This window comes from Oreochromis niloticus, linkage group LG18 (genome assembly GCF_001858045.2).
Source record: "Oreochromis niloticus isolate F11D_XX linkage group LG18, O_niloticus_UMD_NMBU, whole genome shotgun sequence".
Taxonomy (NCBI): Eukaryota; Metazoa; Chordata; class Actinopteri; order Cichliformes; family Cichlidae; genus Oreochromis; species Oreochromis niloticus.
The window spans coordinates 7904862-7974661 of NC_031982.2; the positions used below are offsets into that span (position 1 = coordinate 7904862).

The 69800-nt window shown below is 42.4% G+C and overlaps 5 protein-coding genes across 8 annotated transcripts; 2 read left to right on the forward strand and 3 right to left on the reverse strand.

Moving 5' to 3' along the window:
• Positions 1 to 2167: 2167 nt before the first annotated feature.
• LOC100699051 (protocadherin-8) lies at positions 2168 to 6462 on the forward strand. Its single transcript, XM_005458133.4, has 3 exons — positions 2168 to 5161; positions 5273 to 5498; positions 5610 to 6462. The coding sequence occupies exons 1-3, from the start codon at positions 2714 to 2716 to the stop codon at positions 5960 to 5962; spliced, it is 3027 nt and encodes a 1008-aa protein (XP_005458190.1). The 5' UTR covers positions 2168 to 2713; the 3' UTR covers positions 5963 to 6462.
• Positions 6463 to 7225: 763 nt separating this feature from the next.
• On the forward strand, positions 7226 to 14984 carry cnmd (chondromodulin). Its single transcript, XM_003453293.5, has 7 exons — positions 7226 to 7920; positions 8149 to 8289; positions 9325 to 9465; positions 10013 to 10126; positions 12891 to 13041; positions 13430 to 13548; positions 14204 to 14984. The coding sequence occupies exons 1-7, from the start codon at positions 7849 to 7851 to the stop codon at positions 14423 to 14425; spliced, it is 960 nt and encodes a 319-aa protein (XP_003453341.1). The 5' UTR covers positions 7226 to 7848; the 3' UTR covers positions 14426 to 14984.
• A 935-nt stretch (positions 14985 to 15919) lies between these two features.
• On the reverse strand, positions 15920 to 40199 carry sugt1 (SGT1 homolog, MIS12 kinetochore complex assembly cochaperone). Of its 3 annotated transcripts, none has more exons than XM_003453292.5 (13): positions 40040 to 40199; positions 39890 to 39938; positions 39102 to 39192; positions 38834 to 38903; positions 37138 to 37208; positions 33640 to 33693; positions 30511 to 30539; positions 30253 to 30275; positions 29874 to 29970; positions 28361 to 28468; positions 19371 to 19461; positions 18329 to 18501; positions 15920 to 16673 (listed from the first exon to the last, which is right to left on the reverse strand). In XM_003453292.5, the coding sequence occupies exons 1-13, from the start codon at positions 40051 to 40053 to the stop codon at positions 16572 to 16574; spliced, it is 972 nt and encodes a 323-aa protein (XP_003453340.1). In that variant the 5' UTR covers positions 40054 to 40199; the 3' UTR covers positions 15920 to 16571. The 3 variants fall into 3 exon arrangements, with proteins under 3 accessions (XP_003453340.1, XP_025755881.1, XP_025755882.1); XM_025900096.1 differs by having other exon boundaries at positions 30253 to 30278; XM_025900097.1 differs by having other exon boundaries at positions 30253 to 30278; positions 39890 to 39935; positions 40040 to 40190.
• A 1823-nt stretch (positions 40200 to 42022) lies between these two features.
• LOC100698778 (ETS-related transcription factor Elf-1) lies at positions 42023 to 53485 on the reverse strand. Of its 2 annotated transcripts, XM_003453351.5 has the most exons (8): positions 53210 to 53485; positions 49248 to 49663; positions 49028 to 49145; positions 46204 to 46308; positions 45942 to 46082; positions 45778 to 45852; positions 45346 to 45541; positions 42023 to 44292 (listed from the first exon to the last, which is right to left on the reverse strand). In XM_003453351.5, exons 2-8 carry the CDS (start codon positions 49305 to 49307, stop codon positions 43686 to 43688), a joined length of 1302 nt encoding a protein of 433 aa, XP_003453399.1. In that variant the 5' UTR covers positions 49308 to 49663; positions 53210 to 53485; the 3' UTR covers positions 42023 to 43685. The 2 variants fall into 2 exon arrangements, with proteins under 2 accessions (XP_003453399.1, XP_005458187.1); XM_005458130.4 differs by lacking the exons at positions 49028 to 49145; positions 49248 to 49663; positions 53210 to 53485 and adding an exon at positions 48599 to 48757.
• Positions 53486 to 59375: 5890 nt separating this feature from the next.
• ednrba (endothelin receptor Ba) lies at positions 59376 to 66872 on the reverse strand. The gene is made up of 8 exons (XM_003453291.5): positions 66601 to 66872; positions 65322 to 65798; positions 64379 to 64491; positions 63349 to 63553; positions 62592 to 62741; positions 62140 to 62273; positions 61948 to 62056; positions 59376 to 60282 (listed from the first exon to the last, which is right to left on the reverse strand). The coding sequence occupies exons 2-8, from the start codon at positions 65733 to 65735 to the stop codon at positions 60148 to 60150; spliced, it is 1260 nt and encodes a 419-aa protein (XP_003453339.1). The 5' UTR covers positions 65736 to 65798; positions 66601 to 66872; the 3' UTR covers positions 59376 to 60147.
• Between the last annotated feature and the right edge of the window lie 2928 nt (positions 66873 to 69800).

Genomic DNA, 69800 nt, shown 5'->3' on the forward strand with positions numbered 1-69800 from the left:
TAGGAATCTTATCTGAATGTCCCACATGTCCTCTGTGTAATGCTGCAGTGTAAGCGTGGCATAACCAAACTGGAACATCTTCATAACGGGCTCCTTATCACGTGACAAACTTAAACTCATATACCGGCATTCTTATTACTTCCTCAACATAATATTCTTATCAGTGAAGCGGTACTCTAAGCATCCTGTTATCTATTCCACCGTAACTACAAAATAAAACAAAACGGACTGTCCTACAACAAAAGTAGACTCATATGATCTTCATAGTGTCATCAATGGGAAAGTTTACTAGATGGCATAAATGTCCTCTTCATAATGTTTTTTATCTAAGTTTAAAATAACATAACTGCAATGCCTTCTTAAAATTGCATAGGGAACTAATAGGGAAGTAATTTGCAAAACGTCCCTAATGTTCTGTGAAGGTTCAGGATGTTTGTCATCTATAAAGAACCTTTACAATATAGAAATTGGAAACATATGAGTTGTAAAGCTTTGAATAAAACCTTTTTTATGGTAGTTAGAAAGGTTGATTATGCACTCAATACACAAAAAAATGAATACATGATTTTGTCCAGACCTTTTATAGAGTCTGATCTGTCCCCGAGGGTTCATGCAGTCAAAGGAATTTAGCACATCCTGGGTGTTGTTGGTGCCTGATTGGAAAGTGGTACCAATATTTCTATAACAGCCATGTAGCTTTGCAGTAATTCATCAATCACAGAGTGATGTGCGCTTATCGTTTAGGACAGGCCTGACTGTGTCTAACTCTGCAAGCTGCTTGACTGGATGTTGTCCATTCAGGTGTCTTCTATTTGACTTTCTGTGGCAGATGGGTTCTTTATAGAACATGCCAAGTGGTATTAGCTTCCACTGCAAGGCAAGTGTTGCCCCTGAAAAGGCGTGAGGGGGAGAGGAGTAGGAGTAGGAGGGTGAATGAGGAGAAAAGAGAGCGAGAGAGAGGGAAAGTGAGTCCAGTGGGCAAGAATGAGAAAATCCCCTTAAAGATCCGTGACGGGGCCCGGTCCCTCTCTCTAAATGTATTTTAATAGAAGGGACCCTGATGTCCAGGGCAATTCATCTCCCATCTCCATGTAATGAAAGGAGTCGTGGGGAAAGGGGGGTGGAGGGGATGGTACAAAGGCTACATGTGGCTTTGCCTCATTATGCTGCAGTTAGGCAGGGCTGTGTGGAGGTTGCAGGGGGTTAGGGTCCCCACAACCGGCTCAGGGGGCCACAATATCGGCATGGGCGCCTGCAAAAGGGAGGCCCTGCCATGCCATTATCCCACCGCTACTAACGAGGGCTTCATGGGCCTTTGATATAATCTCACTATTGAAATCCTGATAAATCCTCCCCGCGTTTACAGCCAAATCCCATTTGTAACGGGTGTGTGTGTGTGTGTGTGTGTGTGTGTGTGTGTGTGTGTGTGTGTGTCGTTCTCACCTGCGCCTCTCTGTTCTGGCAGCCGAGGCCAAAGAGAGTCGTATGTTAAATCGGGACGTTACACTGGCTTTAATTAAAAATTCCCCCCGCTCTATCGTACAAGACATCTCGTGAGAAGATCCGAGCTGAGACAGATTTAGAATAAAAATCGATGCTTAAGTGGATATAGTCCGTTTCCCGCCTCAGATATGATCTGATAGGAAAACAATTACTGGATTACAACACACAGGGGGGATGAGTGAACATAGGGCAGAGGAAATTTATGGAATTTATTAATGATAATTTTATTTTTTTTAAAAAAAGAGCCCCCGAAAAAGAAAAAAATTAGTCTCTTACTTTCAGTTAAGCCACATTTCATTTTGAGTCCTTCGGCACGCTGAGCTGTGTCAGCATAATGAGTCTATCAAAAGTAAACTACGTGAAATCCTCTCTATCCGCCTGAGCCCCTCAGTGCCAACACAGAACAAACGGTGTCATATTTCCTGCATGTGTTAAGTTATTGTACTGTATCAGAGATGGAGAGGTCACTGGGGCAGTTCCCCCTCCCCACCACCACCACCACCAGTGGCTGCTTCCACTCTGACACAGGACACGCGTGCCTGATGATCCGAGCAAACAGCGTTTGAACATAAATCCGTTGATACTGAAATAAGGCTTGTAGAGGTAAAGCATCCCGAGCAGACACTCCTATTCAAATGCTTTGTCCTCTAGCTCAGGGACACTGCGCATCTCCGTGGCCCCCCTCCCCGCGTGTCGGTGCGCAGACTCATTTAACAGCCCGAGGAATATAAACAAGCAAAGGAAACTATAGCAGTATTAAATCAAGCCCCGCGTTTAGCCCACATATTGGGAGCCAAGTTTCTCCGCACAGTCCAGGAATCTCTAAACAGGGTATAGAGGTCTTTCTGAAGTCCCCCCCTCTCTTTTCCCCCCTCTATCTCAAAGCCCGGATTGGTCACAGTGAGGCTCATTTGCATGCCTCGCCGTATAAACCCTCCTGCAGACACTGCAGCCCTCTTGCGCTGAGAGAGCAGCACACCTCCAGTCGAGAGAGAGCGGAGCGCATCCAGAGTGCGCATTGAAAGACATATGGAATATTTATTGCGGGCTTTATCTGAACAAAAAACAACCCCGGAGAGTTGATTAGAGGGCGGGAAGAACTCTTGTTTTTGTTTTTGTTTTTCTCAGGTGCGTTTGGTTTAAACTTTGAACTGGACTGAGTGAGGACGCTCTGCTGAATTTCAGAATATTTAGGAAAGAAGGTGCCAAGATGGGAGAAACAGGGTGGAACGGGCTGTTGGTGCTAGTGTGCGCCTCTTTGATAAGCCTGGCTGCTGTGACACACGGAAAGACGGTGAAATATCAGACATTTGAGGAAGACGCACCGGGGACGGTGATTGGAAACTTAGCCAAGGACACTTCTTCCTCTGCCTCTTCTTCGAGGAACAGTTTCAGGATGATGAAACAGTTCAACTCATCTTTCATCCGTCTGAGAGAGAGCGACGGGCAGCTGACCATAGGAGAGAGGATAGACAGAGAACGGATCTGCAAACACACCCTGCACTGCCTCATCGCTTTCGACGTGGTCAGCTTCTCCAAAGAGCAGTTCAAGCTCATTCACGTTGAGGTGGAGGTCAAGGACATCAACGACAACTCTCCCGAGTTTCCCCGGAAAGAGTCGAGTCTGGAGATCTCCGAGAACACAGCGGTGGGCACCCGGATCCCCCTGGACTTTGCCGTGGATGAGGATGTTGGGACAAACTACATCCAAAGCTACCAGATCTCTGTTAACAGCCACTTTTCGATCGACGTGCTCAGCAGGGCCGACGGGGTTAAATATGCGGAGCTGGTGCTCATGAAGGAGCTGGACCGGGAGACGCAGGCTTCTTACGCGCTGGAGCTGGTCGCCATGGACGGCGGCAACCCGTCCCGCAGCGGAACGACGCGCATAAACATCAAGGTGAAAGACTACAACGACAATAGCCCGGTGTTCGACAGGAGCAGCTTCTCCGTGGACCTGCCCGAGGACGCGCCGGTGGGCACCCTCTTGCTGGACCTGAACGCCGAGGACCCGGACGAAGGGCTGAATGGTGAGGTGGTGTACGGGTTCGGTCACCAGGTGCCCCCGGAAATACGACAACTCTTCAGAGTGGACAGAAAAAGCGGGCGGCTCACTCTGGAGAGCCCGGTTGACTTTGAAAGTAAGACCACGTACGAGTTTGACGTCCAGGCCACTGACCTGGGTCCGAACCCGAGCCCGGCCATCTGCAAAATTGTCGTGCAGGTGCAGGACGTTAACGACAACGCGCCGGAGATCTCAATCACCCCGATGACGTCCATCACGGCGGGAATAGCGTACATAACCGAGGCGGCAGCCAGAGAGAGTTTCGTGGCTCTGGTCAGCACCTCGGACAGAGACTCGGGCGCTAACGGGCAGGTGCACTGTACGCTGTACGGACACGATCACTTCCGACTGCAGCAGGCGTACGAGGACAGCTTCATGATTGTGAGCACCAGCCCGCTGGACCGGGAGAAAATCCCCGAGTATAACCTCACAGTGGTGGCGGAGGATTTGGGCTCCCCTCCCTTCAGGACCATCACTCAGTACACCATCAGACTGACGGATGAGAACGACAACGCGCCGGTGTTCAGCAAGCCTGTGTACGAAGTGTCGGTCGTGGAGAACAACGCGCCCGGCGCGTACATCACCACAGTAGTGGCGCGGGACGTGGACATGGGGTCAAACGGGAAGGTCACTTATAAACTGGCGGACACTTATTTCATGGGCTCCCCCATTTCCACCTTTGTGTCTCTGGACCCTGCCAGCGGTTCGCTTTACGCGCTCCGGAGCTTCAACTATGAAGTTATGAAGCAGCTGGAGCTCCGAATCACGGCCAGTGACGCCGGCTCCCCGCCGCTGTCTGGCAGCGCAAGCGTGTACGTTAGGATAGTGGACCAGAACGATAACGCGCCGTATATCACTCAGCCGGCGCTCAACAACGGCTCCGCTGAAGTCCTCCTGCCCCGGGACTCACCGAGCGGCTACGTCATCACCCGCGTGGAGGCTCGGGACGCAGACGAGGGCGTGAACGCGGAGCTGTCCTACGGGCTGGCCACCGGCGAGCCCTCCGTGTTCTCCGTTAACAAAGCCACCGGGGAGATCTACCTGAACCAGGTGCTGAGCCATGACGTGGACGAAACCCTGAGCGTGACCGTCACGGTGAGTGACAACGGGAGACCCGCACTCACCTCCACAGCCACGCTCCACTTCCTCATCATCGCGGGCTCCCCGCCGAGCGACAGAACCGTGTACCAGCCGGGCGGCGGGGAGGAGGTGCACGCGCAGTGGGACCTGTCGGTGGTGATTATCGTTGTCCTCGCGGGGAGCTGCACTCTCCTGCTGCTCGCCATCATCCTCATCGCCACCACCTGCAACCGGCGCAAGCGGGACAAGAGCGGAGATGACAGCGACTCGTACGGGGAGAAGGGCACTCTGGAGCGGGGTAGGAGCCACGTGGTGGACAACCCGCTCCTGCCTCTCCACGGAGCCGGGGGAGAGGCGGGTTTTGACGGACAGTCGTACAGCAGCCAGCCAGGGGCATTCACCTCGGCTCACCCTGGGGGCAGCGACATGTGCTCGGCCTCGGAGGACGGCAGCGAAGTGCCCTGCGTGTATGACTCAGACAACAACAGCAAGCTCCGGGGGAATAAACACGAGGTGAGATGCACCTTTGGGACAAGCGTGCTGGGGGAGGGTAGGGAGGAGGAGGTTGCACACAACAAGCAGACACTAACCTCTGTTTTTCTATTCTCTCCCCCCCTCCTGCAGGGCTACTCTACTCTGCCCGGGTATGGGAATGGCAAAGAGGCGGTGAGGCCCATCACCATCTGGAAGGGCAACTCTTACACCACCATCTCTGCCAGGGACCCAGCCTTCAGTGGCAAAGACAGTGGCAAAGGGGACAGTGACTTCAATGACAGTGACAGTGATGTGAGTGGAGACACTGGCCTGAAGAAAGAAGGGGCAGCAGTTCCTCCCATGGGTGGCCAAAATGGTAAGAGCAAGAAAATTAACTCAAGCTAAAATTATCATCAGATGAGATGTGAGCTAGGTGGTGTGCACCAATCTGAATCTAACCCCACCTTCTTACCCTCCTCTCTTCCAGCTCTGTGGGCTTGCACCAATGAGTGTAAGGTCCTGGGTCACTCAGATCGCTGCTGGAGCCCATCAGCAGTGAGAGCCAACGCAGCCCCATCTCCGGCCCCGACCCTCTCTTCCTTCAGCAGTCTCTCCAAAACGGCCTCTCTGCCCCGGGATCCTCACCGCAGGGACAACTACTACCAGGCCCACATCCCCAAAACTGTGGGTCTGCAGAGCGTGTACGAGAAGGTGCTGCACAGGGAGTACGACTACGTTCTGGTCACTCCACCCAGACCTGTGAGGGTGCAGGAGATCAGCGATATAAGCATCCCCGTTTACACCCCGACCCCAACACACTGTCCCAACAATGATGACTAAAATAGACACACACAGCCCTAAGCTCACTCGCAAGGAACTATATAGTGTGTTCAGACTTTTAATTTATGATTAACTGACAATGAGAACAATGTAACTATTTGTTGTGGAGAGTGTGCACACGTTGATGTCCCAAAATTTCATTTGTTTTAATGTAAAAGCCACCTTTGAAGTCCATCCAATCACTTTGTGACAACTTGCTGGACCGGATGTGTATAATATGCAAGATTTGTACATAGAGAGATTTTTATTTTTATAATGAAAGTATAATGAAGCAAAAGATGTGTACATATGAATTGTAATTATCAATCTTTATGCATGCTTGCTATTTAAAACGAAAAATGGCCCAGAATCTGGTTTCATGGAGGGCTGGTGACCAATAATGTATCAAGCTGACAACCACATAAGGAAACGGACTTGAATGCAATAATTAAATAACTGTACAGTCTTTTTTTATCATCACAATACGCTGAAAGGAAATAAACTTTAAATTGTTCTGAAAAGTGTGAGCTGATTGGTAATGAGGGCAAGCAGGATGACCGTTTTTTTTGGGGGGGGGTTGTTGTTGTTTTTTTGTTTTTGTTTTTTTGCAGGAGCATCAGTCTTGTAAAAAACCAACAGGTGTCGCTGTTATTGCGGTAGTGAGCCTCTGTCCTTGCAGCCCGCTGAGGAAGGTCAGTTAAGTTTTTTCCCCCCTCTGTGAATACGATTTTCGCTGGTGAGATGCCAGAACAGACGCCAAGGTTTTTTCTTTTTTCTTTTTGAGCAAATCACTCTCATGCATATCGAGCAAAGACCTCCATCGTTAGTCTGTGCACTCTTTCAGGCACTTAATAACTACATTTATTTTCACGGGACCTGCATGCTGATAGCACACATGAATTAAAGATATGTTCAGGTTTCCTTTATATAAATCATTAAAACCTGGAGAGCGCGCTTATGTGTGAGGCTCATACTGACAGGGGCTACGCGTAAAAGCGCGTCTGCTGTTTGTCTTCTGAGCTTCCATACATCAGAGGATCCTAAGAATAAGTTTGACGGTGCACACAGGCATCCAAGAGCACCTGTGCTTTTTTCTTTTCTTTTCTTTTTTTTTGTCAAAGTACATGAAGTCCTTGTGGGGGGAAGCTTTCCTGTTATCCTGTCACGATGTTTTTTGTCGATCTGCCAAATGCGCACCGTGCGCCCCTTACGTAATCCCATCATTATCATTCATGGATTCGGGGCTTTTTTTTTTCTTTTTCCTTTTTTTTTCTTTTTTAATAACAGCAACCACAGCCCTGGACGCAGACAGGGGGAAATGCGGTGGGAATCTGTCCAACAAGCTGCTGCCTTTGCACAGTGCCGTGTAAATACACCGTCTCCAGGGTGGGAAAGAAAAAAAATCCATGCGACATTCTGCCAGAGTCACCTTTGACCCCGAAACAGTCTGTAGAGGCTTTGAAAAGCAGCGAGAGGGAGGAGGATACGGTGTGTGTGTGCAAAGGTGATACGGGGAGACAACCCCATCCTTCCCTCGTCCTGCCGAACAGATCTCACCGTCTGAGGTTGTCACAAAGTCATATTAAATTCTGAGGATCGGAGCAGGAGTCAAACTCATGCAAGCTGCATGAGCAGCCTATACGAACTTCAAAGAGGGAAAAAAATCATTAATTTTTTTTTTGACAGAAGGTATAAAACAACTGGCTCATAAGAGGTTACTGCATGTGATGGTCATCAGCTGGAAGTTTTAGTTTTATAGTCAGGAAACTTTCAGCACGACAGCAACAGAAAAGTGGACTTGCGTGCCTGCGTGACTGAGGAGTGTCTATCCTCCCCCTCCCCTGAGAGAGCGAGAGAGAGCGAGAGAGAGAGTGGACTGGGGTCTCCTCAGGTGTTTGGCTTCAGTCATGGCTGAGAACTCAGAGAAAGTACCGATTGCCTCGGCGGGACCAGAGGACCTGCATCAGTTCATGCCTCCGGTGAGTTGTACAGTCCAGCCCGGCCTCTCTGCTCCATGATGCAGGCTGTTGTACGTGTGTGTGTGAGTGTGTGTGTGTGTGAACCAGTCAGGGTTCAAGACCAAAAGCTGGATAGATAACTTTGAATCCCCTAACTGCTGCACAACCGTAACGCTGTGTTATCAAGAGTTAGCTGTGCTGTTGTGCCATGCTATCATTTTTAGAGGGTTGCTTGTTTTTTCACCTTAGGCCTACTCCGCCTTGGCGGTCAAACCCGCCGCCACCGGCCGCCTCCTGAAGGCCGGGGTCGCAGTGCTCATAACCGGAGCCCTCCTGCTTCTGCTTGGAGCCGTCGGAGCCTTCTACTTTTGGAACAACAATGAAAACCACGTAAGAGTGATACTTTACTGCTGTTATATATATATATCATATCAACTTTTAAACTGTATGAAAATATTAGGGGGAATCAGCATCTTCAAAATGATCTTAAACTACTTAAAAGTTATTTTTCAAATATAGTTAACACGCAAGTGAATATATGGAGCATTCCAGCTCAGAATCTACGTTTTTTGATTTGCATATTCCAGGATCTATTTAGATATTCATCAGATCTTTATGTATTACTAGGGACTGGGTGCAGCACAGCCTCCAAAGACCATTCCCTCTTTTATCCATGCACAGCCACCAAACACCCATTTAAAACAAGTGTCCCTGCTACCAAAGAAAAAAACAGCTCCCACACTCTATAAAACTAACATCCCTTAACTGAAGACATTGTTGAAACAAGCTGTTTGAAATTAGGAACAAGTGAAACGCAGTCATCACTGGTAGTTTTTTCTCCTTCTTCTTCTTCTTTTTAAACTTGTTTAAATTAAAAAAGTCTCTGCAGACTCAAGCACTTCTTCGAGATGGGTTATTTTTGCAGTGTAGGCAAACAGTAAAAATGTAAATGAAACACTCCCATTTCATGGTACAGTCTGAGGCAGAGCTTGGTGAATGGAGGCGTTGTGTGCCTGTGTGTGCGGGCGGTGTATATAGAAGGACCTTGGCTGGGTTGGAATGAGGGGTGGGGTTGTGGGAGAGTTTTCAGGGTCCAGCTGATGCTCCGGGGGCAAGAGGTGTAAGAAATGAGAGGCCAAATTTTGCTTTCTGAGTGTGTTTTTCTCCCAGTAAGAAGTTAGAAAATGTTATTAACGCATGATGGAGAGGCTCTGTAGGCGGGTAATTACATTACTGGGGAGCTGTGAGGGTACTATTCTTCTGACGAGCATTTGAGAAGGAAAAAAATGAGGTGGTATGTGCGAGGAGAAGTCACGGGGTGAGATTAGAGACGGAGGGAGAGTGAAAGAGCGAATGCCTGGGGTGGGGTGAGTCTCAGGACTTTCATACCTTACATGCCAGTCAGAAAAGCTTGTGTGTGTGTAGGTCTACAATGTCCACTACAGCATGAGCATCAATGGCAAAGTGGAAGAAGGTTCAATGGAGATCGACACTGCCAATAACATGGAGAGATTCAGCACCGGCAGCGGAGCGGACGAGGCCGTGGAGGTCCATGACTTCGAGATTGTGAGTTCAGGTCAACGTAACCAGATGAAAAAATATATATATGTAAATGTGTATCAGGAGGCTGTTTAAAGCATCAGAGGAAAAGTCGATCAGACTGGTCGAAGCCATCAGCTCATTATCACGGAGCAGAAATTAAGAACAAGCAGGCGAGTTATCCCCTCAGGGGCAATCAGTGTCGAGATGCACTGTCCCTCCAATTTTCATTACGTTCAGACTGGTGGTTTTTGACCTTTAATTAAAGTGCCCCAACCAGGCCAATCAGACTAGTGAAGCAGCAGTTTTAGCCTTTTATGTATTAAAATTTTGACCTTTTTAATCACAGTGTCCCCTGTGATTGTATTTTCTCAATCTGAGAGAGTGCTCAAATTTATGACTGCCCTAAATTCGATCAAAACCTGACAGATTTTATTTGTGATATGTTTGTGATGGAAACCTTCAGACTGTCAATGGGGGAAATAGGTTAATGTCCTCAGAAGTTAAGTTAGGAGGCGTAGTGTACATCTTTTAATTTGTGTCCCCCATTCCCTGATTTTTCAAATTTATCCAGGGAATCACAGGGATCCGGTTTTCAGCAGGAGAGAAGTGCTACATCAAGACACAGGTGAAAGCTCATCTACCAGACGTGGAGGCTCTGAACAAGGAATCAATGACGTTTGAGCTGGTGGGTTGATTTTATGCTGTATGTTTTGTTACCAACAGCACTTTTTTTCTCAGTACAGGCCTACCTTTAACTGAAACGCTCTCGAATTTGTGTTTAGTTATGCCTCCGTATTTTCCAGATGTCACCAGTCACTTTGGACTTGCTTCTTTGGGCTTTTTTGTTTTTTCAAATAATAATAATTTCAATTATAGTGAATTATTTTTCCTTTACAGACAAAAACTCCTCCCTCTTCCTTCATTCAAATAGATAGGCAGTGTCGCGTGCTGGTCCATCACGTTGGGCCATGCTACAGTATTGCAACTCCTGTTTTCCCATGAAATTATGGCCACACCTTTATGACCTTCAGTAATTTCCAAGTTTTTCTTTAGAGTACCAGCTGTTGCAAATTTTAAATCATGCCATGAGATGGGTGAGGTTTCTAGTTCTCAAAGAGTGGTCTTGACCCATATTTAAAGGGTGTTCGATATAATCTGAAATATCGTAAAATTAGCCTGAATCAGTGACAAAAAACCAAACAAACAAAAACTGCATGTATGAACAACAACACAACATATCGTGTTGCTCTCACTTCATCCTTGAGCCATCACAGTTGTGACATAACATGCTAGTTTGTGATAAAACTGGCACGATATGTCTAGTTTCATCACAGATACATCATGCTGTGGTGTGTAGCTTAGCCAATTAGCAGGCAAGCTAGTGGACAGGTATGGAGAAATATTTGAATCAGCTGTTACAGTCAGCTGAGCAAAAACCCAAAGCAGTGAAAGCTAGTGTAAACGTTACGAGGGCTTCTTTGTTCCTTGTAAATTTGAGAGCTCCTCTGTTATATGAGCAACCACAAAATACAGCAGCAATCCTGAGGTCCCCCACAGGGTCGGCAGTTATAGCTTTTTTGCTCACAGTCTGAATTTCAATGTCACTAACATTTGTGTAAAAATGTTGTCAAATTAATAGCATTGCTTAGTTATAGGGAACTAATTAGTATACAAAACAGTAGACTAATTATTAAATAATAGACGGGGTCAAATGTTAAGCTAACGCTACTAATATTAAAGTTGCAAAACTTTACTGTGTCAAGCAGGCTTACAGTCAGCACACTGTTTTATCACACAGGAGCAAACAAATTTGCCCCTTTGGTTCTTGAAATGAAAAGCATTATTTTGACTTACTTAAAACATGACAGCTAAAAGAGACACATTTTGGGGGAGAATATGCTAAAGCAATATTTCGAATTACTCAAAGCACTTTTCACTACAAGTAACATTTCCCTTTTCACACATACTCATACAACACTTTATTCTCAAGCGCTTTAACTGCCTTCTCATTCAGACCCACGCCTGCTTTGAATCAGTTCAAATCAGGCAAAGCAAAGATTATTACTGATGTCACCAGTTACACTATAAAAAGCTCTCATAAAGTATTTCTGTTTAGCGCGCTGTGTTCATTTGATCTGATGCTAAAATCGTGAAGCGCTCTCCAAGCCACATATGCGACTTTTGTGTGTGGCTTCCCATCATATAACTTGGACTCTATTAAGATTTAGAAATAAACCCAGCAGGTCTTCACTCAATATGAGGATTGTAATCACCAGTGCCACAGCTTGTGATTGTTCAATTGAGGCTGTCTGATAATTAAAATCATTTAGTTCTGCATAAGCCTCACATCCACATAAATCCACATCAACCAAATCGCTCTCGTGAGCACGCGGCTCATAGGCGCTCGCCTGTGCACGCGCACGCCGGCGTGCACAAACACAATTAATTATCACGCAGGGCTGCTCTTATTGCCTCTATCTGCCTCATAAACGATCATTTATTTCACGTTTGCGCTTTTGTGCGGGTTTGTGTTATTGCCTCACTTTGCCTCATAAATGATTATTTGGACGTTGTGTGTGTGTGTTTGTGTGCATGCATTTGGAGACATGGAGATGTTGTTATAATGGTTGCCGCGGGCTGGTCATTTGCTATAATTTAGAGTGATGGCAAATATGGGTTAGATAAGCACACACACACACGTCTCCTTCCAGAGAGAGAGAGAGAGAGAGAGTGGGTCAGATAAACTCTTATCAGTCAGTCGAACAGTGAAGAAGGACCCCCGCTTTTATTTGTCCCTCCAGCAAATCATTTGAGTTGAGAGAGAAGACACACACACACACACACACACACACACACACACACACACACACACACATGCACAGACAGAGCAGCGCTTCTAAAAGGTTGGAGGATAACAGTCCATAAACATGTCTGTGGCTAGTGCAGCGCAGCCCTCAGGAACAAACGCCTCTGGGCAAATTCATCCCCACAGAGCCGCCTCCACCCCACCCCCACCCATGCCTCACCTGCCCCTCCTTACCTGCAGGCTGTGGATACAGAGTATGTATGTTTATTCAGTGTCTCCTCTGCAAACCTCATTAGTTTATCTGCAGAAACCTGCAAATTTAGGACATCCAGTCTCTCCTTCTCTTCAGAAGCTGATGAGTTCTGACACTGTGTGTACAGCGAGACGTCAGCGCAAAAGGGAAATGTGTACACTAAAGCCTCAAGGGCTCCCTTTTTACTACTCTGTTTTATGTTCACATAAAAGCACTAACAGCGCAGTATTAATTCAGATTAGACTTGGGCAGGATGCAGAGAGTGTGGACTGTTTAAAGCATAACAAGATACATGAATGAGTGTGATGTTACACCTTTGGCAGCCGTGTGTGTGTTTTGAAAGATTTTTACTCGCGTATCAGTCTCATCTGCTTTTCCCACCCAAAAAAGGAGGATGAAGTGATCCCGGCCAAGTTCGACGATGATCTGATCTGGGTAGCGGCTGAAACACCCCTCTCGGACTCCGGCTTCCTCAGCAACAAGATCAAGGACTTGTGCGGCGACCTGCCAATCTTCTGGCTCCGTCCCACCTTCTCGAGTAGTAAGCAAACAGATTTTTCAGTGGTATGGATTGTTTTAAAAAAAGACAAGAAAACAGTCATTTTTTCTTGTTTTTACAAAAAACAAAGAGGATATGGGTCAAACAGTCTCAAGCATTCTCATTTAACATCGCAGCTGTTTAAGCTACAGAGAAAGAGAGAAAAACAGGCTATAAAGAAAGAAAGGCAGAAATCCTTTTGAAGTTTCTGAGCTGCTGAGTGTAGAATTTTTAGCGTGCTGAGAGGTCAAAAGTTCTCAAAACACAATTTTCCTTCTGCTTCAGCTGCGGACTTCAAAATGCTGCCTGAGAAACGGCTGTGTGCCACATTAGTGCCATTCTGCTCCTAGATTTGGTCTGCTGTCAGATACTGAGAGTGTGATGTGTGCAGGCGGTCAGAGGAAGAGGAGGGCTGCCCCCCGTCAGCGCCGCCAGGCAGCCGGAGCCGCAGGTCAGGAGGAGGTGGAGGAGGACGTGGAAGCAGAGTTCAACCCTGAGAACCCCTATCAGGTGAGTCACACACACAAATGTGACTCACACGGTTCCTCTTTTTCTTCTTCTCTTGTGTTTACATTGGGCTGCGGCGTCGCAGCTGTCCGATCAGATCTGAGGCCTACCTGAGACGGCTTTTCCCAGCGAGGGATTCTCACAGCCGTGCGAGCGGCAGCAGATGCCGGGGTCACGGTGGAGGGCCCCGGATTGTCACTGCAAATCTGAGTGTATGCGTGGGCGTGTTGTCTGTGCGTGCGGTTTTCTGTGTGTGGCTGTCCAAAGCATTCCTTTCAGCATTGAGGCTGTATGAATAATTCCACAACATCCCACCACCTCCTCCTCTTCAGCAGCCCCTTTGCCCCTGCTAAGCACACACAGACCCCCATGCATACACACATGCATCCTCACCCCTTCATTACGGGCCCCACTTTCTTTTTTTCCTAATCCTCCACCCCAACCCCACCAAACCCATTCCTGACAACCACAGAGGGGGGTAAACAGCAAGCGCCGTTTCTGAAAAAAGAAAATATTTGACAACAAAAACCCACATCAGACAACATCCCCCCCTCCCCCATCGCAGCCTGTCGGAAATCCATTTTTAATTGGTTTGAAACGAGCTTTTGCCGAAGAACGCCTCACTCTGACCGCTCTCCTCTCTTCTCCCTCCTCTCAGAGAGGCCTCGAAGGCGAGCAGGACATGAACATCGACCCCAGGCTGGACCACGAGGGCGTGTGCTGCAGAGAGTGCCGCCGCGGCTACACCCACTGTCAGAGGATCTGCGAGCCTCTCCAAGGCTTCCACCCGTGGCCCTACCACTACAGAGGCTGCAGGGTGGCCTGCCGAGTTATCATGCCCTGCAACTGGTGGGTGGCACGCATCCTGGGTCTGGTGTGAGCCTCCCTGCCCACGTGAGAGATGGCAGAGTGCAGGAGGGATGGGGAAGGAGAGATAGGAGAGGGATAAAGTTTAGAAAAGGAAGACGGTGGCTTCTCATCCTCAGCAGGTTGCTGTGACTACACATTATCAATGCATGGTAAAGAATCTAGGGCAGTCATGATCTCACACACACACCATACTCTTGAAGTCCATCAAGATCACACAGCTTATGATGTGCAGCTCTACACCACATAGAAAGGTAGCATGTAAAACGACCCGCATTTAGGAAAAGCAAGGTGAGCTTGTATTTTTAGAGCTGATAAGCAGCATTTTTCATTCATTTTGTGCTTTCTGTAAATAAATGTGCCTTCAGCCAATAATAGCCGGCTTAACTCGCATCTTAAACGCATGTTTTCCAGCCCTTTATCTCTCTTTCGCCTTCATGAGAAGCTCTCATTAAAACAATGTACTGCACGCATCGTCTCAGAAACTTTCATCTCCATGTAAAGCATTGAAGAAGTGATCTCAAAGTGCAATATCACTGAATAAACTTTTTTTTTTTTAAGTAAACATTAAAGGCGTCCTCCTCTCTTCCTTCTCTAATTGACCAAATGACTTTCTAGCCCGTTTGTAAATACACGCCGTTCACACGGGCGAGTTTACTCGGGATCACCCTCTCTTCTCTTTTCCGCTCAAAAACAGTTTTGAGAAGTGTCACGTCTGGCAGCTGCTCCAAAGGGATGAGCAGAAAGAAGTTTCCAGAGTTCTTTAATGTGAGAGTTGCAGCTCTAGAACTCTTTAATGAGACTAAAGACTCTGTAGCCGTCACGCTCCCAGATCTTACCCACGATGCAAAGCGCTTAGCTCCTTTTGATGTCACGGAGCTGCCTCGGGCAGGGGTAGGGGGTAAGGATGGGGGCGGTGTATTTGTGTGTGTGTGTGTCAGGGATAGTGAAGGAGTGTGTGTGTGTGAAAAAGTGTTACAAAGCTAAGAGTTCCATCCAGAGTCACAAATGGGCGTTTGATCGTCACGAGAGATGAAACGATGTGTGATGAATTTAACACTTAACTCAGTGTGAGAGGCTTGATGATGTGGTTAGGAGGCTGATCCATATTAATGCTCTCTTGCCTCGGCAGGACGCCCCCTCATAGTTTCGGCTGCCGCATATATGCGATAGGAGGACAGGGGAGGCACCCGCTCCCCTCACATCTCCCCACTGTAAATCACCGCTCCACCTCAGGGCCGCATCCTCACCTGCTGGCCAAACAGCTCCGAGCTCCTCCACTCGATACCAATCGAAACCCGCAATACATAAACCATATCCTCAAGCTGTCAACCGTATCTCAACTGCCTGCGCTCATATCAGTAATACCACATTTCATCGCTCCCAGCACATAATCACGGAGCACGGCTCCCTGTTGTAATGTATTGCCGTTTTTGTGTTCGAGCGAGACTTTTCCGAGCTGCCTGAAAACGGTTTCCGGGAGACAAGAAACCATAAAACACGGGGCAAAGTTTGTGAGCCAAATCTTTTATTTACACTGAAGCTTGAATCCCACAGAGAGAGAGACCGGTGGCGAGCCAGACATGTCGCACACTTTCCAGATAAGTTGTTTTTGCAGAGGATTGCTGTTTTCACTGAGTGCAAAAGAGAGGAGGAAAACAAAAAAAGCATGATCTGTGAAACACAATCAGTTGGTTTAAAGGTAGTGTTCACATATGTTTTAGCAACTTTACATTTTTATGCAAGTACTAATATTGCAAAGTCATAGAAGGCTCCCAAATAGAAAGGCTGTGAGTGATTAGGAGGGGCAGGAGGAAGTTGAAGCGTGTCAATTTTAAGCCCGATCTCAGTTCCCTTTGAGTTCATTGGCCTTTAAAAGAAATCAGGTAATGTTGATCAATCCTTTCAACAGATCATCTTAATTAACCAAACATATATTGCAGAGAAGAGGCCATATGTAGTTTGCTTGGGTGATGGAGGGAATGCTTGGCTCCCTGCACTTAGTGACGAACACGAAGAAGAGGCGAAGCAGTGGACTGCCATGCAGGCTGCAGGGCGACGACGACGAATCTCGCTGTAGCTCAGGTGGACAGATTTGAAGAAAGATGATGAACTGAGGTGGGGGAGGGGAGGGGGAGTGATGGAGAAGTAGGGGATGCTCAGAACTTCTTATACTCTGCATCATCGGGCGGTTTCACTTCCACTTTCTTGTTGGCTACATCTCCCCAATTGGTGGTCAGGACCGTACCAGCTGACTCCATCTGCACAAAGAGGAGAAGTCACAGGTTTTCAGTAGCAGTTATGCAACACTTTCTCTCTGCTAGTGAGCCTCAGGTAAGTCCACCGCAGCAGAGCTGAAGTACAAGGTGACTGGTAACCCTTTAACTTTTCATTGTCCTGATGTTTGGTAACAAGAACTCGTGTTTAAGATGTTTAAGCTAAATGCAGAAATGACAACTGATCACACCGAAGCACCGCTGGCTTCAGGCTGTATGCTGGAAATGACAGTAAATACTTTTTTCTTCAGCATCATGAGATCATATCGTTAATGAATGCCCATCCACGCCTTCATCCATCAACATTTGGCTGCAATCATACACACTTCCTTCATTACACTTTAATACACGCTCATTAACGAGACAATCTGTTCCTGCTGCATCAATCAACCCCGTGTGTGTGTGTGTGTGTGTGTGTGTGTGTGTGTGTGTGTGTGTGTGTGTGTGTTTTCACTCAATATAATGAGAATTGTGTAAATAATTACTGATGGAGCTTTGCATTTTCATAGCTCCGCTAAAGCTTTAACTAAAGAAAATGAGAGCATTTTTTTAAACCTGGAACTTATTCTCATAATTGTTGCTGCAATTAGATGTTTGTGTAAGTCTGTGGGTTGCTGTCAATTAAGAACATGGGCATGCTAGAAAACTAACAGTCAACAACAAAAGTTTGAGGGGCCAAAAGTCAAATTTATAATTGTCTTGGTCAGTTCCAATTAATGATTTTGCTTTTTTTGGGCCAAACATCTGACCTGCCAATTACAATTTTGGGCGACTGTCTTTCCAAAACCTAACAGAGCTGAGCGAGTCTATACACGGACTGGAGGAACCAATGTGGCAGATCACTGGCTTTCTTTAAAAACAAAAACAATACCCCAGTAATGCCAAATGATCGGTTGAGGATCTACAGCAACAACATTGAAATATTCAACCGATTTTTTTTTCTTCAGAAGACCTGATATGTTATTTGCTAACTGGCCAACTTTACATCTAGTCTGGGTTAGTTAAGCTGTCTCAGAGCTGTCAGCAAGCATAAACTGTTAATTTCCTTCTACTGTTTTCAGAGACCAGAGCTCTGTGTTGTTGTCGGTCAGAGGGAAGTGTTTAAAATAACTTTTTTAAAGCTTTTTTTAAGTAAAAGAAAGAAAAGTGCAAAAAAAGAAATGTTTTTCTGTTCTCTTCATGATTTCAATTCTGATTCAAAATAATAAATTATCATTAAATTATGCAAATAACAGCACAAATTAACACAGGTTTTTACCTGTATTAAACTTGTGCAAACGTAACACGTTAGACTGCAAAAGCCTGTAAATATGATGTTCTGTGGCAGCAGCTGCCAGATTGGATCGATTTGGTTTAAAAGTGTAACTGATTTAAAAATGAAACAGGAAGGGCCAGACGTGGGCTGCTCAGGTTACAAAGATTAAACTTATTGATCTCCGTTATGCGTCTCAGAGTTCACTTCAAATAAAAGGTGGCCATCTAAGCAGACACCAATACACCGATTCTACAATGGAGGCAGTGAGGAAGGAAAACGAAACCTTTCCTTTTAGAACTGAGAAGAGATCGTTTTTGCGAACGAGCACGTGTACGACTGTTTTCAGTGTGAAACATGCGTAACACAGGTTAAACTTAATACTCACAAAGGATTTGTTCATGGCTCGTTTGACCTCGTCTGAACCATCCGAGTAGATCTGCTGGAAGAGCTTGTTGAGTGCCGCGTCTCCCTCCACCTGCTCATTTTTCTCCTCCTCGTTTATCTCCACCACCAACTTGTCCCACTTGCGGGTGTAGTGGGACGATGTGGGGTACTGGTCTGATGAAGAAAGAACGCAGAGTCATTGAGCAGAAATCTTTGAATTCCATCAGAGCCCAAATAAAAAGAGCTCACGGCTTTTGTGAAAACACTTCAAATGTTCATTTTTAATTAAATACGCTGACTTTTATCATCCAATCACAGCGCACAGACTCAGCTGTCAGCTCGTAACCAATTTCACTCTCCTTGCCACCGAATCGTCCGACTTAAATGGCGAAGAATCCCATTGTGATTTGATTTCTATATTTTTCTGGATGCAATACACCCACCATAATCCCAACAAGAGATGGCGGGATGGGGGGAGAGCAGGAAATGTAATCCAGACGCAGATTTACATAAATACAGCAGCAAGACGCACAGTAGACAGATTCAGGCCAAGTGTGGACAAACTGAGATGCCGTGCCATAAAAATAAAATGTCAAATATGATGTTTAAATGAAACCGCAGTCCAATTTAAAAGCAAGCGCTAATAAACAAGACGTCCTAGAGAATGAGCTGGAGGGAAAAAAAACAACATAGTTTGGCTCCCCACTTAACTTTTACTCCCCCTTTCAAACACACACTTACATAAGTAATTAATCCTGTCAGTAATAGGAATGTGTGGGCTAAAATACTGAGTCATACTCCGCTGTCATACCTTTCCCTCTCACTGCCTACTTTCGCCGTCAGACTAATGAAAGACTCTAGCAGGGCTCGACTGCCCACTCTCATTTTAGTGCAGAACAGACAAACACAGGAGCTTATACTGATCTTTGCAGAGAGAGGGAGAAATAAGAAGGGAGAAAAGGAGAGAGACAGGAGAACAGTCTGGTGGTGGTGGTGGTGGGAGGTGGGGTGGAAGAGGGCAAATGTCGAAGCTGCGGACTGACTTGGATTGAAGTGTTTGACGCTGGACTCGTGTCCTTCTCCCTCCAGCTTCTCCCATCTGACGGCTTCCGTCTTCTTCATCTTGATCTCCACCTAACGGAGGAGAAGAGGAGGAAGACATGAGAGGAGAAAAAGGGAGTTAACGATTCTTAAAAAGAAGCAAAAAGAAAGGAAAAAAAATGTTGTCTTTGGTGCGTACCACGAAAATAACTCTTCCACTAAAGTGACAGCTTAAAAGTACGGGACATCAGATCATTATTGAGGCCGGAGAGACCGGCTTGTTCAGAGCCGGCGTCAACTTTGTGTGTGTGTGTGTGAGCGGGAGAGAGAGACACATCAGGGATATGCGGGGGCACAGCTCAATCTCAAACCTCACTGACAGACATACTGCACTAACGAGATGCCTGTCAGCCAGAGGGGCCAGTGTGAGAGATGGAGCGTGAGGGGGAGGAGGGCGGGAGATCCTAATTCCACACAGCAGCATCTGATCCGAATCATTACACCGGGAGAACATGGTAGAGGAAGAAAACAATGAGGGGAGAGAGGACATGGACACATGCTTTTAACACTGAGCCACACTGACAGGGCACATAGCAGCAAGACACGCGAGCAGCAGCTCCATGCGTCCCCCCGCCTCCCACAAACCTTCCACACACACACAGAGTCCACTTTCACCCATTAATGGTGCGTGCGTTTGATATGTGTGCATGTGAAAGACAGAGCTGGTGATGTCGGCGCAATTAAGGAACATTTCTGCTCTGCTAGGCGATGTGATTATTCATTTATGAGGGTGCCAAGAGAGGAGACGGGAAGCAAGAGGTAGACGAGGTTAGGGACGGGGAGGCAGGGAGGCTGACTGACACGGAGTGAGGTGTGAGCGAGGGGAGCAGATTGAGGGAAATGAGACAGTATGATCGCTGCTAGCTTCTCCGCCGAGGTGATGAGCTAGTGCGAGTGGCTTTACACTGATAGATCGCTTTGGTGTGTGTCAGCGCTTTCTGCTCCACAAAGGGCCTGGTGCACACGGCGAGGCATCTGTGCAGTGTCCGAAATTAACTTTTGGGCTCAGCTGCAAAGGGCTGAACAGCTTAAAAAAACCCCAAAAACACAAGGTGTCCCCTGAGAATACAGGTTACTGCTGGAATAATTCATTGCCGTTTTAAGCAGACCAGTCGGATTGTGCGAAAAGGGAGAATTCTTAATTTCTAGTACACCGTCTACTCACCCCCAGGTACTCGCACAAACATAAAGGCTGGCATGCTTCAAAAGAAGTGCCTGTCAGAAAGTTTCTAAGAATTAAAAAGGGGCTCGCATCCCAAAATTTCTTTTGGAAAAAAATGACAATTTAATATTGACACACAATTCAAGCGCCGATTCTGTTTTGTTGCTTTCTTCACTTTTTGTCACTGCAAAGAATTGCAACAGTTTGAACATCTTCCAAGTGAAGTGAGGCAGCCTGAAAACGTGCATTGTTTTCGGCATATGCAAATTGCTCATTGTGTCTCGCCCCTCATCTCGCGCATGTTACGCAACCATCTGTGGAGCAGCTTAATCCTCGGGTTGGCGTGTAACTCTTAATCAACTTATCAGTAGGAACATGAAGAGCTGTGCTGGGAGATATCTGATTCTCTCAAAAATCACAGCCGCTGTGATGCTGTGTGAAATAGAAAATAAAGACAGAATGCAGTCATTTGCTAATTATTTAAAAGCCCAAGTTTAATTAAAAACAGCACACAGAAAACATCTTAAAAGATCAAAAACGAGAAACTGTGTCATATTTTCAATTGTCTGCTGCCTTAATAATACATGTAAAATGTATTTTGTCATTGCATTGCTTAAATAAGCAAGACCGCCACAGAAAAGACTTTCAACATGGCTCCACACGTTTGAGCCAACACACAGTTTTTGCATTTTTGCTTCTGTACACCAATCACAGACTCTCAGCTTTAACAAATAAAGGGACTGTCATCAATTTTCTGAGCATCCAAAAAGGTTTGCTTTTAGAAAGCAGAGCTATAGTTATCCAGTGTGCAAACTTAACTACAACTCCCAGGGTGCATTTTTGTTTAAAAACTTCAATTTAGTGAGCTTCACTTCCAACAGCGAGCGGAAACTTCACGCACTGTAAAAGCTGGATGATGTACTCATCAAATTAGCTCGTGTTTGCATTCTAGATCATTCTCGGGTGGAGAACCGTGAACTTTCTCTCCACACTGCAACACTAAAGCATGCTGAGTGCTACAGCTTTTTATCTGCTAAAGGCTATACACACACACACACACACACACACACACACACACACACACGCTCCAGTTCACTGGAAACGCAGTAATTTAAGATCTACCAGTCATACATAATTTTTTCAAAAACACGAACAGATGGCCAAAATGCAACGTAAAGAATTTTTAAATGATCCCGGAGACGTTTCTACGGTTATTTAGTGAAGCTTGCCGATCAGTTAGGCTTTGCGAACGCTCCCCACGGCATATTAAACACTTGTTTTTGACAGATCCACCTGCAGTCTGGGGCGTAGATGCCTTTTGAGCTCCGTTAGTGGTCTCGTGATGCTTTGAAGACTCGTGCGCGGATCAGACCGTTAGTTCAAATAACCAATAACTGGTGTTCAGCCTAGCACCGCTTTTGTAGCAGCACTAGTGACTCAAAACAAAATGTAGTCCATTTAGAGAAGTCTTCATCTTTTTTTTCTTTTTCTTTTTTTAATCATGTGATGTTTTTTGTGCAATCCAATGAAGGAGCGGTGTCAAAAATACAGTAATCGAATTCTATCTGTCATTAAATTGGAAAGCTATAAAGTTTTAAGTTTTCCTAAACAACAGTGAAGGCAAACGATCAAAGACTGAGAGAATTAAATGTATTTACTTGGAATTACCAGACATAATATTTTTGTAGCGATGTGCATCGAATTGACACTGTGTGTGTGTGTGTGTGTGTGTGTGTGTGTGCTCCTAGGACATACAACATTAATCTGCTGCCACATCTGCGTTTCCTAGCTTTTAAGGGACATGGCAGGCCAGGCGCCGTGTGTGTGTTTCTCTGTGTGTGTTTCTGTGTGTATGACAGGCTTGTAAAGGGATGTGACAGCAGAGCCACAATCAGGGGCCACCACCCACAGGACCCCAGAGGCTGGACTATACAATACTGTGCTACACAGACGCACACATGCTATTTACAGAGGGGCACTGAGGTCCCATGTCGCTTGTCACATGTGTTTGTAGCCATCGTTGCTCCGCTCCGCCACCCCCCCCCCTTCCTGCTAGGGTGCCCCGGCATCTTCTCCCTCTTTTTCCCCCAGATGCCTGCGGATTTTGAAACAAGCTCAGCTAAAAAGGACACAAATGAAATACACATAAACGTTCTTCGACGTTGACAGGCGTGCAAATTAAAGAGGGGAGACGCCACTTTAGCCGTTCGCCCAAAAGAGATGAGTTTCGAGCTGAACGAAGGAGCGAGCGCTCATTTCGATACCACTCGGCGTGTTTGCGTGCACGCCCACGTGTGCGTGTCAGCCGTCTGTTCTGATCAAACACACTGGTGTGTAATTGGCTCCCCGTTGTCACGGTGACCCCTGCGGTTGGAATGTTTGCCGTGATGGAGGACAGGACGAGGTCGCACTGACGATAATGTGCTAGAGATGACACGCGCGCACACGTGCACACTTCAAATAGTTCCTTTAAATGGCACAAGTGTGTTGAAAGATTACTGTTCAGCCTCTGTCATTGTACCAGTGTGTGTGTGTGTGTGTGTGTGTGTGTGTGTGTGTGTGTGTGTGTGTGTGTGTGTGTATGCGTGCACGCCCAGCTTAGCTTCCCCCTGCTAAGTTGTCTTTAAAGACAGCGGGGAGATGAAGCGTAAACACTGTGGAGCACAGAGTCCAGGGCAGCCTGTTACAGAGACAGACAGACCGACCAACATTGGTTGTGAGTCAACAGCTCTGAGGGAAATGCAGTTTTTTTTTTTTCCTTTTTTAAACGCTCATTAGGGATGCATGCCAATCTGGAGAAACTTGATTTGCTGATGCCGTTGTTCATTTGAATGTTTTTATCCCCCCAGTGGCTTCCTGGCTTCAAAAGACGAAACGGCTCCAAAATATTTAAATGAGACATGCATCGAGAAAGCTGCTCAGTATTTCAGGGGGTTTCTCACGCTGTCATGCGCATGGGCTCGCACACATCCAGTTTATAAAGAGTTAGGAGTTCGTATGCCATTTTAAACGTTTGAATCGCCAATGAGGGCTTATACTGTTGGAGTGATGTGTGCATGGGGAAGGGGTCCGTGTGTGCCCGAGGAGCCTACTGGACCAGGGAACAGTTGGGTCTTTGTGGGACAGGAGGAAGGTTTGAGAACACCCTCTCTTGTTATCCTGAAGGGAGGTGTTTGTGTTTCTATCAGTGTACACACACACACACACACACACACACACACACACACACACACACGGAGAGAATGACAGAAGGTATGTTTGTCTGTGAGAGAGCCATAATGAAATTAGCAAAAGAAAAAGGAGGTAAATGAGGATAAAGGGAAAAAAGGCCTGAAAATAAAAAAATAAGACCGTAACAGTGGGTGGAGAGGGAGTCTAAGACCATCTTCAGCTGCGGTCTCTCTAAGACTGAGCCCTTGTTTAAGCTGCAACCCACGTGCACCTCTGGTATGCAGTGTCTGCTGTTGCCATGGAAAAGTGAGAAAGCGAGTAAGAGGAAGTGTGGCTTTTTTTTTTTGAAAGGGGGCAGTTTCTGTGCAGGTCAGCTTCTATTCGACACAGTGGAGCCAGTGGATATAATGCTCACAATACAGACGTCACATATATAGAGAGAGACATACGGGTTATGCGGTGCTCCATTTCTATGCTTTTTGCTTCTTTGACACCATACAGTATGTAATTCCAGCACCCACCGTCGTGTATTGCCCTTTCATTCCCCCTGTGGCCTTGCTGCAAAGTAAACTTAAATAACTCCCCTCGTTGCTTTCAGGTGCACTCTGGCTCAGCTTGCTTAAAGATTTTTGAGATGTTTATACAATACTAAATCTTGTGAGACAAACCTTTTTTTGATTTGTTTTTGCTTGTGAGATATATATTTATATACAAGTATTGATCTAACAGACAAAAACAGGCTTAATTCGATCAATCAACTGGGGACTGAAGAAACGAGCTGTGTGCATCAAGTTGATCTGTTTAAAAGATTCACTTGAACACATTAGAAGACGCCGCCTCTGTATATGCTGGAGAAAGTCTCCAAGCCTCCTCCACAAGATACCTGGATGCTCGCAGCACTCTGGGTATACGCTGATCAGGCATAACATCATGACCACTGACAGCTCAAGTGAATAACACAGATTATCTCTTCATCGTGGCACCTGTTAGTGAGTGGGATATATTAGGGAGCAAGTGAACATTTAATAGTCAGAGTCGATGTGTTAGAAGCAGGAAAAATGGGCAAGTGTGAGGATTTGACCCAGTTTGAAAAGAGACAAACTGACGATGGTCAGACGCCTGGGTCAGATCATCTCTTGAACATTTCACACTTTCCGAATATTACTTATAACATTACCGACCAAATTCTGAGTCGCTCTTTTTCCAGTGATTTTGTTTGAGTTTGTTTGCTGGGTTTTATTTTTTGTTTTTCTTTTGCTGGGCCTCTAAATTGGAAAATTTATCACTGTAGTTGTGCCACTTATACCAGAATTGCTTTGCAGCTTAGTCCTATTCATAGAGAACTGGATTTGACATCATGGGAGTGAGGTAGGTTCATCTCAACGGGTGACACCTTTTTACCAGATAAAGTCCCACTTTTACCTTCTTGAGTGTACATAGATCACAGATGTTCCAATCCTATACTTGGATCAGCTATGTGTCCGACCCTGGACCAAAAAGCAATATCAGATATTCTAACAACAAGTGTGTTCAGTGCGCCGGTTTTCAAACGGGCGAGCTAACACAGCGTGGAGGAAGCTAACAGCACAGGATTCGACAGTGTGGATGTATTTCACGCCTCCAATGCAAACAGTTTCTTTGTTTTTCCTTTTCTCTTTGAACAGGAAAAACAATGTGTTTTATTTTCTTCTTATTTATTTTTCATCTTGTTTATCGTCAATGTGTTTTCTTCAACTTGATTAATATTTCATTTTACCTTTCTGTTGTTGGCTCCACTGCACGATTGTGTGTGAGAGCAGGAAAGTGAGGCTAGCACACCCATAAATGACTCACTAAAAGTATAGACGCATCACCAAGGTCACAGACTTGATTTTCATTAGAGAAGGTCTTAAAAAGCAGGCTTTTTAAGTACGCAAACTCCATTTAAGAAAAGGCTGTTAAATGAAAGACATCTTAACGCAGGTTTACACGTCTCTTAGCGTCCGCTCACTTTGTTCAGGTCATGCAATTTGCAACAGACATGTTTGCGTTCAAAATCCTCACAGCTAGCTGATGTAGCTAAACATAGCACAGAGGCAAGACCAAGACCTGAGCAAAACCCAGTACTTTGCATCAAACAAACAAGAGGCGGGGTTGTTGTTGAGTGTGTTCATCAAGCCTGAATGCAAACTTAATGATAATTGTATTTGGGGGAAGAAAAAAAATAAATCACAACACGCTTCATCAGTGCTGTTCTGTCTGCTGATAAGACATTTATATAACGCCGATGAGTAGACTCATCTTTAGTATTCTAATCATCTGCATAAATACCATTTTCATTCCATCACTCTCTGCTTCTGTAGGTGGCTTCGGTACATTTTGTTCATCTCTTTTTCATTTCCCATAAAGGTCAGCTACCTGCAGATGGAATACTTCGGAAGATTATAATTTTATCAACTATAGGCGATAAACTTTTTCTCCATGTCGAGTCTAACTTTGGTAAGTAAACGATGGGAGTCATTTCAATATCACATATTTACTGACTTTTCAAATATGTAAGACTCACATGTTAAATCTAAAAGTCAGGAAAACTGATCAAAAAATGAGCAACTCAACTCTAACTGGCTGGGTAAAAAAAAAAAAAAAAAAAAAAAAAAACTGTTGAGGTTCAATATTCAGCCCAGAAACTTGTATAGTTCTATAATTTCTTTAGTATAACTTACATTCTGAGGAGCTGATTTCTTTAAACCAAATAACTTGAAAAAGGCAGCATCTACAGATGCTTCTTAAACAAGAGTCAAGAGAAAAGAGCAAAGCTTGATGGAGTTCTGTATTGACAAGACCAGAATGATCAATGCCCTAAAAAAAGCCAAATCCCCTCCTTAATGATGAAGAAAAAAAACACAACCAACCAATCAAAACAAGTCACACAGAAGGCTGTTTTTTGATCTGCAGGCTAAAGCCTGACAGGGGTCTAAACCCTGAATCAGCACACACTCAGCCAGCACACTCATTAACCCACATCTTCTATAATATACACTAATTAGTCTATAGTAAAAAGTGCCCTTCCTACTCATTAGGTCCATAATCACCTTAAAAAGGGTTGAGGAACTCTGCGAGTACAGCCGTGTGTGTGTGTAGGAGTGAGGATTTGTGCATATGTGTGAATCTCCTGTTAGCTGCACAGATGAACTGCACTAATGTCTCCGCAGGAGCTGCACTGTATACAGCCAGAGTGGATTTTCTCATTTCTGCTCCAGCTGCAGTGAGCTTTACCAGCATTAAGGAATTATAGGTAGCGACAGTCTACTTTATACTGCTTTAAATCACCGGAGAGATTAAGATGTTGATCTCAGAGTGGTAACCAAAGTAATGATCGGTCAGAATTTCACTAAGCTGCTTAAACTCGCATTAGCACGCTTTTCCTCGTTGCCTTTTTACTGCCATCTGACACCCGCTTCATTATCTTTTCTTTTTAATAAAGAAAAGTCTGAATCCACAGAAACCAACACGCCGTCCGATGCATCTGCACTTCAGAGCAGTAACCACATTTCTACAGCGTGCAGCATTACTACATCCTATTCCCTTTACAGCGGCATAAAACGCAACCCCCGACATGTTTGATAGTCTGCTGCTTTATTGTTGAGAGGAACTATTGGCGTGGCAGGGATAAACACAGTGCTCCCAATCATTCCAAGTAAAATTCAATGACTTTTCGTTGACTTTCAAAAACTCAGCAGAAGTGTTTCTATGACCTGAAAATGTTGTTTCTTCCTCGTTTGTTTATGTTTTTGCTACTAAAAAAAAAACCTGTAAAGTGGCACAGAGACTTATTTTCTGCCAAAGCCAAGTCTGCTGTGTACAGAAAGGATCTCAAAGTATTTCCTAAATTCTCCGTGGCTTGAATAGACCTTTTAAAAACTTCAAAAAGAATCCAGAAATGACCTGGCAATGATAAACTGTATCCTGGCAAGCACATCATCACCCCTGTATGAGGCCATTTATCATCTCAGCTCTTTGAGTGTTGGTCAGCCGGGGTCACTGTGACCCCAGACTGGACAAAAAGCAAGCAGAATACACACGTCTCAATATTTTCAAAGTACATTTTAGAGAACAATGGACCCTTAACACAACGGCAGGTCTGATACGTGTGGTCTGGTTCTGCTTTATGAATTGGTCTTGATAAAAAAAAAAAAAAGAAAATTTAAGAAGTCTTAAACCTGTCAAAACACAAAAAACATGCTGGATGTAACTATGCACAGCTGCTACTGTTAAAAACAATGGTGGGGATTTTAAGCGTTTCCCCCACAAAGATGATATTTGACCCTTGACGACTGTTCTCGTACCCTTAATGACGGGTTTTGCCACATCATTAAATATCAACAAAGACATGGTTTGTTGACCATTGGGTTTTCCCCAGGGTAGCCCTAGTTAGAGATCACCCTTACCAAATTCTGATCACACGCAATCATTATGTTCTGAAGTCAGGCTTGAAGTCATGTGACAGAAACCACTCAGGGGGTAAAGCTGTATTTTCCGAACTAAGTAGGTGTCCAAGGGGGAAACAGTTAAAGATTTTTTACAGCACATTAACTCCGCTAGCTAAAGTTAAAGTGATACCTTAGAGGTGAGGATCTTGAAGCTGCTCTGTTGGGGGACAACAGGGTGCAGGAGGTGGAGGTTGAGGTTGTAGTTATCCCCTGACGGCAGCTGTATTGTGGCAGACATCTGAAGGCATCACACACAAAAGATGTAAGTTATTACCCTTCATATACTGGCATTAGCTTTGGTAGTAAACTATTTGCAAAATATACACATATGACATGGTTTTAGAGGTAGGACCATATCCACGAAGTATAAATAATAAATAAATATGGAACCATCTGCAAGTTGGAATTGTTGCATCAGTATACAGATTTTATGGCACAGCGATCCTTAGAAAAAAAGAGATGGGGGGGTCGAAGGTGTCAGAGTGTCCATGAGAATGATCATCTGATGTGGCTGGTGTGACGGCCAGTAGTATCCTCAACCTGTCCCCCTCAGCCACGCAGTGACCAGTGACGAGGGGGCGTCAGACAGCTCCTAACGGCCTGTCACTCACTCGGGCAGGGTAGGTGGGCGGCTTGTTGTTTTAGAGGGACAGGGCTTCAGCTACGGCCCAAACCCTCACACTTCTAACAAGCTCATCACTTGGCAAATGTGACACTTATGCAGTCTTGTATTTCATTCCTTTTGAATCAACAGCACACTGCCCCAGCAGTGTATTCAACTGTAATCTGCAACCTAACGCTTCACTAAAACTTTTCTGATTTTGGACCCATAATGAATGAGGAAAAAAGAAAAAAAGAAAAAAAGTAGCTCACTGGGGATAAAAGCTTCGAAAGTTAGCTGAAGCTGCTTTTGGGCAATTCCACAAAACTATCAAAGCCTTAATATTCATTTCAAGTTGAATTCCTGCGCTGTCTGTAGGTATACAGCTTCTGCAAACGCAGTCACCAGGGAAAATAAATGGAACCGCCGCCTTTCATCTTTAATTTCTTTTGTATATACTGACCTAGTAAAAAATATATGAACTTATCTGTAGTTTGCACCACGGAAGGAGCTTAACAAGTGACTGTGTGATTCGAAGCGAGTGAACAATTTCTTTTGAAATGGGGTAAACTCAGTTTGTTATTCTATTAGGAAAGACAAAGCTGTTCCCTGGGGTGCCCCACAGTTACCCCTCGGAGAGAGGGAAAGAAGGCGAAAGGCAGAAAGGAAAAGAGTAAGAAAGGGTAAGAAAGGGAGGTTGTCCCCAGAGGGTTCTGCAGCTGATCCTAGATCAGTTATGCCTTCCATCTATAGACAATTAGGAGGTTGGAGAAGCTGGGGAGGGTAAATTGTTCTTAGATCTGTACTTTGGGGGCAATGTTAACAAGGCACCACTGGAGGCATAGTTGGGTCCATGGGGAGTGTGTGTGTGTGTGTGTGTGTGTGTGTGTGTGTGTGTGTGTGTGTGTGTGTGTGTGTGTGTGTGTGTATGAGACCCATCTAATGGGCCCCCCTGAGGAAACACCCAAGAGCTAACCCATCTCTGCTCCACACACAGAGCAAACAGAGACTCTCAACGCAGCATTCAAGTGTGTGTTTATACCTCCTTTTCCATGAAGCTGACATGCACGCCATCCTTGGGTACGTTTTTCACCATCACTGTGACAATGACTTGCGATTCTGTTTGGTACCAGTCGTGCCTGAAAGAAGAACAATTAAAAACAGAAGAATTAACGGCACAGGAAGACTTATTTGAATTTGACCCCTTAATCCACTTATTGCGACAAAAATGGAGATTTCATGCATAATAATAATTTTAAAAAGCAGCCATCTTCATTAACATATATTTTCTGTGTATATGGGATTTACATTTTTATAAAGAAAGGGGCTGCTTTGAAGCACTGAGGCTCGGTTGAATATTAAATCAGTATAATAAATAAACAGCAATACCAGATAGGGCGTATTTACATTTGTGCACTTACTTCACAGGTGGAGCCGCTGGTGTCTGCTGGGTCATTCAGCCCACGAGACGAGATGACAATTAGAGAGGAGGACGTGGTGGGAAAGCAAATGGATGAGACAAAAAAGCACAGGAATGAGGAGGGGGTGTGTGAAAAAAAAGCCATAACAACAACAAAAGAAGCTTAGTATGGCTTCCTTGTTTGAAGCCAAAGCGTGGACAAAGCCGTGCTGATGCTGAGAGCAACAATGCCCCCAGGTGGCCTCAAAGAGAAACTCACCGTGTTGACGTTGTTGTTTTGTGTCTTATCTGTAGGGGAAAAAAAGGAAAAAGGTGGGCTTTCAGCTCGAAACATTTAATACACCCATAACTGGCTTCACTGATCTCTGTTAAAACATGACTATTAGATTGCTGGATAAGAGCAGAGGTTCCGGCGCCAATTTTAAATGTATCTATAGGTGAATAACGGACAATAGGCACACCACAACACAACGTAAACAGACACACACATACACTCTCCGAGCCTCTCCACCAGTTTGTTTACTGGTCCAGCCACGCCCATTAAAAGCCCTGTGAGCCCGAGCGAGCCCAAACACCGTTTACCAGCATGCTGTCATACATTATTCACAGACTTCATTACATAGATAGATGAGATGATAGGAGGCGTGTTAATGTTGTCTTAATGAGGTCGAGCTTGAAGTGACAAGGAGGGGGGGCTGCTTGTGTGCGACTGTGTGTTCTGATGCATGCGGGGTGCCACATGTGATGGAATAACCAGGTGCTGTGTGTGTGTTTGCTCGCAGTAAACACAGTCACCAGGAAAAAAAAGAAAGACAAAAAAAAGAGGCTGTTCCCGGTGTGAGCAGTAAGAGCGTGTGTGTGTATGCTGTCTGCAAGCCGGCTTATCAAGGAGGCTGGGTCTCATCGGGGGCTTTCAAACATCAGTAACGTTAACTCTGATGAATCACGCGCTCCTGGGAGTACGTATGCACGCGGGTGTGAAGCGTGTTTGTCAAAACTCATGCTCTTGTTTACTTGAGATGATCCAGAGGGCCCAGGCATCAGCAGCAAACAGAAACGCACCACGCAGACATGGCATGCATCTTTTATTGGACTAAGCAGCTCAGCCTCCACCACTGTGAGCGCATACTGTAGATCCATGGATGTGTGTGTGCTCATTTGTTTGATCAGATGGGCTGATCTGCTCCCTGACTGTGCCATTTAGCTGCGCGTTTGATGGCAGGCAGTAAATAGGATATACTGCACAAGTTAAAGTTTGCAAGTCTGAAGCTTGTTTGAACTAAAAGTACCCCAGGCAATTTTGTTTACTTACATTTAGGCTGTTACAACACAGATTCTCCCCCCCCCCCCCCCATCTTCAGATGCATTATTACTGGTCAAAGTTCCATAAAACTACAGTGTTGTGCAAAAGTCTTGAGCCCCCTATAATTTCTTTATATTTTGCTACAAATAGGTGCAGTCACTCACTGAAATGTGGAAACCTTCACCGAAAAAGGCAGCTTTATTCTTCAGCACAGCCTGAACTCGTTTTTTTTTTTTTTTTTTGTCATTTCTGTAAGTCAGTAAATGTTGAGGTTTGGGCTCTGGGGAGGCCAATCCATGACTGACAGTGTTCCACTGTGTGTTTTTCTATCCAGGCATGCTTTTACTACATTGACAGTGTGTTTGGGGTCATTGTCATGCTATACAATAGTGGTGCAACGGATCACGGTTGATCCATAATCTGAACCGATCCCACTCCACGGTTCGGGACACACGTGATCCGAAGATTCAAAAAAGAAGGAAAAAAAAAGTATGTGTATGGTGCGCGTGGTGGGTCTGTCAAGCAATAGTCATGGCCAGCGCTAGCGCTCCAAGTGAAGGAGTAGAGGAGTTTGCGGCATTTAAGCAGCCCTTTGCTCCCCAATCCGACCGGGCTAAAGCTATTATAAAAGCTACTGGGGTGTTTAACTGCAGACGGGAGGCCGTATTCCCTTGTGCAAAACAAGGGGTTTAAACTATAATGAACGTGCTTGAGCCACGCTATGATATCCCGTTGCGCGTCCACTTCAGTGACAAGATCGTACCAAGCATGTATGAGCAGGAAAAGTCTAAAGTTATGGCTGAGCTGTCCCAGGCATCTTCTGTTGCCCGACTACAAATGGGTCGACCTCCAGGTCAACGGAAAGCTACGTGACCGTGACCGCTCATTATATCACAGAGGAGTGGTAGATACAAAGCCCTGTACTGCCCTATACTGCACCTAAATTGTTTTTATATAATTCCGTGGAATGAGTCTTGAGTTGAATGTTTTTAATAGGCAAAAAATACTTAAATAAGTTAATAAGTAAATGTTAAGATTTTTTCTTTTTTTCCTTTTTTTGCTGATCCAAAAATTGATCCGATCCATGACTTAAAACCGTGATCAGATCCGAACCGTGAGATTTATGATCCGTTGCACCACTACTATACAATGAAGCTGTTGTCAATCAAATGCTTTTCAGATGTTACTGCATGGGGGCTCGACATCCAATAGTAATTTTCTGTGTTCATAATTATATGAATATTAAGCAGATTTCCAGATATTCAACATGACTGCAGTTCTGCAGCACTCACTGCTGTACATACTGACAATGATTTGAATCAAAAATTCTAATCAGTCCACCAGACCTATTGTCACCGATTTCCACATCTCTCAGGTCCTGTGTCAGGTCTTTTCCTATTTCTTCAGAACAGCACTTTTTGATACTTTTTATCTTATCCGTTTTTGGTCAAACACACAAAACACACTGTGCACACGATGACAAGTTTTCTGACAACAGCTCTTCGGGATTCACCTTGTTAGTGTGAAAATGTCAGACTGTTATCATTGGCATTTTCTGAAGATTCAACTAAAGAAATGGAAATAAAATGTGTTTTTGTTACAGACTCCTAATGGCAAAGTGCCTAAAGACAATTAAAAATACTTGCAGTCACCAGTGCTACCCCTCGGCCTCTTAGAAGATGCACCTATAATATCAATTTGAAAATCCTATATTGCCTCGTTCTCGAGTTATCGTGTTCACAGTCTTGGGTGTTCATGCCACCCGCCCACCGGGGTGACGACAAACCCCATCAGCCTTTTATGGCTGCGGGGTTGAAATTGCTCTTTGCCAAGTTGTCTGATATGTGTAGATATTTCACTGCTTCATCCCTTGATTTAGATGCATTTTGCATGTGTAAAAGATTCACTGGTCAAGTGTGAACTTGAAAGAATAAAACCTGAATCTTCTGAAAATTGTTAGGTACAAGGAGTGGACTGAAAATGAGTGAAAAAGAGAAACTTTGAAAGACTTTCAGAAAGCCTGATGAGCTATTGCAAACAATGGCTGGATCAAGACTTTTGCACAGTACAGAGGGAGCTACTTACTTCCCATCATCTCCTCACACCGCTTGAGCCAGACCTCAAAGGTTTTGTCAGAATCTGCAAAAAAAGAATAAACACTCTTACATGTTTAACACTAAGTAAACTCTGCAACACAAAAAGTCGTTACGAAAACACATAACTGCATCAGTAGCTGGTTACTCAAGTCTCAAGTGCTTTAAAGAGGACATGAAGCACAACACAGCTAATTTATATCAGTCCTCATTCATAAAGTGCTTTACAAACCCGAACATTACGGCTAACAGGTGGATATTTACGATCACTTTTGTGCTATCTGCCAAGGGCAGCACGTATGTGATCCCTTAAACTGATTTTTATTGTTAGTGTCCTTATTTTCCTCTGAGCCATCAATTCTGTCACCTGTTAGATAACATAAACTAGGGCTGCACAATTAATCGTTAGAAAATCGCGATCTCAATTCATACTTATGTGCGATCTCATTTCCAAATGACAACGATTTTTTTTAAAAAAAGAAAAGAAAAAAAAGATGACGATTGTACCGCATTTTGATCCGGGACATAATCTGCATGAAAACAAGCGCTCACTCTTCCTGCTCAACAAATGACAAGGGCGGTGCCTTATACCACGTAATACCGAAGCCAGCTGGCAGGGAAAAAAACAATGGAGAGCACGTGAGAGATGACGAAGCTGTAAAGGCCAAGAAAGTGACAGGAGAAAATCCGTCCCGGTCAACCACATCAATAACAGGAACCTTATACAGCGCTTCCCCATACCCGTCGAACTCCCGCAGGCACAAAGAAATTACAGAGGCTATCACTTATCACCTGGCTAAAGATATGGCTCCCATCAACACTGTGCAAAACGAGGGATTTAGGAAAATTATCAACACCCTAGACAAACGCTACACAGTGCCGTCCTGCAACTATTTTTCAAATGTTGCACTACCTGCTCTATACACGCAGTGTCGAGCAAGGGTGGAGACGGAATTACAAGCAGTAGAACATTTTGCGGCAACAACAAAATGTGAGACATTTACTGTTTTTATGTTCATTTATTGTTTTTATGTTCAGTCTCAACTGTTACGAAGTTGATGTGCAGTTAATAAGTGCAATAAATATTTATACTGGAAAAGAAAATCGTGAGAGAATCGTGATCTCAATTCTAAGCAAAAAAATTGTGATTCTCATTTTATGCAAAATTGTGCAGCCCTAACATAAACTAATATAAGTCTATTAGCCGCACCCAACCAACCACGTGACGGAACGTTTCGTACTGACAGAAGATGGCGCTACACATGTTCTCAAAACTTTAAGCACTTATTTCTTAAATCCAGCTTCATCTATGTTGGTTTTTGAGAGCAGGGCTGCGTGAGTTAAATTAGCCTTTATGTGTGTAGCATTTCATGCCCCCTTTAAGTAAAGGCCAATCAAGGTTGAAGGCATTCATTTCAAGGCATTTCATCTAAATCAGGAAACCACTCATAATCTGACTTGGTAAGCAGATGTCCAAATCACTGTACATGCCCGAAGAAGGTGTGGGGAAAATAACGTTCTTGCATCACAGCAATGTTTGTTTTTTTGTTTTTAACTGTACATCAGTTTAAGTCTTTCTTCATCTCGCACTGATTTACTTCTAAAAACAAATTCACTAACTGCTCCTTGAAGACACTCGGGCCACTTGCCAAACTGCCATTAAAGCCCTAATCAGTCAATGCTCCATAATTTCGCCTGTGAGAAGCACAATGACAGCTTGTACTGCAAGGAAATATTTCTGTACAATGTGTTCATCAAACACTACTGAAGCCTAACCAACAGTAATGCTTTAGTATTACTTTATTCACACTATGGAGGCCAGCTATAGTTAACTGACTGTATGCTGGAGAAGTTTAATTTTTCTGGAACATTCCTTCCCATGTAAAGACTTTACTTGCGTGGGGTGACCAGGTAAATCAACAGTGGCCGACTGGCAACTGAGTTTAGCATAATTTAATTTTTTTTTTTTTAAATGAAGCCCAACTGAATTCATGGAGTTCATTCATAAAATGAGAGACAGTTAAATATATAGGTCCTGTTATACATTTGTCACCAAGTACTGGGAAAATACTTGTAAAATAATGTGCAGCCGATCCAATTCCCAAAATGTTCACGCAAACTTTTAGAACAGTGTTAGTGGGATTATTGTAATACTGGAATTTGGAAAATGACAATATTTTATATCACAGGCAAATACACCACAACTCTGAGGACATGTTAGATTTAGATTTAAAAAAGACAAACCTAAGAAGGCCACAACGTGACAGTGAAGTACGCTTGCTTTAAGACTTCTAAAGAAGCATCCAAACAGGACATGTTTGGCCTGCGAAGTTTGCCTTGTAGCTGACGGTTGGTCCCTAGCAGTCATTCCAGGTACTGGTCATCAAGGTAACCCCTAACTGTATTACTAATCTGTCATATGTCCATCAACGGTATCCTTTGTTATTCGATCTGTTGCCTTAAAGTTGAGAATAGTTTAACACAGGACAAGCCACCTCATGTTGCCAGCAGTTATTTCACCCGCCATGGCTTTAAGTTACTGAATGTCACTGACACCGACTGTCTGTGGTCTGTGTAGTCACCTCCTGTATGTACACCTCTTTAAGATGGTGTATAGGTCTAGAAGCCCCTGAGACTGAAAAAAGAAAAAGAAGAAAAAAAAAAAGCCCAGTACTGTGTGTTAAGCACAACCATCAGACACCACTCACAGTACTAATACGTAGCACTAATACAGTTCTCATGGTGGGTTTCCATTTGATTTACTGCGATGGGCAACCACAGGTGATACCACTGCAATCCCTGTTAATGCTAATGGTTTCCAACTATTCCACTGCTCTCCATGTGGTAACGACATGCAAAGATTTGGAGCAATGCCTCTGCAAATATGTTGAACTACCCAAGCACCAACTACACACATGTGAAGAACACACAGGCTTTTCTAATGTAAGAACTGAATGGAGAACGTGGAGTTTGTCTACATCAGTGAATTACAGTCTACATCCAAGTCTTCTCAGACTTGACCATTTGAATACAGAATGTCATCACTTTGTTATTTTATCTGTATGAAACATTCCCCTGAAATGGTTTCATAAACCGCAAAATAATTCTGGTATTATGTTAAGATTACAGTAACCTTGACCTCAGATGAACAAAACCTATGCAGTTCATCCATAAGACCAAGTGAACATCTGTGCCAAATACGAGGAAAGAGAAAAAAAAATAAAAAAAATTTTAAAAAGAGGTTTGTTCTCCAGAATGTGACGCACGGATGTAAGATGTCCAAAAACATAATGCCTTTGGCTAAGGTGGTCATCACAGTGTTAGTCATTAAAAAAAAAAAAATAAATAAAAAAGCCCTAAAGATAAGGCCCGAAATTTAGCCATGAAAACAATGAGAAGAGCGAAGTGGACAGGACACTGCTGCGAACAGTAGTTGGTACACAGTGGAATTAAGGAACCTGCACTTGAGGCCAAAATGGGCTGCACTCACCATCCAGTTGGTGTCCCTGAGTGAAGGCTGCATGCGCTGACTCATAGTTGTTCAGGTGATATTCGGCTATTCTGCAGTTGGGCAAGAAAAACATGCCACATGAACTTAGATCAGGCAATCTTGGAAAAATAAACGCAGCTTCATCTGACAAACAACATCTGTATGATTTACCTTGTTAAAGCAAAATGTTTTGGTAGTTTTTGTGCATTAACTTCTGAGGAAGCGCAGAAATCAGACTTCTTACTACACTGGTAGTTTTCTTCCACTTCCGCGGAAGAAAATGAATGGATGGTAGTTTTAGAAATTACATTTTTAAGTATAACTTTAAAGGTTTCAGACAATTCTTACATTGCAAGGCGTAAAACGTGAAGTTTTACATAATGCAACCACACCAAATTTATATTGTGACCACATAATAAGAACAATAAAGAAAAAATATATAAAATATAGTTACAAATTGCTTTACAAAACATGATAAATATATAAAAACAAAGAGGCAACAAATTAAAACAAGGCATAAAATCTGAACATGCTGTGTGAATAACAGGTGAATAAACACAACGAAAAGAAGTAAATCAAAGAAATAATAAAGGGGCAGTAAAAATAGATTTACTATGAAAAGTATTGAGTAGTGATTTCAAAGTACTGAGTTTGCTAACCTCAGTTGCTATGGTAACAGAAAACACTCAAACACCTATGTAATGAGGTGTATTGTGGGAACAGAATGATCTGACCTGACAAACGCAGCCAGTCGCTCAATTAACACCAACCAACTAAATCTACAGTGCGGGTAGGATGAGCCCATGCAAGGTTTTAAAAGTAACAATAAATACAACTTTAAAAAAAGCTTCAAATCAGCTCAACTTTAAATCACTTTGTCTTGTCTCTGTGAATTTGTTTTGAATGAGGTGAAGGCAGGTGACTGAATTTTGTCTGAGACCCGAGTAGAGTGGATTACAATAGTTCAAACGTGATGAGACGAAGGCAAGGATGACTCCTCCGAGGCCCGCTTGAAATGGAAAATGTGAAAAAGCATGACAGTACCACTTTGGTGATTTGTGTGTTAAAACAAAGCTCTGACCGAAGTTTGTTTGATGGACGAGGACGGGTTTTCAAAATTTTCCTTTAAGTTAGAGGTCAGGTTTGGGGTGTGGGGGGAGCACTGAACCAAAGGCCTTCAGAATTGAAATCACTGAGCTGAAAGAAGTTTTGTGACAACCGTCAGATAACATCAGAAACATGAGCCATACACAGCAGGTTTCATCCCATCTTGTCAATAAAGCTGGCTGTACGTTTGTGTCAGAAGGGATAATTTTTTAATCAATTAAACTACATGTTTTAATTATTATTTTAGTTAATTTACCTTTTTTTTTTTAGTGGTGAGATGAACATATCAAACAGTAAATGAAGTGCAGTCTAAACTGAGCTAAACATCTGCATGCCAGGGTGGACCCCTGTGGGTTAGGTTGGTGATTCTGAATTGGCCATGGATGTGAGGAAGGCCCACAGTGTTTTTAAGCTTTTCTTGTACTGTAAAGTATATTTGTACATTGCTTATAAAACTAACCACACCTGCGAGCACTATTTGGGGATTGTGCTCACTTGCCATTTTGCCCCTTTTAGTAAATTTGGCCCTATGAGTGGTCAGTCAGGCTAGAAAAGTGCTATGTAAAGGCGTGCATTTCACAGTCCATACCCTGTGCGCATGAAAGCAAGAGAGAGGCTGGGTTTTAGCTGTTGTGCTTTCTTGGCGTCATCAGCAGCACCTGTGGACATAAAACAAAAGTAAAAAATTACTATGTTTCTTTATGCAGTGCATATATCCAGGCTGAGTCACATGCAGTGTAAAACCTCAAAAGCTAAACAACACGTATTTGTAATGCGCACATAATGTTCATGCACTTAATAATGCATCAAAAATACAATTAGTGTGGTCTGTTTCCACATGTGCTATGCAGACTTACAGCTGTAGTTCTTGAGCAGTATGTGGGCATAGGCACGCTGACAAAACCACTCAGCGTTGTCTGAGTCTCCTTGTAAGGCCTCGTTAAGCTCCTGAAAATAATAACGAGGTGGCTATTATTGTATAAAGGGCTTAAAATCGTGTTTTCAGCTTCAAGAATTGTGGCAGGAAAGAAACTTCTAGAAAAATGCTTAAATCGAAAGTAGAGCTGTTATGCATCTGCAACTTTCACTTTCGCAGTCGGATATCGTTATAGAAGAATCAGCTCTCTGTAAATCTATTTGAATCTGTGTTATTCCTGCAAATCAAACTGTAATGATTTTCATAATACTGCCCCGGTTAGTCACATAAATAACCGCAGATTCACCAGAGGCTTTTTAAACAGCAGAAATAAACTTCACTGGTTAAGTCTGTTGACAGTTAACAACTTCATGTCAGGATGACAGGGCTAGTATCCAGCAGCAGACTATTTCGAGCTAACGTTATGTAGTAATACCTCCTCACGCATGAGACATATTTAATTCTTAATGGTATTAAAGAAACAGGTGACCGTTTGATATGATAACGAAGCGATTCTGGGATTACTTTTATTCATAACTAAATAGGGCTAGCAAACATGTTGGCTAACTTCGCTAGCTTGTTGGTAATATCTGAAACACAAACACCACAGGTATTACTCAATTTCCTTTCTAGAGTAAGTCCACTGAATTTAAAGTTAAATGGACATCCTGCAAGAGCCACCGTGCATCGCACAAACTTGTTTGTGGCTAGCTGAGGCTAGTGTTTTACCTGCAGAGCTTTCTGTGGATCTTCGTCAATGAAGCTATCGGGGAAGCTGCTAAAAGCAACAAAAAAAAGCAAGTTAGCGTTAAATAACTGAAAGAAAAGAAATGTCTGCTGCTATAAGAACAGTTCATTGATAGATTTAGATGAACTTACCGTTCGGTTGCCATCTGCTTCTGTGGATGTGCACAGTGTTTCTGGAGTGACAGGAAAGTTCTAGATGTGGAGACTACGAGAAACGTGATAGCGGTAACAGTTACAGCTCAAACACAGCAGAGAGCCTGTCAACATCCGGCTGCGCGCAGCTCATACTGCCTCTACTCCCCCTAACGGCCCGGAGGAGTTATCGCTAACTTTTTTTTTTTAAGGAGACGATTTTCTGGACAGAGAATTAGGCGGCAGATTTGTCAAAGAATAGAAACGTTTAAATTGAAACTGGATACGGTCACCCACCAACAAATGTATAATACCATTAATGAAAATAAAAATGGGGGCTGATAGAATATAAACACAAACAATTTGTACTCCCCCAGACGGTCAGGAAACATAAATGATACAATATATCCGAGAATTACGGAGACATGGCTTATTTCAGTCAGACTTCAGTCAGACTTCCTGTCAGAGCTATGGTACAATGGACCTATTATGTTAGCACAAAAATGTCCAATGATTCATTGTGAGGATGAAATGCTCCAACATCAGCTGGATCTGTAATCAGACAGAGAACAACGGAAATAAGACAGCGAATCGGCTGTGGGGTGTAATGTTGACTGTAGTCGACAAATTTGTGTTGCACGTCTCTTTAAGGAAATAATGCGGGATGGTAAAAGACATCCATTCTAGGTAGTCGTGTACATTATTAATGTTCACATCTGGAGAACAAGAGGTAAAGTAGCTATTTGAAGAAAAGATAACTAACAGTGACGCTGCATGTGTTTAAAAATATTGTTGCTGATCTCAGGAGGAGGAAAACTTTTGGACTGAAGAATAATCCTCTTCCCTGGGACATATTTAGTGTTATCTATCCTTGTACATGCTGTATGTATGTGTAACATGTAACATCCTGTTGAATTCAGTTGCGTATGTCCACAAAGAGCAGCAGGTCAGCTGACCACAGCCGGTACACTAAGAAAATCTGCTGGAGCTCACAGAAGAAATTATTGCGAGTTCTCATTCTTTTCCCCACACTGAGCCTCTACAGTGGATTTTGGGGTTTCCCCATGTGCAGAATCAACTTTAACCCCTGACTGTACACATTTTCTTGTTTAGAGGAAAAGTCACCCTCTACACTGTAGGCAACACAAAATAAACTTCTTTTTCTATGTTCATGTTCTGCATACTTGATTCAAGTTGAATACATTCATTAGAAATAAAATTTAGATCAGAAATTATATAATAAAGACTGCATTGCTATGTACTACTGTCATTTTATTATATTACTATAGCTCAGTTAGCTTTGCACAAAAATAGCTGGTATAGAAAGGCCCTCCAAAGAGCTACTTTACTGTGAGTACGTTTCAGAGCCTGTAGTTTTCACTTTTACTTGAGTAAAGAAGTCGAATCAGTACTTTAACTTTTACCAGAGCACTTTTTAACAGAGGTATCTGCACTTCTGCCACCTCAGATTAGCACCACTGGTATGTTAAAAAGACTGGTGGTCGCCATTGCTACCCCTCAGCCACCTACAAGCTCCTCAATGGTATCAATTTGAAAAGCCTATGTGACATTTTTCTTCAGTTACTATGTTCACAAGATTTTCACAGAGCTTGACCTCTGACAAGGTAACAGAGATGCAAACTTGTCCATGATTTTTAGTAAATGCAGCTATGGTATCAGCTGGAAAAACCTACATCAGCTTGTTTGTGAGTTATCACGATGACAGGACGGGTTAGTGTTAATGTGGTAAGCCAAAAAACAACTTCACCAAATCAAAAATAGAATTAACACCTTTCTGACAACAGCAAAAAAAGAAAAACTGATCGTGTCAGAATTCTGTAGAAGTAGTTCTGGCAGATCTGTATCACTGCATTAGGCCTTTACTGATAAAGCAGCAGTTGAATGCACTGCTCAAATGCGACATATACACTCACCAAGCTACGTCTACTGATGCTCCAAGTCTTCCAAAGGAACAATGATGGATTTCACACAATGACAAATGTAAATTTATTTCATATAATAGACGATTAGCTTTAACATCACTGGACTGCATGAAAGCAAACACAACACAGCATTAAAAAAAAACAAAAACAAAAAAAACAAGCTCCACCTCTCCCTCTACTACAAGCTTACAAATCTATTAAGGTAAGACATTCCCAAGACACATACTGAAGAGCAAGGGGCAAAAAAACACCAAAACAAACAAACAAACATGTTATAACAAAGTGAAAATAGTTCTGCATAAGAGTTCCCTGCAGGCACAGTTACTGCATAAGCATCTCTTTGCCAAGTTTAGCCTCTCAAAAAGCCAGCCTAACTATTCAGTCATATTTTTTTTTTAAATTTGGAGTGAGGTGAAGTTTGTAAGCCGGCTTCGTGAGCCTACGCTAAGACCGGGCGAAGAGAAAATAATAAACTAACAATTTCACTTTTACTTCTTGCATAGAGTACATAATATGTGCAGCACAAAAATGCTTTATAAACCTGAGGGAAGGAAAAAAAAAATGGCATCAAAAGAACAAGCTTTCACAGGCATACAGTACACAAAGATCAGCCAAAACATTAAAACCACCAGCCTGGTAATATGTAGGTCTGCTTTGTGCAGCGATGCCGCTGCTGGCGCCTTCTGCAATGCTGAGCTTGATGCTAAACCCACGTGAACGCCAGCCAAACATTGCATTGCACTGTAACGAAATGACCAGTGTTCACTTCAGCCAACACAGTGGTTTTAATGTTGAGGCCCTACGGTGCGTAATAGACGCATACAGATAGAGGATTCAGAGTTTAATATATGCACTCATATATGGATAGCTAGTGCACAAGAGAAAAGATAAATAGTAGCACTATAATTTTACAGGAGGCAGGGTGGCTACAAGGCCACTTCACTGGTGATTGTCACGAAGAAAATAGAAAAAAAGAGTCCCATGGTGTAGATAAACAAATAATAAACAGCGCAAGTGCTAAAATACTACTTTGAAAAAATAACAGTGATCCCTTGTTTTGCAGCAATCTTAAAAAACAACAACAACAACAATAATAATAATAATAATAACAATAACAATATGGAATGTTTTCCCTTATGATTACCAGGAATAGGATGGACTGACATCTTCAGGCACTTCAGAAGAAATATACAGCAGAGGTAAACATTAGTGCAAAGCCACTTTTAAGGCAAAGGAATGCTTCAGGACGTGATAGCATGAAGACACAAAACTAAACAACGTAGGAGAAAGTGAGAGCAAAAAGCAGAGAAGAAGGGCACAGTGTGGTGATAAGATAATTGCTTCCAGGACACTGGAGCTGAAGTGCAAGCAGAGAAAGCGTCTGCAGGCAGTGCAGAGAGGCCAGAGATTCCAGTGCATGTCTGTCTTTGGTGTTGGTTTAACAAAGGGCTACACAGAATGACAATAAGGCGAAATGATCAGATTTCAAAGCTGAGAAGGTAAACTGCTGTGAGATTTTGGTTCCTGTCAGCGCTGTGACAAAAGCACTGATCTGTACTTATGATCTAAAATAATATTCTACACCAAAAGTCCTTGTTTTTAAATCAGCATTGTCATAGCAAAGTGCAGCCCTGTAAGTGGTCCTGAGTCGGTGGAGTGTACAGGCATCTGTGTGTTCGATAGAAAGTGGGCACCTGTTATTTTTATTGGTCAGAGCTAATCAGAGACATGAGCTGTGGAGTTTTTGGTCCTGGGTGCGACTTTTTCTCGGACATCTCCGGCACACCTTTTCTCCCTATGGCCACCTCGGCAGCAGCCTGTCGCTCGCACAGACTCCCCAGCAGCTGAGCCGTTTTGAAGACTGAGGCATGACCGGCGGGTTTCAGAGACTGGACCTTTTGCAGGTTCTGGAGCGTGCGTAGCATCTCAGCTGACACGATAGGCAGATGCTGTTCCTGGATCAAACTGGAGCTGGTGGGACGCAGGACGGTGTCGCGCTGAGCTGAGGGCCTGGGAGCGGGCCTGGTGCGCTGTGAAGCGGGAGCGCGGCCGGAGATGGGGGACGATTTCTTTGGCGGTGGCTGAGAATCTTCCTGCTCCTCCGCTGAATGGTCACTAGACGATATGGTACTGTCAGAGTCGTCGCTCATGCCTTCGTCGTTGACGCTGTTGTCGTCGTGGTCCTCGTCGTCTTCCTCTTTGATGCCATCTCCGTCGGTGATGTAAATCATGTCTTTGGGGAGAGAGGTGAACTGGTAAACGAGGCGCTGGCCTTCAACCTTATTCAGTATGCCTCTCTGGTAGTAGTACCTGCATGGAAAAAGCAGAAATTGACAGCTTTCAAACCTGCTACAGTTTTCAATCATTCACATCTCATTTGTAAAATCTAAAATAAAAATGACAAAAAAAACATTTTTTTTTTGTCATCGATAAAGAGTCAAAAATATATTTTTGACTCTTTCTTGGTGTACTATGATTAGGTTCCATACCTGCCCCTTTCTTACTAACCTAGATTGGATAAATTCTTGCATTTATATACAAGTTAAATGAGTTAAACTGCTTTAAAAATTAAAAAAAAGGTTAAATTAGTACTGACAAGCAGCATCAAACTTGAGTAGACTGTACAGTAAGCTTCCATTTGATTTTATTCAGCTCTACTATTTATTAAACCTCCTGTCGTAAAAACAAGAAAACACAAATATTTTGAAATCTGCCAAAAGCTTTTTTAAAACTACAAATGACATGGTTACATGTTAAACAAACAGCAAACTCAGTTCATCTTTTTATACCCAAATTTGGGCCAACACACCGGACTTTTCTGAGGAGCCGGGAATGAATCAGGCATACCGCTCAAGCACTAAAACTACTTTTTTATGTTCAGGAATGTAAGTAAATAAATGTTATTTGGCATCTTAATCAAAAAGTAACAACATTGTGCTATGTTGAAAATTCATGACTAACAACAATTATTATATTTCAGCATTAAAAATATCATTTTTAATGCTTTAATGTTTGTGCGTGCTCATAGACTAACATTAAAACACAAACATTAAAAAATGATTTTGTTAATTAACAATACTGCTAATTTAGTGGTATTCTAATAAATTTGTTAAACATTCTAAACTGAAACTCTTAAATGTGCCATTACTTGTACAAAGTCAAAGCTAGGAAACTTGTTAATGGCTGTTTATGTCTTTGCTTTCAAGTTCTGCTTAATAAAACCCCCGAGTTAAAAAATAGGAAAATTAGCATAAATGACCTTAAAAAGCACTTATCATTATCATTATTATTATTTTTTTCAAATTACAGAGAGAGAAATTTCAAAGAACATTACAATTCCATCTGGGAGCTGTGGTGTTGTACCTGAGTGCTCTGCCCATTGTCTCATAATTCATATCTGGTTTGTTTTTGTGTTTGCCCCACAGCCTGGCCACTGCTTTTGAGTTGACCAGCTTGAAGATCCCCGCTTGAGGATTAGTCCATTTGATGTAACGAGGGCAGACTTGTCTATCTTGCAGCAACTCCATCAGGAACTGCCACAGGTAAAGGGTGTTTCCGCCTAAAGCGCATGAACGAAAAAGAAAAACAACAGATAAGATTTGGGTTAAATAACTTTGGTGAAGACCTACTTTCACAGCACGCTTCCCCAAAACAAGCACGGTTGCATAATTTTACTTGTGCAAAACTTGGTAGGGGTGAGGTGCACACACATTTATATCATTTCAGGTGCAGTCAGGTGACTTGTGCTGTGGTGTGCTTTTATAGGGAACAAGGTCTTGTTCTGTTTGACAATACCTTTGTTGTATTTGTCCTTCTTTACAGTAATTTCTGGCGTGGGAGACTCTGCTCTTCGATGTCGAGGTTTCCTGCCTGCACACACAGGCAGTCCAAAGTCAATCACAAACATTTTACCCTCAAAATTCTACCCGTACAAGAAGCTGAGCAGGAAAGTTACTGACTTTTCTTTTTGGACCGCAGCTGCGACCCAGGCTTGTTTCTGTGCAACGACGACCACTCTGACTGATCGACAGTTCCCACAAACTCCTCCCCCACAACAGGAGTAGTGATGACGTCGCCAAGCGATGGTAAGAAGGCCTGCGCTGCAGGGGTTCAGAAACAGATTTGCTAAAAAAACCAGCAGCACCGTAATGCCTAAAAATAAAATCTTGCACCGAAATAATCAGGAAGCAGCGTGCTCGAGGTGAACACAGCTGTGCTTACAGTAGTGTTCCAGGGAGAGGGTGTCAGCGCACTCCATGTTGAGTAACGAGTCAGGAGAGACAAGCGTCTCCATGGTTTCTTCCTCCCCACTTTCACATGGCTCCACTACAAAAAATACAACCACAAAAAATTTATCAAAGAGTAAAACTTGTTTTGTTGATGTAAAATTGGAGTGTGTCCAATGCAAACAGTTACAACTATATAACAGTGAGCTACTAAACAGCGTTTCCAGGTTCTCCTTAGCAACTGCAGATGTAGTTTCTATTTACAAGCTATTAGGGTTTTTTTCTTACTGTTGGGAGAAGCATCAAAAACGTTATTGAGGTAAAACTAAACAGGCAAAGTTTAGTAACAATTATAATGTTTAGAAAGTGGGCATGAATGAATATAAACATCATGGCATTAAAACAGACTGGACAGTTCTGTGGTAGAAGTCGATGCATGTGCTTTTGGACACTTGAAACTGTTGTCAGTGAACTCAACTCCTTTCTAGCCACAAAGGTTAAAACCACCATGCATATATATAGTTATATATAAAAACCCTCAACGTATTAGCAAATTTTAGAAAGGCTTCCGCTCTCTGTATGGTTCGAGCTTACTCTTATATAGGGCGTTTTTACTCTAGTAGAGCACTTTATACATACATGCCTCATTCACACAAGTATTTTTTTCTATGGCGAAGTGCATTCTGTCTAACATTCACATGCACTCATACTTCGCTGGACAGACAACAACTTCAGGTTCAGTATCTTGCACAAGGGTACTTTGGCAACCAGACTGGCAACCAGCCAGGAATCAAACCGTCAACCTTCCAATTAGTGGAAAATTACCTTCTGAGCTACAGTCACCTCTGTGACATGACAACAATAACCAGCACATCTGCAAGGGCATCACTAACGCTGAGTCAGATAAACAGGTTCTGAAGGACAACATGATGACTAACAATTTTTGTTTCACCGAGACAATCCAGACAATGTTCTTCACATATTAAAACAGCGTGGATCACTAGTAAAAGAGGGTGGCTGTTAAACAGGCCCGTCTGCAGTCCAGACCCACCATCCATTAAAACATCTGAATACATTTTAAAATACAACAGAGGCATCAAACTGCTGAAATCCTTTATCAAAAAAATAAAACAAACAAATAAAAAAATGATAATAATATTTAGAGTGAATTCTAAACACTCCCAGAATGTTTACAGAGATTTTTATAGATAGATGTATATCTATTTTTGATGGTAAATTATGAAAGACTACATTTCGAACTGTGTAATTCGCATTTGGTTATACAAAGCTATTTTTTGAGCTGTACTGATGTGAATAATTTTGATTATGTTTATATTTATTTATTCATTTGCTTCCTTTTGCACCTTAAAATAGATTTAATGAGCAGAATGTAGCATGGGTACAGATAAGTACTGCTTCTGCTCAAGCCAAGTCATGACTTAGTACACAAAGTTTATAGTTTATATGTGCTGCTTATATGTGATGGCTGTATAAAAAACATCTTACGTGACAGCAAATAATTGCACTCTGTTACACTTCCCTTCTTTTGGGAATGAAAAAAAAAGAAGAAAGAAAAACACACAAAATAAATTTAATTATTATGCAGATGCTACAAACTCTTCCAGCATTCGTTCACTTTCATTTATGTTCACATCAGTAGCAAATGAAGTCAATTCTATAATTAATTTAAAAAAAACAAAACAAAACTAGAATAGAAGTACAAAGAATATTTGCCTCCAAAACACAGCCGGATAGAAGTGCACAGAGTAAGCTGGAATTCTTACAGCCAACAAAGAGCTTAGTGAAGTGCAGCTCTTGAGTAAACTCAGTGACACCCAGTCTCGGTCACTGACTCCAAGCAGTTTGACCTCAAGTGCTTTCCGTCCAGGTAAATAACACTGACAGACTCATATTAGGCTGCTTGTTAGCTTCACAACGACGCTGTGTTGTCTAACAGCTTACATCTCCCCACGTGCATGTCCTCGAGGCTAAACATGATCAAAAGGGAATCTGCGTGTGTGTTTTTTTATGCGCATCTTGTTTGTGTGTGTGTGTGTCTGTGATGAGTTGCCCGTGAAGAAGCAGTGAGCTAGAAAACATCTGCTAGCTAACAGCTGTTTTGTCGTGGACTCGAAAACACTTTCTGCCTCGGGAGAAGCAAACCCACAGCCTGTCACAACAAACCGCCACGTTTAGAGAAACATACGAGATGGGCTACTGTCCCAAAACGGTTGTAACGTTCAAGTAAAGTGTCTGTAAATTATCCACAAGTGCTGCTGTTACTGTGAGCTAAAGTTAACCGAGCCTCCTCCTCGCCATGCGCCGATTCAGCTGCCCCCTCCAACCTGAACACTGACGGAAATATAACCCGACACGGCGATATCACTTACTTTTCAATCCCCGGACGTGTGAGGAACAAGCTATAGCATGTGTGCTGTAGCTCGCTTTGACCACGTCTACATCCTAATATGATTCATTTAACTGTTGTTTCCCCCCCAGGAACAAGCCAGGAATGTTTTCTTTTTTTACTTCCTGAATTTCAGCGGAGGGTGGTCCATGTGCGCGAGGGGCCGAATACGCATGTGCAAAGCAAGGCTGGCTTTTTTTTCCGAAACCGCGAGTTACTTTTAATTTTTTAAATAAAATTTGAATAGAAACTTTCGTTTTCTTTTTCTAAAAAAAACAAAAAGAATTGCACCGTGTCGCAGACGACAGGGGATCTTCTATCTTCTATCATGAAATGTGAGCCTGACAGGTAAAGAAAGGCTGAAGTGAGTGCGTATGTGTTCTTGTGCTTGTGTGTGTGTGTGTGTGCTGACCTTTGACCAGCTGCTGGTGATCCTGTGACTGTTCACACGCTAGACCTGTATATGAGAGCAGGTGTGAATGTGGAACCTGCTCTACAATCACCGCAGGGCAATCTGTGAGACTCCCCAGCTGCAGGACACAAAAACGGCATGAAATTAGACGACATCAGAAGTTTGCCAGCAATTCTTCTACCCACACAAAGAAGTTCATCACTGTCTAGGTCTGACTCACCTGTGACATGTTAAAGTGGTCACTGGCAAAGTCAAAGATGAGCTCTGACTGTTGCAGCATGGCTGAATGTCCCAAAGCACACGTACAAACTCTTAACTGGGCGAGGATAGCATCACAGCGTCCCCTTGAAGTCTGGTAGTGAAGTGAACAGGTCTGATGTGTTGTCGAATCCAGGCAGGTCCCGTTTCTGGAGACAATCCTTCCAATGAACACGCAGATAACTTGTCAGAGAACTTCCCCCTGGATGGGATGCAGCCTGCGTCCTTCCATGCAGCGAGGCTTGGTAGTGGTAGAGTGATGTGAGTGTAATTATTGACCAGAGACGCAGAGGCGTCACAGGAAGCCAGCGCTCACCCGCTCACTCTGCACCGGCTCTCAATGAGGAAGTACTAAACTGTCCTGTGGTCTGACTGAACCTGCCAGAGAAGAACAGAGAGGCACACACACACAAAAAAATATGTGGGTGAGGTGGGGGAGTTGAGGAGCTGTTAGAGTCAAAAACGAACACGCTGAAAATTAGGCTTTGAACAATTTTACTTTTTTGGGCATTGCCGAACATTTATTTGTTTATGTGTTTGAAATGTCTCTGGTCTCAGATGCAGAGAAATCAACATCGTAATTTGCTTCCCCCCTCTGTCACATATCTCATTCTTTTGCTCTTATCTGTCTTCTAAACTGGGCTAAACCAGCAACAGGAAGGAAGCGTTTGCAGTGAAATGTGTGTCTGGGCTGTGTGTGCTTGTGTGCGGTGTGAGTCGAGGGGGTTGGTTGGGTGGGTGACAACATCATGTCTTTGCACAATGTTCAGCTTTTGGCTTTCAGGGCCATTATGTGCACATTCCTCACGACATGACCGTGAAGGGGACGTTTAGCACAAAATTGCAACCCCCCACTCAACTCCTTTGCATTACTCCCTCTCATTCTCTCCGGGTTGCTTGTTTTTCTGTCCCTCCTCTTGTATCTGGCCATCACAACATTGTTAATTCCCTTGAATTCCTTTGTCTTCCCTTTGCTTCTAATGCCATCCCTTCTCTTCAGTCCTCGCTGTTTAATAATTCCCAAATTTCGGTTAACCTTTAGCAGTACAGCTGCCTCCTCCTCCTCCTGCAAAAATCTACCATAGGCTCCGAACACTGTTGCCACTCCGTCACTTACCTTCAGCATCATTGTTCTGAAGATCATCCTAACATTTAGGTTTTGTGGCACTGTGACCAAATGGCTTCAAAGTAAAGTCCATTCTAAACATTATAACCCTGTAAATCCTCTGTAACCTAAATAGTATCACAGGTCCTTTTTTTTCTTTTTCCTTTTTAAATAGATGGAGAATGTGTGAGTTTTCTTTGTCTTGGTGTATGCGTGTGAGAGATAGAGGCAAAATATGTTTGGGTCAGTTATCACACAGGAAGCACAGCTCAGTTAGGAGGCACCGCTTCCTGAGTTCCTGCGCCAAACCACTGCCAGCATGTCTTTGCCAGCAGTGGTCCTCTCATTTTCGATTTCCTGTGATGTTTGCAGCCACTTGGCACTCAATGATTTAGGTGGGACATGAGTGAATTGGAGGATAGTTTACTCCCCAAAGCAAGAGAAGTTCAAGAAGAAGTCAGCAAGGAAAAGTCCTTTTTGTTCATATGTAATATGCATCACTTGATGTCAGGGCTGGAACCAGCAGTTTAGTGACAAAAAATTAATATCACCAGTATCACTCTGTGAATTGTGATTTTTTTTAGTACTGTATTTTTCCTACAGTAAATCTTACGTGGTGTGTTATTGTGGATTTTTAATGACTGTGCCTGAGTTCATTTAAGTTCAATTCAATCCAGGTTTATTCATATAGGACCAAATTACAACAACAGTCACCTCAAGGTACTCTGTCCTGTAATTTTGACCTTACAGCATTTGAAAGAAATCCCAACAATCATACAACCCCCTAGTAGCAAGCACTTGGCAACACTGGAAACAAAAAACTCCCTTTTGACAGGAAGAAACCTCCAGCAATGAAGGGCAGCCATCTGCAACAACTGATTGGGGATGAGGGGAAAGAGAAAAGAGAGAGCGCAGGAGACAGACTACGGTGGAAAGTGCCAGAGTTTAATAATATTTTAATTATTTGAATGCGTTAATTTTAGATTAAATGCACATCTCAGGGTGAGGAAATAGGTGAGTGAAGAAGAAATGCTCATTACATCAAACCTGTAGGAACCACAAGTGAGAACAGCGATAATATGGTACTTTGAGGTCTTGATTTGACTGCGGTATCCTGTTTTATTATAGTGCTACATCTTGGCAAAGTTACTGATACAAATTTTGTTATCAGATAGTTTTTTATGCAAACACAATTGCAATAGCATAAAGCCTAATTTCAATATTAGCTGAGAAGCTTGCTGTGTCTTTGATCACTAAGCCATCTAATGGTTGCATAGCATGTGCTGTCGACTTGTAAGATGACTAAATTAACAATTACTTTGAAAAATGATTTTCATATTTCATTGTTTATCACTAGACAGACATTTGTAGCATTCGATGCTATAATTGTATACTGTAAATTAGCAGAATAACAGAGTAACAGTGTAAAATCATGGTATTTATAAATAACATTTCCATCGTGTTTAATACCATTTTAAGCAGAATAAATAGAGTTTAATGTCATATTATGACATATAGTAGTAAAATATTTGATGTAAGTTAATGTTTTTTTGATAATGGACATTTTAGTATGCAATGTAGTTAATGGGGAGTTGAATTAGTCATTCTCTAACATATTTCAAGATGGTTTTATTTTCAAATTATTATTACTATGATTAGGTTTTTTTTTACATTTTCTTCTGCCTTTTGTAGCCAAGCTAAATTGCATAATGAACATAACTAATAGCTTTTTTCTACGTCCTAACCTGTAAGTCTGCTCTGGTTATATAGCATGGCAAGTTGCCATGCTTGCGTAGTTCCAATGAATACAAGTGCAAAGTACAAAACATGAAGACTGCAGCTTGCATTTTCTGTTCTATTGAAGTAAACAAGGCGGTGAAGTTTCACTCGTCACACCCCAACAGAACACATTAATAGAAACATTTGTCCCTTCCTCTCTTTATTTTTTTTTTTTAGTAGTAGCCACCAGGGCCTTGCCATTGTGCTGCCACATGTATACGTTCATTGTTACCGTGCCCTGCAGCCTGCAGTCTCTCACAGTATGTTGTGTTCATCAGCACTCTGGTCACATAGGTTCGTCTCTGTGGCCTCTGCACTGGGATCTTAGTCTGTGAAGTGGCTGCCAGGCCCCTAAGGACACTGATAAGCCCCCCATAACATTCATTCCCCAGTCTGCATGTGTGTGTGCATGAGAGAGAGTCAGAGACTGAGATAGAAAGCGCGCGGGTGTTTGACAGAAAGGAGCAGTGTTATATATATGTGTGTGCGTGAACTAGGCCAGGCTGATAACAGCATGGTAAGAGAGGGAGCAGCTGATAAGCCCCTCTTGTTGCTTGGGGTAACCAGGCCTTGTTAAATGAACGCAGTAAAATATGGTGTGTGTTTGTGTGTGTGTCAAGCACAAGAGATTTAGAGCCAGAGAACAGCAGAGGTGGTCGCAATACTGTTTTTACAACCTCCCTCGCGTGCAAACATGTGAGTGGTTTAGCCGTCACTGAAAGTAAATCATTGGAAAGGTCTTTCTTTCTTTCTTTCTTTCTTTCTTTCTTTCTTTCTTTCTTTCTTTTAATCTACATTTTCTGGCACAGCATTTATAGAGAGTCAAACAGCCGCGCTCCAAACCCTACACTCTCTGAAAAGTACTTTCACTTTCTCTTCAGCACATGTCATGCAGCATACAGTCATACACCCAAACGTCTTCTAACATTTTCTTTTCTTATATTTAGTTCTTTTTTTCTTTTGGTCTTCTTTCTGTGTCTCCTTTCTATACTATACAGAGTAGTAGGCCTATTGTATGGAATAAGAAGCAGTCTGCTTACCTTTGTGTTTACAGCTCGTGCCTGTATGTGACAGAGCAGCAGCTGCCTGCAAGATCCAAGAGGGAAACGGAAATTGTTCTCATTACTTTTGGCAAACACAGAACCTTCATCTGCTTACAGGCGTGGGATCAGTTCCCTCCTGTCAGTGTCTAGGCACCAGAGAGAGTGCGTCACGCAGACGTGAGATCACAGATCAGCGTAGATCATGGTGATTTTTTTTCTTCTTCTTTTTCTAGTCGTTGTCAGTTCACGCTTCCTCTTTTCTTTTTTCCAGAGAACTGAGCACCCCCCCCCCACCAAACACACGCACCCCTCCCTCCCCTCCCATGCTGCGAGATCTCATTGGTTACCTGTGTTGTGAGTCAAGGTAACCCATAGTGACCATTGTCAGTGTGGAGCAAATGTAAACATGGGTGTATTTGCAATGTAAAGCAGCAGAGAGCCAAGCAACCAATCTGCAAGCAGCTGTGTGGACGCAGAGGGCATGTGTGTGTGCTGATGGTATCACTAAATTTGACCTCAGATTATTAGCTCACCATTAACTAAACTAAAAAAAAAATTAGAAAGAAATTTCAGTGTCACCTGTTGCTTTGTGCAGTTAATAATAACATCCCAGTGAAATGAAGTCTGAATAATAGAGTTTAAAAAAGGGGGTTGTTATAGCTACTCTGACTTTATCCAGTACCAGACGCTCCCCAGTGGTAAAACTCAGCATCAGCAGCCTTCAAAATAAAAAAAAACCATCTGATCCACATTTTCATTTCCTTCCCTCCCTTTCTTTTTGTTAATACACAACAACGGCAACAGAGACAGCTTGTAGCCTATAAATCTGTGAGTGAGGCTCAGCATTGCTGGCAGTGTGTTTCTTGGAAGTCATAGATTTTCTCTTGAGGATGGCGTCTTCTGCACCCAGTCCCACTGCCTGTGCCACTGCTTTCAAGATTGGAGAATCCCCCCCCCCCGTTTTACACAGTGAACAGCTGCCTTCTTTAAATTAATTTTTTTTTTTTTTTTAACATGGCAGGACATTTTATACCTTTCACAGGGCTGGGTTTGGTTGGACTGATAAGGTGGAATAAATCAGACCTCTCTTTCATTCCTTTATTTCTTTAGTCAGTTTCCCAACTTCTGCAACGGCGGGCAGCTTCGTGAGGAATGTGCTGGTTTGGCTGAAAAACGAGGTTCACTCCCATAATGTTTTTGTAAAGTAGCAGAGCACACGATTTGATTATTACAATATGGGTTTGTGTTTATCTGTGTGAAAGACCGGGGAGAGGGGGGGTCATTGTTATTGTCACTGACAGTTAATGCAATGAATCTCAAATATTGGGTTCAAGAAATGTTTCCATTGTTTTTGCTTCATTTTTTTATTTGTTTTTAGGGGTGACGCACATTAGATTTTTAGGGTTTTAAACGAGCACGACACCGACTGATTAAAAAAAGAACATGTTGACATTTTTAACTTGAGGAAAAATTAGCAAGAAAACCACGGACACATGAGCATGGATGCAGGAATGCAGCCTAAACATGGATATCCTCTGTTTTATTTCAAGCATTGCTCTTAAAATGCAGTGTATACATTACCCACAGTCCAGCTAGACTGCCAATAGTTCATTTAGAGTTTAATGGACATATTAAGAGGGCTGGATAAGAGGCCGTATATTCCTTTTATTTAAAAGGAAGGTTATTTGATCCTCTTGTGGATCATATCAACATTAAATAACAAATGGAGACAGTCATTCACACCTATGGTCCATTTAGAAAAACCAATTAAACTAACATGATTGTTTTTGAGAGGAAGCAGGAGTACTCGGAGACAAATGTACGGCAACCTTACAAACTTGAAACGGAAACAATCCAGCAGATCTGAACCCAGGGGCGTTTTGCCGTGAGGTGACAGTGATAACCACACTGTATAGACTCAATTATGGTTTATAAATTGTAGCCCAGTGACCCCAGTAGACTATATTTGCAGATTTATCTGATGTGAGCTGCGCACTGACAACTTTCACTTTTCCAGCATTTGGAATCCAACCTGCTCGCCATATGCGTATCTGTGACTGATGAATCGTTCTTTATCATGTACTCTAGCCCCATGGATTTGTCATCATGTTGTCAGACAAGCAAAAAAAAAAAAGAGGGGGGGAAGTGTGCTAACAGTGAGAGACTGTGACACAACGCTTGAATGTCCCCTGATGTAGAACTGAGCAGGAAATAGAAGGAAAGAAAAGCTCCAGAGTCCATGGAACGTCAGTCTGATGAATTCCTTCTGCTGGCCACGTCTGCTCACCTTCTGCCGCGTCTTCTGTTGCTCGGCGTGCTTGTGTTGTCTATGCATGTGCTCAAGTGTGTCACGTGTGAAAGTGACTGATGAGTTGCGCTTTTGTGTCATTTATCAGCCATTCCTTGAAGTGCAAAGTCAGTGGTGTGCGACCAAAAGAGATATCAAATTAAACAAAAGTGCAGAAAGCATTTTTTTTGTTTTTATGCACGTGCTTATTCACATATCTTCGTTTTGTGTTCTCGCAGCCAGAACGGGGATCTCGGTTTGCACTTGGTTTAACATTTTTCCCTTGAAGTACTTCCATGGCTCCAACTGCACACACGTTTTCACACTTACAACAAAAGCATATTTTCTTTGTTCTTCCCAAATGTTTGCAGAATCTGTACCAGACTGAAAGCTCTCCTCCCTGTGCTCTAAATCCTGAATAAATATTAGATGACTAAGAAGGAGGCCAGCAAGACATATACATCAAGAAGTGTGAATACACCTTTAAATTATTAGACATCTGTCAGAAGCTGTGTATGACAGCTCTGGATGAAAATGCCTATATGGGTTCAAATGCTTGAAAAGTGTATGATGCCAAGCAATGATGTTTGCCGTACTCTCAGGCCAGAATTTGCCGAAAAGCTTCTCTTCTCAAACATTTGAAAGTGAAGTCAAAACATCATGCTCATATAAATGCTCCTAATTGTTTCTGAATGCAGTTTGCTGGCGCAGTCTTGCTGAACATGCTGTGTAAATATGCACAACGGCGAATGGAATTTGGTAGAAAAATGCAAAAGAATGTTTGGAGGAAAAAAAAAGAACAGAGACGGACCAGATCAGATTTATTCACACTCCAGCCCTTGAGAGCCAGACTCGAAACAATAAAGTCTGCAATCCAACACACATGTGTAGGTTTGATTATGATTATTTGGTGTCCACATTTACTCTGGATATGTGTGAACGTATTTCATGAAGCTGTCTTTCTTGGAAATAAAGACGTTTAAGACTTTGCGCGGAGGAACAACCACCTTGGCCTTATCTAATGGTTAAAAACTTACAAACAAACACAAACACATTTATGTTGTCTGATCAACCTGTATAGATAGAATATTATAAAATCTCTGGATCTGAAAAGTGAAACCACTATTTTAAAGCAGTCTTTCTCATAGCCAGTTGACGCCACTCAGTGCATAAAGAAAATGACCCCAATTCTTACTTTATAACTGTAAACACATTTTTATTGAGTGATGGACTCAATAGCTTGTTTTAATTTGTAAGGGCTTTATCTCACAATGTACAGTTGCAATTCTTATTGTAAATTGTGCTCACATTTAGAATGAAGAACATGATACATGATCCTGGAACACCTTAAAGCCATACTGTTTAGAAAAGATGGACGTAGTCCCTGTGACATCATCCATCTACGGCTAATGACGTCATCTTTAAGTCTGACGTCATTAGCCGTTTCCAGGTCCAAACTTCGCTTCAGGTCCCAAAGTCAAACGAACACTGTGGCATCACTGAGAGCTACAAACTGTCTAAATTCTTTTATCTTTAATAAAATGATCAGCGTTGCTGCTCTACGAGCGTTGCTGCTCTACCAGGTGTAACAATTAAGTTTAACACGAGGCATCCATGAAAACAGAATTTATGATATTTAATGGAGTTATAAGTTAGCAGGGTGTTAGCTCGCTAGTTTCTACCTAAACATAATATGCCATGTTCTGACTGAGGGATTTCTGAAAAAATTAAAACGTACAGCTCTGCTATCACTTCCAACATAAATAAAGACAGGAAACTAAATAGCAGCAACATTTGTGCGGTTACTGAAGTTGGGCTATGATGATGTGCTACGTGGTGGCTAGCTACACAGCTATGGTTAGCACAATAAAACACATTAGCACAGTGAAGCTGGAGGATGAACGCTAACTTTTTTCCACTCGATAAAAGTTAACGTGAGGGTTAGGGACAAATGCAATTGGATTTTAGGATGCTGTAAACAGATCAAACTTCAGTCAAGAGAAGAACTAAGATAATCCATCCACAACACAAGGGTAGTCATTAATTTACTGCTGCATGGGCTGGGCTGTAGTTACATCGTAAGGTTTTAAAACTGAGCTTTAAAATGAACAGTGGTAATAAAAACCGAAAGAGCTGACAGTGATCACTACCTTTTTTTAGGAGCTTGTTCAGATTGAATAGAAGAAGATACAATGCATTAAAACATGTTAAAAACACAACACTTTAATAAAGGTAGAGTAGTTTGGACCTGGAAGCAGAGTTCATACATCATCACTTAAAGACTGGATTGGTTGTAGAGTGTGTCAGGTTTGTTAGTTTGACTGTTGCCTCCTTGATGTTTATTTGGATGAGCAAATGGTGGGAAATTATCAGCTAATGCTAGTGCTGTCTAGCAGCTTGGTTAGCGAGGTATTTTAAATAAAATGCTAATTTTGGTTAGAGCACAACAGGCTTAAATCAAAAAGTTTCTGGGTAAATTACCGGAGAAAGTTAGGAAACTGAATGGCCAACTCCTTAGTGTGTTATTTTGGAAAACGTATAAAAGGTTCTACCTGTTAGTCCTTTAAAATAGCCAGGTATTAGATTACATATAACTTAGGGCCCCAGTTAAAAAATATACCTGTCTGTAATATTTATATAAAAAAAGACCGGTAAGGAGTATTAGGAACTACATTTTTTGGCACTTCCATAGTAGCTTCATTCCCCCATCCACCCCCAGAAGCTGGAAGAGTTTGTAAAAAGCCAACCAGCTAAAAAAGAAAAGTAGTACATTACATTAAGCTATAGCTCACCAGGGAATAGTCATATAGGCTTTTGTAAAGCTACACCTTTTTAGAACCCTTTTTGTACAAATGTAAAAAACAAAAGAACAATAACGTAAGCTTGTGATGTGGAAAGGATTCTTTTACCATGGGCAGTACCATACTACTTCTAATTTGACACATAAATCTACATTTACAGCTTTTCTTACAGCTTCTTGAACTACCAAAATAAACTTGCCTGGGTCAGTAAATGAGTTGATTTTAAACAGTGCTTTGTGGCTTAATTATAGAATATTGGATAAGTAGCTCACTGAACAACATTCACTCTGTTATCCAAGTTGTGTAACAGATTATTTAATTATTTATTTATGTAGCACTGATCTAGGGGGTGATCAGTCACACCAGTAAGAGGGCCAACATTATCCAAAACCAGATAAATCAGTGTACCCTCTGTTTGAAACAGAAAAAAAAGGTAATTCAGAGAGGAATGTACTGAATGTGATTATGTTCAGTTAGGGCTAGTTACAGGAGTGGTGGGTTTGATTTGATGTCAAACCACACTGGATTGTTTGAAAACTTGCTGGAGGAACAAAGGCAGAAAGGTTATGGCAAGGAGACGAGACAGGAATGTGCAGAGATAAGGAAGCAAAAAATATGGGAGAGGACAAAGAAGTAGTAAAAAAGAAGCGGAAAAACAGACATAAAAAAGACAGCGATGGCAAGGAGAGTGGATAAAGAAATGAAACAAGGAAGAGTGGTGAGAGATCAGAGGACAGAGAGCTTCTTTGACAGCTAATGTGACATGCGTGACACTGGTTTAGCCTCAAGTAACATTCCCAGGTCAGAAATGTGTGTGTGTGTTTGGGGGAAAGAAGTGGGGAGAAAAACAGAGAGATCACAGTAATGTTCTGTGTTGGCACTCGCCATCACATGGTGCTGCCTGCTGTCACACTTAAATCGAGGCCACACGCTCAAACACCCTCCCACACACACTAACACACACACACTCCCACACACACAGAATACACCATACACTTAAGCCAACAGCAGGCAAACCTAAAAGAAATCTTTAAAAAATAATATAAAAATAATTTACTGTTTTCTTTTTGTAATATAGTCATGATTTTATGTGTTATATTTATTGAAAAAAGAAACCCTACATCAAAGGTAAGGAGTCAAATTAAGATAATCAGGCACTAATACAATGACAAAATGCATAAAGCCTCAGGAACAGGCCAAGTATGGAACAATATGATACAATAGCTGATGGTATCACAGCTGAAGTCACACAGCGTCAGTAGTTTTGTTACTAGTGAGAATACACAAAGAAAATACATTTCAAAGCATCAACAAGTATGCAAAAGCATTTAAAATGCTCATGTACATTCATTTTTACAGAAAAAACATGCAAAATCCCCAAATGGCTGTTTTACAAGATGCTGAAGTATGTAACAAATACACTACAATGCAGAACTTTGACGTAACATTCACTATCCAGGCTGCAAGCCTGGCAAGCTGTCTTAGCTTATCAACCCTTAACCCCCAATTTTACACAACATAGTTGAACTTTGCTCCTGTTCAATTCTCCATTTTTAATGTTATTCATGCCTGTATAAATTTGATACTTGCTATCGAAGAGTGCCGCTTTGGAGGCGTGCTGACACTTCATTCTTGGACAGAATGAGTGCGGCGCTCCGTGATAAGTGTTAAGAGTTTCAGGTTGGATTGAGTTGCAGTGAGAGCTGATTTCCTGCGGTATGTAATAGATCTTAAAAGTTTAAGGACACTTCATATTATGCTGTAGATAAGAACAAATGGGTCCTTGTCCTCATTTACTCAGGCATACTTCGATGTTTTTTGGTTGTTTCTCACTTCTGGGCCTCTCCTCAGGCTGTCGAGGACTTGTTGGTCATGCGAGAGTTGCTCTGTTCGGAGCCTCGGTCGCTGACTTTAAGCTTCATGCACGACTGCTTTTCGTCCATTAACATCTCTGCCGGTAGGCACCAGCAGCACAGACAGGACTAAAGAAGAAAAGAAACTGTGAGGCTTAGGCTGCGAGAAAAGAGGAAGAGTGTGAACACTGTTCGCACTTTGACGAAATAGTGACTGATTCTTACAGCTTTTTTTGTTGCAGCCTTAGAAACATTTCATCACTGTAAGAAATAAGCTTATTCTCTTTTCATTGTATCACTACTACTTTCGTTATGGTAGAGCTAAAGCCAGCAGCTAGTTAGCTTGGCACAGAAATTTAAGCCTTGTCTAGAAATAGTCCAAGTTAAAAATTTCTGGGACCAAACACTGAGGCGTCACTGAGAGTTAAAAACACTAAATGCTCTTTCATCTCCAATAAAATGATCAGTGTAGCCGTCCTTCCAGGTGTTACTATAAAGTTTAAAGGCCAAGCTTCTATGAAAAAGAAGATTTACAAGATTTAGCAAAGTTAGAAGTTAGTGGAAGGTTAGGCAGAGCAGGTTTCCACTTAAATATGAAATAACATTTTCTGAATGAATTTTTTTCTAAAAAACCCCCCAAAACTAAAACACATACCTGTATAACTTTGGAAGTAAACAAAGGCAGAAAAATAAACATGAACATCATTCAGAGGGTTAGTGAAGTTGGGTTAGTTGATATATAATAGTGTGCTATCTGGTGGCTAGCCTTAGAGCTATGGTTAAGCTAAAATAAATATAATAGTACATCAAAGATGTAGAATGAGGATTAAACTATTTTCAGTAAAAGTTCATACTGAGGATATCTGGTGGGCTGAGACAAACAGCATCATATGGCAGTAAGAAGAGGCCAAAAATGACAATAAATCAGCCTAGGGGTTGATATGTCGTCACTTAACTAGCGGATAGCTTAATTTTGTGTTGTAAAGACAAAAACCTGTGTCCACACGGGGAGCGATTAGTTCATTGTGCATTGCTTTCGAGCTGATGGTCGGTCGGCTATGATGTAGTGATCACTGGTATCCTAAGCCCTTTTTCCATTGGTACCTACTCAGATCAGGTTTTTTCAGGGTTTTCCATTAAGTCATAGTACCTGGTATCAGGTACTAAAATGGTACCTGCTCAGATGGAGTTCAAAGCGATCTGACCAGGCACTAAAATATGACATCGTCAGACTGCATGCCACCGAATGGCTGGTCAGTGGCGTTACTCGATGAGTTCTGAGAGAGTCTCATTCACGGAAATCAAAACTGCCATTTTGGATATTCCACATCGACGGTATTGGTTACAAAAAGCCACTTCCCCGAGTCTGACGAAAAGCCACAGACCGAGCAGCAGGTATATTGTTGCCTCGGTGTCCGCCTTTGCTGTAGCGTTCGTGTTGCACATTCGTGTTATGGGAGGCTCGGCCGTGTTGCTATAATGATGACCACGGTACTAGATTGTAATGGAAAACCAGGTGACCCGAGTTGAGTCCATCTGAGTAGATACTATTGGAAAAGGGGCTCTGCACGCTCATTGGTAGTTGCTTCAGTTGCTCGTCTCTATGTTGAGAATATTTTATTTCGGGACCTGCCTACTTTGAGGTACCAAAATTTTTTTTTCCTTTTAGTCACTTCACAATTCGGTAGTCAATGTGAATCACTTCCTGTGTGGATGCAGTTTAACACCAAGAAACAAAATACATTAGCACAATAACCAAAAAGTTAAGCCTTTTTTGAGTGAGTTACACTTTACCCTGAAGCAGTTCTTGAAGCGCTTGCTGACCATGTAGAGGGCGATGGGGTTGATACAGGAGTTGACGGATGCCATGTTGATGCCAATGTAGTCCAACACCAAAAAGAAACTAAAAGATGTCACAGTGGCATATTAGTCTTCCACTTCACACTGTCTTTGGGACAAGTTTTTTATCTGACTTCCCCTCCATACCTGAGCAATTCACAACGGTTTGGATCTTTTTCATCATAGATGGTGAGCTTCAGGATACGGCTGAGGTGGAGAGGCAGCCAGCACAGAGCGAAGACTAAAACCAGACAAAACACTGTCTTCGCCACCTCCCTCCGCTGAACACACACAAAAACACATAAATTACAGTTTGGCACTGAAGTAGCTGTGGTGAAACTTAAGCCTTAAAGGAATTAGGCATCATTGGAAACATGTTTTCCCCTAAAAATGTAAAACATTTGTTATCAGGAATCAAATTGAATTCAGTAGGAAATGGGAGTTGCAAATTAGGCAGAAAACAGTACAGAACATTACTTTAATAGCATTGTCTGTCTGTCCTCCTATTACATTAGGAAAAATATTACTTTAACTCAACTAAATCTATTGTCAGCAGTCAACAACAAACAGGCCTAATAAAGTGAGTTTCACCATCTAACCTGTTTTAAATGGTCGCTGAGCGCAATCTGCACGCCATTCTTCTTCCTCAGCATCTCACAGGTCATCAGGGTGTAGAAAATGGCAGTGCAGGCCAACGGCAGGCAGAAATATGCACTGAACAGCCACCAGTCCTTTGCTGATTTATAAAACTGCACAGAGAAGATAGCAGGACTGCACTGGATTAGGCACAAACATCTGTGCTGGAAATCTTTAGCTAAAGGTGAAGCATGTCAGAAGCAAATGGAGTTTAATGGTGTGTAACCACAGTCTGACCTGGTTGACTCCAGGGTGTGTTTCAAGTTGCTGTTGACATGCTTTTACAAATCAATTTATCATAAGACCCCAGTGGGAATAAATGTATCATTCTTTTTACATGAAGATAGACGAATGTAATGGCAAATACATTATATTCATGCATTACCTATTATGCTACACATAATCAACCGCTGTAGTGTTTTCTGTCACCCAAGTGGGGGATATTCTAATTCTTATGATCCATGACTTTTTTTCTTTTTGACAGTGTTTCATTTCTGTAAACTCTTCCTAACCCCGATCTAGGCGGGAAGCTGTCACAGTATGATTATGAGTGCTTGTGGTTTTAAGTGTACGTATAAGCGTATGCACACACATGTACACATTCACCTCTGCATCTGTCTGTCCATATAAGTATGTGTTATACGACATACAGCTATGTCAACACGTACTATTTTTCTGCACAGTGAACCACAGGCCTTTAAAAGTTGGTGTGTAGCTCACCCTCATGAATTCGGTTTTCTGCACGGGGTGCAGCAAGCAGATCCTCAAATGTTCTCCTTTGTAGTTCATGGTGATCATGTCGAAGGCTATCGCCTCTGGCACAGCCAGGATGATGGATATTATCCAGATGAGCGCTATCTCGATAGCCATCCATTTAGGAACTCCGATCCCTTTGATACGGCTCCATGAGGCCACGGCACGATACCTGGCAGATGCGTGACATGTGGAGTCAGTTAAAGGAAGTTTGATGCCTTGGGAAATGTACTTAGTCGCATTTTTGTTGAGAGGCAGCTCATAAGATGGCTATCACTGGTATATTTACATGGTGACTACATTGTACAATAAAGCAATTAAAAAATATATATAATTCATCTGTTTAAAATGTATTTATTCTTAAAGTTTTGCATTAGAAGTGCATGGCTCATTCAGCCAGACCCACTTGCTACCTGTTAGCCTTACCGCACGTAGGTCCACCACTAAACTGGGTCTCTCAACCACATTTTTAGTGTTGGCATTTTTAACAGAAATACAGTGGCTTCCTGTGTAGTTAAGTGATCTACCCATTAGGTCTCTGCTTAGCACTGTCTGTATCTGTATGACACACAAATATGTTTGCAGCTTGCTAACATGAACTGGCTAACTTGTAATGGCAAAAATGCTAAACCTGAGGCTTCCAAACAGCAGTCACGAAACCACTGGGCGATGCCATGGTGATTACGATACAGTGTGACACAGGTTACTGTTTTAATTCTTTCGCTTTTGCAATTTAAAAGAAAAATTGTGGATTTATCACCAAGATGTCTTTCATAACACTTTTTTTGGGGGGGGTTTATTTGCGCCCTTTTTTTGTTCACTGTTCAATAATGGCATTAACAAAATGTCAGTTTACTAATTTATCAAAATTAACAGCAGCCAGTGGGAACAAGAGCAAAAGTGAGGATAAAAAGTCACTGCTTTTTAATTGCAGTTGCGGCATTGAAAAAAAAAACAAGCAAAGATTGTTGTTCATTTGCCATGGCTTCATGCTTACCTGTCAATACTCAACGCACACAAACTCAGCACTGTAATCCCCACTGAGGATTTCTGCACAAATGGCACCAGCTTGCACAGAGTCACCCCAAATGGCCAATCCTCCGCCAGGAGCTGTATAGAGAGAGAAAGAGTTGATGACAGACTTAAACCATGGTAGGAAGGGAAGCAAATTTACTATCCCCCTTTTTTACTCAGCCTCAGGCATCCAGTGCAGGCCAGGCATGTGTGAACCTGAACTTATCGTTCTTTTCTTGCCAGGTTTAACATTTTGGTCTTTTCCTTCAAACCACAATGAGTCCTGTTTGCCTCAGTTTAAACTCCAGGCATTGTGACCAAGTGAGAAAACTCTCAGAGAAGAAGAAAACTCTGCTAAGCATGAAAGATATGGAACCTTTCATGCTGTCTTTGGATGGGTGTCTGGAATGTGATTGAAAACCTATTAAAATCAGATGTGGACATGTTTCTCTCCGTACCACCCCGTCTGTCCTGTCTTTGCTATGGTATGCGGCTGTGACCAGTTGTTTTAACATGCTTGCCCCCTTACCCAAATATACAGACGCTCTTGGTTCTGTCTCTCTCACTCACTCACTCACTCACTCACTCACTCACTCACTCACTCACTCACTCACACAAAAGGAGCCCAACAGATTAAAACATACCAGAGACATAAGGGGATATGGAGGGGCTCAGAATCCAGTAAGGTAATAACATTTTGAAAATTATGTGCAAGCCTGCTTTTACAAGCGTGTGTGTGTGTGTGTGTGTGCTCATGAGTTTAATAGGAATTTTTGAGTACTTGTCTGGGGTGCAGCTAAATATTTGTGCATGACCTCACAAAGTTACAGTCTTAAGGAGGGACTGTAAGTAAAAATAATGTTAAGCAGCTCATGCTTTCCTATGACTTAAGTACTGTTCCTATGCTATTCTGCAGTTTTTCTCACCTTATAAACATTAATGGGAATGGCGATGATGATATGCAGCAGGTCTCCAAGTGCCAGGCTGCCAATCAGTATATTTGGCCCGTTACGCATACACTTATTCTTATAGATGATCCTCAGAAGAGTGGAATTCCCAATAATACCGACAACGAAAACCAGGCAGGACACCACTGTGTTGATGTACTTGAAAGTGTCTCGGATTTCTGTGGGTCCGGTGCACATGGGTGGCAGGCGGCGGCGGGGCATGGTGCTGTTGGGCCGCACCGCACCCTGCACATCTCGTTCCACAAGCCCTAGTTTCTGGGTAACGGTGAGAGGCTCCTGGGGCACTTGTTTCTTTGGCTCCAGCTGTCCACTGGCCACAAGTATGTGGACTGCCAAAGCGAGTAACTCCAAGCAGAGGAGATGAGTCCTCATCCTTTGATTTTGACTGTGGCTTTTATCCAACAAACAGCCTGCAGCTGATCTTCTTTAGAGCTCCTGGAACACAGATTAGAAATACTGTGAACAGGCCTGGCGTTGGACTACAGCAGCAGTTCTTAGACTTTTTCTGGCATTCAGAAGCCGAAAACAGTTCGCACTCCACACCCCTCAAGTTTTTCTTTGATCAGAAATTAATTTAAACAAATGTGTGTGTGTGTTTTTAAAGTTCCCCCTTAAAAAAAAACGTAAGGAATTAATAATTCAAATAATTTTTACTTCATATTTTTCATCTGGCACCCGAACTCTGATGCGGTGGCCCCACTGGTAAGGTGCAGAGCCCCTACCAGTGGGGCCACCACATTTTGGTAACCACTGGGAGACAACCTCTTAGTATTGTCATAGTAGTATTATAGTCAGCTATTAGTTGAGGAATTTGAAGGTGTTGAAACTTTAACTTTGGCTAAAGGATCATTTTTATTTCCTTTTTTTTTTTGAGAGAATAAGGCGGAGTGTTTTTATTTCAGCCTTCCTTTGTATCTAATGTAGAAGGATGTCAAATCAAAGTCCCCTTAGATTCAAAAATGCCTTTTGGTTAGTTTCACTTCTCGTGGATGTTTGTGCGTCATTGTACTAAATGTTCAAGGCTAAATTACAAGGCTGTTTTTAGAATTCCTACCCTGAACAAGGAAAATACAACTGTTATAATATTCAATTAACAGCGGATGAGTGAAAGAAGACATAAATGCACTAGGTAGGCTGTAGGTTTCCCCCTTTTTATAGATTAAACAGTTAATTTAACACAGTCCCTAAATGAGTCAGTTAATGCTCTCCAGTTGCTCTTGTTAAAGTTCTTACTTACCAAACTCTGAAGTGGGAATTCTCCAATATCTGCGCCTCTTAGATCAAAGTTCCTCAGTAACTCTCAGGGTCTCAGGACAGAGAACATTTCCTAAAGCAGAGGAATATTGTTCCAACAGTGACAGTTCAGTCATCTCCAACAGCAGCAGTCCTCTCTGTCACTGGGGCCAAAGTTAATGAAAAAAATGTACAGTTATGTGACTCAGAGGCAGTCAGCAGTTCTACTGGTGCTCTCCTCTCCAGTACTGGCTGCTGAGTCTGGGTGTACACAGTCTCAAGAGTCTGCAGGGTTGATCCCTGCCCCCCTCCTCCACACCCCGCAACCCCCAACCCCTCCTCTTTTTATTTAGAGGAGGGAATAAGGGAAGATAGGCAGGATGTTCACGTTATTCATCAAAGTGCACCAGCATTAATGAAAGAAACGTGGTAAAATCAGTTCACAAGAGTTACGCTGTGGTTTTGTGGTACTAAGGGGTAAGTTTATGTCTCACAATAAAAAATGCATTTATTAGGATTCCTACAGAAGTTCACCATCACAGTTTTATCTGGCCTGTTTGAACGATTTCCCCTCTAACTGTGCAAGTTATCAATATCTGACATGAAGGTATTTCATTTAATATATATCCCCAACAGTTATATTCCTGTCATACTATCAGACAGCTGAGAGTCCAAAAAATGTATTTTAATATCAGTTTGAACTATAAGATCAGTAGTTTAAGTTTGCAAGCATGTTTTAAGTTAAATTGTGTCACATTTAAACACCATCCTGATGGGTCAAGGGTAAAGATGAGATAAAGATGTTGCTAGTAGTCTTTTAAAACCACTGTCTGTATGACACCTTTTTATAACAGTCTTGATATTGCCACCATGGGCCAACCTCCATCTGTGAAAAATTCCCAGAGTTCCTGGAGTGGCCACATGAGACCTAAAGCAAGTCATTCCACATTGACTCGCACATTAAACTGTACAAATGTACAGTGTTAAAAAGCATTTCGTTCTGATATTGTACCCCTTTCATAATTTTTTTTGTGGCTCAGCCATTTGGATTTTGTTAAAGGTTAAAGTTGAAGGTGTGGCTGCTTTGATTGACATGTTTTTGTTGATAGACATACTAGGCCTTACTTCCACTTACACGAGTCACTCAACATGACTTCTTGACCTTGTTTATGGTGTTTGTGGCTTTTGGAGCGTTTTCATGTAATTACATGTAATTATATGTAAGTAATGTGACTTGCTGTGAGGCACAGACCGTGTGAGAAGCTTGTGCTCCAGTTTTAGTGGTTGAACCTATTATTTTTTAAATTTGTCTGTTTAAGTAGCTGCTTATCAGTTATGTGCATCTGTGTGTCGCTCCCACCCAAACCCTCCATCCTATGCTGATATCAGCCCATTTGCACTGGCTGTTTTTGCTTCTTCTCTTTAACAAGGATAAACATGTTATGTCACTCCTCCACTTCTTTATTAATTTCTAAAAAAAACGGTCTGGTTAAACAACAATTTACTTTGGACAGACAAGGCCAAAGTGGATATTTGGCCACAATGCACAGTGGCACGTTTTGTGAAAACCAAACATAGCATATCAGCACAAGCACCTCATACCATCTGTCAAGCATGGTGGTGGAGGGGTGATGATTTGGGTTTCTTTTGCAGCTACAGAACTTGGGCATCTTGCAGTCACTGAGTCGACCATGAACTGCTCTGTATACCAAAGTGTTCTAGAGTCAAATGTGAGGCCATTTGTTTAACAGCCAAAGCTTAGCCCAATTTTGGTCTTCCTACAGATAATGAGTTTGAAAACAGCTGCAAATCTAGAACTGAATGACTGAAAAAGACTCATGAATTATGTTTTTTACACACTAACGTTGCATTTTGGCTTAGTTTTTCTTCGAAGTGGTAGAAAAAAAAAATTGAATTAATTAATTTGTTTGTTTGGTTTTTTTTTTTACCGTGACTGGACTTTAGACTTCCCTTCCTTTCCCAGCTCTTGGGCAGAAGTTAAATTAGCCATTAAAAAACAATGAACCATAAAAGAACATTTAAACCCATTACAGGAGAAACATATACAAAGGGAATATTTCTACACTGTATCACACATGTTAGGCTTTATCGTTTTTAAGTCATTGAACACTCCGTTCTGTTTCTTTGTGACCGTCTCATGTTGAGCCAAACACAATAAATAAAGGAGTTCTTGTTCTTGCTGTCAGGAGGTTGCCAGCTTATTTTCTAATGGGCATGTGAGGAGGGTTTTCGCATATGCACTCCCCTGATCACAGTTGGTTAGATACCACAAAGAACACACTCCTGGTCATTTCCAAATTGACTTAGCTGAATGTTGTGCTTACTTGGCTGGCTTTCACAGTTTACTCCATGGTACCACTACCAGGACTCACACAGACTGAGGTTGAGGAAAGGAACTGAAAGACAGTTATAACTGGGGCTAACAGCAGACACAGTATGCAGAGTTTATGTGGACAGTTAGGAGCTGGCAGAGCTTGGGTGGTAATAATAAATTAAATGATAAGTGGCATGACTTCTTAACTCTTCCTTTGAATAATCAGGGAAATAATGAAATTACTTGTTTAAGTAATATCACAATCTCACAAGTAATGGTAAATGGACTGGTTCTTATATAGCACTTTCCTACTCTATCTGAGCACTTAAAGCGCTTTATAAATTATAAATAATGTCAAGTGAAAAATAGTGCATAAATCAGGGGATACAACAGGCAAACAGGATAAAAAAACAAATGGAGATCACCATAAGTAGATGAAAATAGTACATTTTCTGCGCAATTGTTTTTATATTCTCACAAGTCAGGCTCTAAGTGCTGCATAAACAGATCTCTGCACTCCATACATTTGTACTTGTAAAAATAATTTAGCAGTAAAAAAACAACAACAAAAGTTTGAAAGGTAACATATTGATTAATATTAGTTAAAATGCTTTCAATTAGCCTAGTTATTAGTTTAAATATGCAAATTAGATGGTATTTTGTCAAGCCCACATTTTTTTTCTTTTACAGATATTTCAAGTAATGTGAAATAAAGAGTCATAGGTGTATTTTTGAGATTTCTTTTCAAGAGTCTTTAAATAATAGCCCTAAATCTCCAAATTAACAAGTGCATGAAGAACATTTCTGCCTCTTATCTTAAGTAGTTTACATAAATACTTCTTTATAGCCTTTTACCCTCAAGCTCATGT

What these genes read in the sequence shown, in the direction of transcription:
- LOC100699051 (XM_005458133.4), top strand. Translation starts at nt 2,714, where the DNA reads ATGGGAGAAACAGGGTGGAACGGGCTGTTGGTGCTAGTGTGCGCCTCT. An exon ending in TCCGGGGGAATAAACACGAG is followed by an intron (nt 5,162 to 5,272) that starts GTGAGATGCACC and finishes CCCCTCCTGCAG; the next exon opens with GGCTACTCTACTCTGCCCGG. An exon ending in TCCCATGGGTGGCCAAAATG is followed by an intron (nt 5,499 to 5,609) that starts GTAAGAGCAAGA and finishes CCTCTCTTCCAG; the next exon opens with CTCTGTGGGCTTGCACCAAT.
- cnmd (XM_003453293.5), top strand. Translation starts at nt 7,849, where the DNA reads ATGGCTGAGAACTCAGAGAAAGTACCGATTGCCTCGGCGGGACCAGAG. An exon ending in GGAACAACAATGAAAACCAC is followed by an intron (nt 8,290 to 9,324) that starts GTAAGAGTGATA and finishes GTGTGTGTGTAG; the next exon opens with GTCTACAATGTCCACTACAG. An exon ending in CCGTCCCACCTTCTCGAGTA is followed by an intron (nt 13,042 to 13,429) that starts GTAAGCAAACAG and finishes TGATGTGTGCAG; the next exon opens with GCGGTCAGAGGAAGAGGAGG.
- sugt1 (XM_025900096.1), bottom strand. An exon ending in AAAACAACAACGTCAACACG is followed by an intron (nt 30,279 to 30,510) that starts GTGAGTTTCTCT and finishes TGAATGACCCAG; the next exon opens with CAGACACCAGCGGCTCCACC. An exon ending in GAGCCATGAACAAATCCTTT is followed by an intron (nt 16,674 to 18,328) that starts GTGAGTATTAAG and finishes CTCTTTGTGCAG; the next exon opens with ATGGAGTCAGCTGGTACGGT.
- LOC100698778 (XM_003453351.5), bottom strand. Translation starts at nt 49,307, where the DNA reads ATGCTGCAACAGTCAGAGCTCATCTTTGACTTTGCCAGTGACCACTTT. An exon ending in TCACCAGCAGCTGGTCAAAG is followed by an intron (nt 46,309 to 49,027) that starts GTCAGCACACAC and finishes TATTTTTTGTAG; the next exon opens with TGGAGCCATGTGAAAGTGGG. An exon ending in ACAATGGGCAGAGCACTCAG is followed by an intron (nt 44,293 to 45,345) that starts GTACAACACCAC and finishes TTTTCCATGCAG; the next exon opens with GTACTACTACCAGAGAGGCA.
- ednrba (XM_003453291.5), bottom strand. Translation starts at nt 65,735, where the DNA reads ATGAGGACTCATCTCCTCTGCTTGGAGTTACTCGCTTTGGCAGTCCAC. An exon ending in TCAGCGACCATTTAAAACAG is followed by an intron (nt 62,274 to 62,591) that starts GTTAGATGGTGA and finishes GTGTGTGTTCAG; the next exon opens with CGGAGGGAGGTGGCGAAGAC. An exon ending in AACCGTTGTGAATTGCTCAG is followed by an intron (nt 62,057 to 62,139) that starts GTATGGAGGGGA and finishes GACATCTTTTAG; the next exon opens with TTTCTTTTTGGTGTTGGACT.